Genomic DNA, 72089 nt, shown 5'->3' with positions numbered 1-72089 from the left:
TGACTCTTGAATAACATAGTACTCTGGCCTGGTCTACACTATGACTTTAATTCGGATTTATCAGCTTTAATTCGAATTAACCCTGCAACCGTCCACACAACGACGCTATTTATTTCGATGTAAAGGGCCCTTTAAATCGATTTCTGTACTCCACCCCGACGAGCGGAGTAGCGCCAAAATTGATTTTAACATTTCGAATTAGGGATAGTGTGGCCGCAATTCGATGGTATTGGCCTCCGGGAGCTATCCCACAGTGCATCATTGTGACCGCTCTGGACAGCAATCTAAACTCGGATGCACTGGCCAGGTAGACAGGAAAACCCCGCGAACATTTGAATTTCATTTCCTGTTTGCCCAGCGTGGAGAGCACAGGTGACCACAGATAGCTCATCAGCACAGGTAACCATGCAGGCTGATAATCGAAAAAGAGCACCAGCATGGACCGTGAGGGAGGTACTGGATCTGATCGCTGTATGGGGAGAGGATTCAGTGCTTGCAGAACTTCGTTCTAAAAGACGAAATGCAAAAACTTTTGAAAAAATCTCCAAGGGCATGATGGAGAGAGGCCACAATAGGGACTCTGAGCAGTGCCGCGTGAAAGTCAAGGAGCTCAGGCAATCCTATCAAAAAACAAAGGAGGCAAACGGTCGCTCCGGGTCAGAGCCGCGGACATGCCGCTTCTACGCCGAGCTGCATGCAATTCTAGGGGGGGCTGCCACCACTACCCCACCTGTGATCGTGGATTCTGGGTCGGGGATAGTCTCATCAGCGACGCCTGAGGATTCTGCCGATGGGGGAGAGGAGGAGGAGGAGGAGGAGGAGGATGAGCTTGCAGAGAGCACACAGCACTCCGTTCTCCCCAACAGCCAGGATCTTTTTCTCACCCTGACTGAAGTACCCTCCCAAGCCAGTACCCAAGACTCTGACCCCATGGAAGGGACCTCAGGTGAGTTTACCTTTTAAAATATAAAACTTGTTTTAAAAGCAAACGGTTTTTAATGATTACTTTGCCTGACTTTGCATTCGCGGTCAGTTCAGCTACTGGAAAAGTCTGTTAACGTGTCTGGGGATGGAGCGGAAATCCTCCAGGGACATCTCCATGAAGCTCTCCTGGAGGTACTCCGAAAGCCTTGCCAGAAGGTTTCTTGGCAGTGCATCCTTATTCCCTCCTCCATGGTAGGACACTTGACCACGCCATGCTTGCAGCAAGTAATCTGGTATCATTGCCTGACAAAGCCTGGCAGCGTATGGTCCCGGTGTTTGCTGGCATTCAAGCAACATCCGTTCTTTATCTTGTTGTGTAATCCTCAGGAGAGTGATATCACTCCTGGTAACCTGGTTGAAATACGGGAACTTAATTAAGGGGACAGAGGTGGCCGTTCCTACTGGGCTGTTTGCCTGTGGCGGAAAATAAATCCTTCCCTGCAGTTAGCCAAGCGCAGATGGGAAATTGGGCCTGAGTTTTTCGCGTTTGGCTAGCAGGGATCTTCCCTGTTACCAGCCACGCGGTGGGGGGAGGGGTACCGTGATCATCCCAGGGAATTCATGGCGGGAGGGGGGCGGCGGCGGGGGGGGTGGTTAGTTTGGTGCCTGCAGGGATCTTCCCTGATACCAGCCACGCGGTGGGGGGGAGGGGTACAGCGATCATCCCAGAGAATTCATGGCAAGAGGGGGGGGGGGGGTTAGTTTGTTTTCTGCTGCTGCTGAATGTTAACAGAAAAACCGCAGCACTCTACAGGCTATGCTTGGTATGTGGGAAAGGAGGGCGCAGAAGCTGTAAGACAATGGCTTACCATGGCCGCATGCAAGCCGAATTCTGTTGCCCAGACCTGTGATCTCTAGCAGCAAAGCCACAGGCACTCAGCATTAAGAGGCAAAATGCGACCTTGCACAGAAATCACATGTGCTATGTAATGTGAATAGTGTTGGTCACCGTGAAAGAGTATAAGCATTGTTCTGCAAAATGTAGCTTTTTAAACAATTCTCTCTTTTTTCCCCTCCCTACAGCAGCTGCAAATTCCTCAAGCCTCCCTCCTCCATCCCGAAGGTTATCACAGATAAGGCGTCGTAAGAAGAGAACGCGAGACGAGATGTTTTCTGAAATTATGGAATCCAGCCGCAGTGACAGAGCTCATCTGAATGAGTGGAAGGAAACAGTTTCAAAGTATAGGAAAGAAGCCAGTGAACGTGAGGACAGGAGGGACCAACGTGAGGACAGGAGGGACCAACGTGAGGACAGGAGGGACGCTCGAGATGAGAGGTGGCGGCAGGAAGACCAGAGGAGGCAGGATGCAACGCTGGGGCTGCTGCGTGAGCAAACAGACATGCTCCAGCGTCTGGTGGAGCTTCAGGAACGGCTGCTGGAAAACAGACTGCCGCTTCAGCCCCTGTTCCACCCTCCACCCTCCCCATGTTCCGTATCCTCCTCACCCAGACGTGTAAGAACGCGGGGGGGGAGGCTCCGTACACCTTCCCATTCCACCCCAGTAGACAGCCCAAGCAAAAGGCTGTCATTTTTTTAACCTTTTCTTTGTGGCTTTTTCCTTCCCAGCAATCCTCCTCCCAAATATCACCCGGGTTCCCTCCCTCTTTTTCTAATCTATTAATAAAGAATATATGATTTTTAAATGATAGTGACTTTATTTGGTTTGAAAGAAAGCTGGGGGAAGGGGGAGGGTGGGTTCCTTACAGAAAATCAGTCAGTAAAGGGGGCGGGTTTTCATGAAGGAGAAACAAACAGATATTTCACACTGTAGCCTGGCCAGTCATGAAACTGGTTTTTAAAGCTTCTCTGATGCACAGCGCTTCCTGGTGTGCTCTTCTAATCGCCCTGGTGTCTGGCTGCGCGTAATCAGCAGCCAGGCGATTTGCCTCAGCCTCCCACCCCGCCATAAAGGTCTCCCCCTTACTTTCACAGAGATTGTGGAGCACACAGCAAGCAGAAATAACAATGGAGAGATTTCTTTGGCTGAGGTCAGAGCGAGTCAATAATGATCGCCAGCGACCTTTTAAACGGCCAAATGCACATTCTACCACCATTCTGCACTTGCTTAGCCTGTAGTTAAACAGCTCCTGACTCCTGTCCAGGCTGCCTGTGTATGGCTTCATGAGCCATGGCATTAAGGGGTAGGCTGGGTCCCCAAGAATAACTATTGGCATTTCAACATCCCCAACGGTTATTTTCTGGTCCGGAAAGTAAGTCCCTTGCTGCAGCCCTTTAAACAGAGTAGTGTTCCTGAAGACGCGAGCGTCATGAACCCTTCCCGCCCAGCCCGCGTTGATGTTGGTGAAACGTCCCTTGTGATCCACAAGTGCTTGCAGCACCATTGAAAAGTACCCCTTGCGGTTTATGTACTCGGTGGCTTGGTGCTCCGGTGCCAAGATAGGGATATGGGTTCCGTCTATCGCCCCACCACAGTTAGGGAATCCCATTGCAGCAAAACCATCCACTATAGCCTGCACATTTCCCAGAGTCACTAACTTTCGTAGCAGCACCTGAGTGATTGCTTTGGCTACTTGCATCACAGCAGCCCCCACAGTAGATTTGCCCACTCCAAATTGATTCCCGACTGACCGGTAGCTGTCTGGCGTTGCAAGCTTCCACAGGGCTATCGCCACGCGCTTCTCAACTGTGAGGGCTGCTCTCATCTTGGTATGGCGTTTCAGGGCAGGGGACAGCAAGTCACAAAGTTCCATGAAAGTGCCCTTACGCATGCGAAAGTTCCGCAGCCACTGGGAATCGTCCCAGACCTGCAACACTATGCGGTCCCACCAGTCTGTGCTTGTTTCCCTTGCCCAGAATCGGCGTTCCATGGATAGAATCTGCCCCATTAACAACATGATCTCCAAAGCACCGGGGCCCGTGGTTTCACAGAATTCTGTATCCGTGTCCGTGTCCATGTCCATGTCAATGTCCTCATCATGCTTGTCGCTGCGCTGCCGCCGCCGCTGCCTCCTCGCCTCGTTTTTCTGGTCCTGGCTGAGCATAAACTCCACGAGAATGCGCGAGGTGTTTACAATATTCATGACTGCTGTCTTGAGCTCAGCGGGCTCCATGCTTGCCGTGGTATGGAGTCTGCAGTGTGTTCACCCACCCAGGAAAAAAGGCGCGAAAATGGTTGTCTGCCGTCCGTTGCTTTCATGCAGGGAGGGAGGGAGGGAGGAGGTGAGGCTGTACCCAGAACCACCTGCGACGATGTTTTTTGTCCCATCAGGCACTGGGATCTTAACCCACAATCCCAATGGGCGCGGGAGACTGCGGAAACTATGGGATAGCTATGGGATAGCTACCCACAGTGCAACGGTGCAGAAATCGACGCTAGCCCCGGTACTTGGACGCACACCACCGAATTAATGTGCTTAGTGTGGCCGCATTCATTTCGACTTTATACAACCTGTTTTTCAAATCCAAATTATATAAATTCGGATTAATCCCGTAGTGTAGACATACCCTTAGGAGATTCATGTGCCAATGGTGAATGGAAATAAATAATTAATGAGGTGCTTACTGACATGTCTCTGAATAAATTATCACAATCCCAATAGCGTTGGTATAGTCAAGAAGTCATCAGGTTCATCCCCCTGTGCTAAGGCACGATCAAATCAACCTAGGCCAATCCTGGCAGGTGTTTGTCCACTCTGGTCTCAAAAACCTCCAGTGATGGGAATTCCACAAGCCTATTCCAGAGCTTAACTATCCAGATAGTTAGAAAGTTTTTCTTAATATCTAACCTAAATCTCCCTTGCAGCAAATTAAGCCCATTCCTTCTTGTCATATCTTCAGTGGACATGGAGAACAATTGATCACAGTCCTCTTTGTAACAGCCCTTAACATATTTAAAGACCATTATCAGATCTCCCATCAGTCTCCTTTTCTCATATATAATCATGCCCAATTTTTTTAACCTTTCCTCATAGATCAGGTTTTCTAAACCTTTTATCATTTTTGTTGCTCTCCTCTGGACTCTTTCCAATTTGTCCACATCTTTCCTAAAGAGTGGCGCCCAGATCTAGACACAATACGCCAGCTGAGACCTCATCAGTGCCAAGTAGAGTGGGATAATTACCTCCGGTGTCTAAGGCTATGTCTACACAGCCGGGATTGACGCTCTGAGATCGATCCACCAGTGGTTGATTTAGCAGGTCTAGTGAAGACCCACCAAATAGACAGCAGATCATGCTCTAGTCGACCCCTGTACTCTACCCACCGACAAGAAGAGTAAGGTAAGTCGATGGGAGAGTTCCTGCCGTCAACCTCCTGTGGGGTAGACCCCATGGTAACTCGACCTAAGGTATGTCGACTCCAGCTACATTATTCACTTAGCGGGAGTTGTGTAGCATAGGTCAACTTACCACAGTAGTGTAGACAGACTTACATATGATACTCCAGCTAATACACCCCAGAATGACATTAGTCTTTTTCACAACTGCATCACATTGTTACTCATATTCAATTTGTGATCCACTATAACCCCCAGATCCTTTTCAGCAGCAGTGCCACCTAGCCAGTTATTCCCCATTTTGTAGTTGTGCATCTGATTTTTCTTTCCTAAGCGAAGTACGTTGCACTTGTCTTTATTGAATTTCATCTTGTTGATTTCAGACCAATTCTCCAATTTGTCAAGGTTGTTTTGAATTCTAATCCAGTCCTCCAAAGTGTTTGCAACCGTTCCTAGCTTGGCATCCTCTGCAAATCTAATAAGCACTCTCTCCACTCCATTATCCAAGCCATTAATGAAAATATTGAACAGTGCCAGACCTAGACTGACCCCTGCAGGACTCCACTAGATATGCCATCCCAGTTTGACAGCAAGCCATTGATAACTACTCTTTGAGTACAATCTTCCAATCAGTTGTGAATCCACTTTATATAATGTCATCTAAACCACATTTCCCTAGTTTGTTTATAAGAATACCAGGTGGGACTCTGTCAAGCGTCTTACTAAAATCTCTCTCTCATATATTTATATAAAAAAACCTCATATCTACTGCTTCCCTTCTATCCACTAGGCAAATAACCCATCAAAGAAGGAAATTATGTTGGTTTGGCATGATTTGTTCTTGACAAATCCATGCTGGCTATTACTTATAACCCTATTATTAGATCCCTGCACGGATACAAAATTTGTACCCGCATCCGATCCGTGACCCGCAAACATAGTTCGCGGATATAAAGTGGATAACCGCAGATTTGCAGGGCTCTACCTATTATCCTCTAGGTGCTTACAGATTGATAATTTAATTATTTGTTCCAGTATTTTCCAGATATAAAAGTCAGGATGACTGGGCTATAATTTCCCAGGTCCTTTTTGTTTCCCTTTTTAAAGATAGGTATTTGTTTGCCCTTCTCCAGTCCTCTGGAACCTCACAGGTGTTCCATGATTTCTTAAAGATAATTGCTAATGGTTCCAAGATTGCTTCATTAAGTTCCTTACATACCCTAAGAGGGATTTTATTGGGCCCTGCTGACTTGAATAATCTAACTTATCTAAATATTCGTTAACCTGTTCTTTCCCTATTGTGGCTCGAGGTCCTTCGCCCTTGTTAATATTAATTGTATTAAGTATCTGTATTGTATTGTATTGTAAAAGCATTGTAAAAAAGTAACCTTTTTAAGCCAAACAGATATTGAATACCTCAGCTTTCTTGATGTCACCAGTTATTAGCTCTACTTCCCTGCTAAGTAGAGGGCCTGTATTTTTCTTCATCTTTCTCTTGCTCCTAGTATATTTAAAGAACCTCTTTTTATTGTCTTCTGTGTCCCTTGTTAAGTGTAACTCATTTTGTATCTTAGCCTTTCTGATTTTGTCCCTACATTCTTGTGCTATTCTTTTGCAATTCATCCATGTTTCCACTTTTTGTAGGATTTCTTTTTGATTTTCATGTCATTAAAGACCTACTTGTGAGCCCTATTGGCCTCTTGTTATTCTTCTTACCTTTCCTTCAGACTGGGAACATTTGCAGTTGTGCCTTTAATATTGCCAGCTCTCCTGTACTCTCTTCCCTTAGATTTTCTTCCCATAGGACTTTACCTACCACTTCTCTGAGTTTGTTACCGTCTGCTTTTTTTTGAAGTCCATTGTCTTTATTCTGCTGCTCTCACTCCTTTTTTCTTAGAATTATGAAATCTATCGTTACATGTCACTTTCACTCAAATTGACTTCCACCTTCAGATTCACAACCAGCCCCTCTCTGTCCATCAGAATCAAGTCTAAAATGGCTATACATTACTGTGTTCAACCTTCATATGTGAACCAAAATATGTATTTAACCAGGCAAACAGTATCCATTTAGAACTGCCTACACATGTACTTAGAAAGCTCTAAATGTATAATTACATGAAGCTGACTACCTCATGGGGGCAGAGCTGAGTGAGCCAGCGGTGTGCTATACATCAGCCACTTGGCTCACGTAACCTATACATCAGCCACTCAGCTGGCATGGGAAGACCACACCCAGGTGACAGCACAGAACTCCCCTGTGAAGCAGATAAGGGACCATGCTGCTGCCCCTGGCCTAACATGAATCCCATGTAGTTACCAAAGAACAATATAACAGTGACTTGGGACTTCTTTTCACTTCCTTTCAGTGCTGACAAACTAATTTAAAGATGCTTCTACTTCAAGTCTACCAGGCCTGGCTACTCAGAGATAACATCTTATGCTTGGGCCAATTAATAATAATATGTAGGGCAAACTCATGCCTCTAGGAGCATGTGATGTGATGGAGGAAATAGTGAATGGGCAGAAGGCCTCTGAGACACCCTGCCAGGGCAGGTCAGGATAGCTTAGGGAGCTGGGAAAGCAATGTGCTCTTCACTGTTACTCCAAAAAAGTAGTAGTACAGACCTGCTGCCAGCATCTAGTGCTGATCATAGCCTCACACGACAGGATAGAATTTTAGCCTCTAGGGCCTGATGTAAAGCCCACTGAGGTCAATGGAAAGACTCTCACTCCCTTCAACAGGCTTTGGATCAGCTCCTTAGAGCACATTGCACTTCAAAGCCAGTGCAAGCTGCTGTCCACTTAGCAAAATGTAAATCATAGAACTGTGCAAAAACTCACGGGATGAACCAAAACCCAAAAGATTTAATTTTGGGTTGATTCAAAATGAATTGTTCTTGCTGAAAACAAATAGTTGGGGTGGGGAGGGGGGCAAACAAAACATTTTGTTCAATCTGCCATAAAATGTTTTGTTTAGTTTGAGTTTTTAACCTTTTTAAAAAACAAAGTGGAGGTAAAATTCTAAACAAAATAACAAAAAAAATCAAAATGTTCCTTTCAAAAATGTCAAAATGAAAAGTTTTGATTTTTTTAAATTTGTGAGGGTTTTTTTTGTTTTGTTTTTTGACTAAAACAATTCAGCAAATTTTACACAAATTCATGCAATGTTTCAGTTGACGTGAATCTGAATTTTTCAATTAAAAAAAAATTTGGATGAAAAATGTGACCCAGTTTTTTAGGTCACTCTTCACACCCCACTTGTCTGTCTTTTCTGTCTTGCATATTTCTGCAGTAGGGGCCATGTGATACTGAAAGTTGATTTTCGCTGAGCACTTTACTGGTCTCCAAATGCAAAGTGATAGTCCAGGAAGCATTGGTCTAGCAATACAGCAAGAGATCCCTAACCATGAAGAGCAAATATTAGACATACTGAAAATTGTAAGATCTTCTTGGCAGGGATGGTGTCTTGCTATATGTTCTGTAAGGTACCTAGCACAACTTTGGACCTGTGAATAACAAGATGGGGTCAGGAAGACTGTCTCGTTGCAGTTAAATCTTTTCATATAATTTCTATGGGTCCCTCTCTCTTGTTCCACAGATGCACATATGCTGAGGTAATTTGCAAGCTTTGCCAATGACTCCATCAGCTTACTGAGTCTTCAGTTCTTTTCCTTTGGAGTTTTCACAGCAAAGCGTATTGCTGCTGCTGTCTTGCCAATTAATTTCTCATATATTTCCTCTCAAATCTGAATTGAATTACTGAGCATATGTAATGAGTATGGCTAAAAAAAAAAGGGGGGCAGATAAAAGCTGACACAGAGCAGATCACTCGCGCTGCTGCTGCAAAGCCAATACAGTGTATTGTTAAAAGGTCAGGAGCAAAGACAGATCCTGGAAACTGCTCATAGGCCATTTACTTCTAGGTTTTTAAAATATGCCACCCTGTTGACACTAACATCTTCCCTGGGCTTGTCCGTTATGGTGTGGAAGCAGCAGCTCCAGAGAAGGCATCAAGAGCGAACTCATTTACTCTTCAAAAGTGCTGAGTAATGCACAAACCACCAGCCCAGCAAAAGCAGCAGAAAAGTCCATGGTAACTGAAGGTCTGGCCATGAATACCACCACCTACTATCTCTTGCTGGCTAGAAGATTCCTTCCCATCCTAGAGAAAAATGCTGACCCTCAATTATACACACCTTTGTCACTTCCCATCGGTGCAACATCACTGCCATATACATGGGCATGAAGCCATCAGCACTTGGGAAACTCCAACTAGCGCAGAATGCTGCAGCCCATCTCCTCAACTATATGGATTATCACAAAGTAATCCTAAACCTGTCCTCTGCACTGTACACTGGCTTTCCATAGAAGGGAGTAAAATTCAAGGTCTCATTCCTTATCTTCAAGGTGTTCAGTGGCCTGGACCCAGGCTATCTAGAAGATCTGAGGGTGAGGACTGCCAATTACAGCTTTGCTTCTCGGGGACAATGGAGCTGTCCAGCATAAAGGTAAAGCATATCTGTGCAGTAGACCGTGCTTCCTGCAGGAGCTGGTTCAAGACCATGGAACTCACTCACCTTTAGTTCCAAGTGCAAGGCACTCCTCTTGGATCTGGCTTTCAATAATAAACACATACCTTATATGTATGTGGTGCTATTAAAAACTAAATCCAAAAAGCCCCCATCAAAACAAAACAGTACCCTGCTCTGCTCTATTGGGACAGAATGAATCAGACTTGACAGATGCTAGTCACATCAATTAATGCCCTACTGGAAAGGACTCAGATACTAAAGTCATGAAGATGATACTTCCCCATCTGTCTGTATGCAGCTGTTGTCTCTTGTCTTATACCAAGATTGTAAGCCCCTTGGAGCAGGGAGTGTCTTTTTGGTCTGTGTTTATAGCACAATGGGATCTTGGTCTATAGATAGGGGCCCAGGCACTACACTACAGCAGGAGTGGGCAAATTATGGCCGGAGGGCCGCATTTGGCCCTCCAGACATTTTAATCCAGCCCTCGAACTCTCACCGGGGTCTGGGGCTTGCCCCGCTCCAGCCGTGGAGCAGAGTCAGGGGCTTGCCCCACTCCACATGGCTCCCAGAAGTGGCAGCATTTCCCCCCTCTTGCTCCTACCCATGGGGCAAAAATTCTTCCTTTCCAGCTTAGAAAGATTAGTTTTGTCTCCTTTCCCCTCAAGTTATTGCTCAGTCCTGCTGGAGGCAAACGGAAGCAATTGTTCATTAACAGACATTCCAAATGCAAGAGAGGAAAATGAACCAGCAGAAATGTGAGACATTAGCTGAATTATCCATTATTGTCCTACCAAAAATATATAAAAAAAAAAAACCACCAAAGAGAAGGGAAAGGCTATATATTCAACGGCATTTGCTCCGATCCCTCAGACAGAGACAAACACCTACAGGATCTCTATCAAGCATTCTTAAAACTACAGTACCCACCTGGTGAAGTGAAGAAACAGATTGACAGAGTCAGAAGGGTACCCAGAAGTCACCTACTACAAGACAGGCCAAACAAAGAAAGTAACAGAACGGCACTAGCCGTCACCTACAGCCCCCAACTAAAACCTCTCCAGCACATCATCAAGGATCTACAACCTATCCTGAAGGATGATCCATCACTCTCACAGACCTTGGGAGACAGGCCAGTCCTCGCTTACAGACAGCCCCCAAACCTGAAGCAAATACTCACCAGCAACCACATACCACACAACAAAATCACTAACCCAGGAACCAAACCCTGCAACAAACCCCCAGTGCCAACTCTGTCCACATATCTATTCAAGGGACACCATTATAGGACCTAACCACATCAGCCACACCATCAAGGGCTCGTTCACTTGCACATCTACCAATGTGGTATATGCCATCATGTGCCAGCAATGCCCCTCTGCCATGTACATTGGCTAAACTGGACAGTCTCTACGCAAAAGAATAAATGGACACAAATCTGACATCAGGAATCATAACATTCAAAAACCAGTAGGAGAACACTTCAATCTCTCTGGTCACTCAATAACAGACCTAAAAGTGGCAATTCTTCAACAAAAAAACTTCAAAAACAGACTCCAACATGAAGCTGCAGAACTGGAATTAATTTGCAAACTGGACACCATCAGATTAGGCTTGAATAAAGACTGGGAGTGGTTGGGTCATTATAAAACCTAAACCTAATTTCCCCAATACTAATTTCTCCCTACTGTTACTCACGCCTTCTTGTCAACTGTCTGTAATGGACCACTCTCTTACCACTTCAAAAGTTATTTTTCCTCCCTTGGTACCCTGCTGTTAATTGACTTATCTCATTAGACTGACCTCACACTAAGGCAACCCCCATCCTTTCATGTATTTATACCTGCTCCTATATTTTCCACTCCATGCATCTGATGAAGTGGGTTCCAGCCCACGAAAGTTTATGCCCAAATAAATTTGTTAGTCTCTAAGGTGCCACAAGCAGGGCCGGCTCCAGGCACCAGCCCACCAAGCTTGTGTTTGGGGCGGCACCTGGAGAGGGGCGGCGCGGTGCTCCGGCTCCGGCCACCGGGGAAAGCGGAGCCGCAGCGGGCTCGCAGCCCTCCCCCCGGCGCTCTGGCCGCTGGGGAGAGCGGAGCCCCAGCCGGGCTCTCCGCCCTCCTCCCGGCGCTCTGGACACCGGGGAGAGCAGAGCCCCGGCCGGGCTCTCCGTCCTCCTCCCGGGGCTCCGGCCGCCAGCGGAGCCGCGGCGGGCTCGCCGCCCTTCCCCCGGCGCTCCGGCCGGTTGGGGAGAGCGGCCCGCGGCCGGGCTTGGCGCCCTCCCCTGCTGCGCTCAGGGGAGGGGGGCGGCGGGAGGCTTTTTTGCCTTGGGCAGCAAAAAAGCCAGAGCTGGCCCTGGCCACAAGTACTCCTCGTTCTTTTTGCTGATACAGACTAACATGGCTACCACTCTGAAAACAGTCAAATGCTGTTATTCCCCAGCTGTGTTTGACAACTGCTATGTTTGAAAATGATCAGTGGGTAGGTCCAGGGAGTTTTGTGTACATGCACACACATGTGTGCATACATATACGGTGATTTCATATTAGTTTATTGCTTTTATTGGATAATCTTTTAGGTTTAGATCAAAGGTATTTAGGTGCCTAACTCCCATTGAATTCAATGAATTTAAATACTTCCGAGGATCTGGGCTGTAGGTACATCCGACTTGTGTGATATACTTGAGTTAGTACTTATAGAAGCTGCTCTTATTGATTTTTCTTGGCTAACCACAGTACGATTTTTGCTTTTAACAACAGGAAAGTACCTTAATTAGTCAAGAAAATAAAAGCTTTTCTCTTACCCACTTAGGTCCCAACTTTATAATGTGAAAGGAGTCTTGTGAGAGCTTCCCTGGGGGTGGAGAGCATGCCATATTGCACAGGATCCTGCAGGCTTTGACACTTATTGGAGCTCTATCTCAGCAGGCAGACAGCAAAAGGTGCTGGATGCTGAAAATCCCCACCAGATATGAAGTGAGAGAGAGGAAGTTTAAAAATAGCCCAGTTTTTCCTGTAAGTCTGCATTTTTCCTTTTTTATTATGAGCATAACGTGGTGTTTAATCTCTGTGACAGGGAACAGGAGAGGGAGAGACTTAGACACAAGTAGAGAAATTTAAAAAGCCCTCAGAGTAAATAGAGGGGAAGAGGGTGTTTTGAAGGAGGAATGAAGCAGGAAGTAAGAGTCTCCTCAAAGAACTCCTAAAATTTCAGCTATAAAAGGGGAAGAACAACTCAGAGTAGCAGCAGAACATGTTTCTCCTACTACGTAGCACACTCCCCTCATCTCTGCCCTGCGGCAGTGCCAAGGATCGCCCCAGGCTGGGCGGGTGCTGAGCACCAAAGAGGCAAAGGCTATGGTAGATAAATGAAGCAGCACCATTAATGTATATTAGTCAGAATTTAGTTAGATGCCTTTGTTACTTTAACATATTGCATGTCACAGACACTAGAAGGGGGAAGGGAGGGTCCAGAGAGAGGAAAGAGAAAGCTCTCCCTATTGCCTTAGGCTGCCTTTCAATCATTTCACTTGGCTGTGTAGCTCTACCGGACTCACTTCAGTGAACAGCTCTGGTTTCTGTGACCCTCTTGAATGCTGGTCTCCGAGCTTTTGGATACAGGCAATATTTCTAGGTTTATTAAGGGCCATGCAGAAGCATGTGAAATCGTGATGGGAGGGAGCTTTAGGAAAATAACCACCTTTTTAAAAAGGGCAGAGGAGGAGGAGAAATAGGATAAGACAATAAGCAACCAACTGCATTGTAAGCAGAGACAGGAGTGTGATTAAAGGTGAAAGTGTAACAGCAGTAATGTTCATGGCAAGGAGGAAGGAGACCAGCAGGGCCAGAACACACAGTTAATCCTTAGATCAGAGCGAGATCTATATTCCCATCTGCCCAGATCCAACCTTTTAAGAGCCAGGATCTGGAACCAGCCGAAAAGAAAGAGCTTTATTTTCAGTTATTTACAGCTCACCAAGGTACCAGCTACCAACTGGTTCCATGGGATGATTTGCGAGACATGACTACGTGCAATGGATACTGTTTTAAAATGTTGTTGACTATGATTTTAAATATATACAAAAGTTTGTGGGATAGGGTCCAAAAATCTACTGATATTTATAACAGTAAATATAAAATACTTTTAAAGATCACTTCATCTGAGGTGCTCAAAGCACTTTGCAATTCATGAATTCATCTTTACAACCGCCTTCAGAGGTAGATAATTATCCCCATTTCACAGATGGGGAACTGGAGGCCTGGAGAGGCTAAGTGAGTTGCCCAAGGTGGGGCAGCAAATAAGTTGCAGAGCCAAGTATAGCATTCAGAACTTCCAGCTCCCAGGCCTGTGCTACAGCCACTGGGAAAAATGACTTCCATATCGTATGTCAATATAGGCTAGATTCAAAATATACAGCCTAAAGGAGCAGAGTGCACTATTGCCGGAGTGGACCAAAGAACAATTTGTGACAGTCACCAACTCACCCATGTTTCCTGCTTGGGCTGGGAGAGGAATAAGTTATTTCACCTCTATCAGTGGACCACTTTACTGCCCACTGTGTGTCTAGCCAGCTACTCTGGCCAGTGAGTAGAGAGGGCAGAGCCAGGGCTCCTCCCATTCCCCACCCATTTGCTTGTAACAGGAAGAATAACTAGTTAATCCCTGTTCTCTTCACACCAGCCAGAGTCACAATCTAAGCAGGGACCTCAGTCATCTTTTTTCCTATGTCCGGCCAAGTAAGTGTTGTAATAAACTAGCCTTCTGAGAGGCCAGGCTTTTCAGCTTCCGTTTTCAGCTACACCTCTACCCCGATATAACATGACCCGATATAACACGAATTTGGATATAACACGGTAAAGCAGTGCTCCGGGGAAGGGTGGGGGGCAGGGCTGTGCACTCCGGCAGATCAAAGCAAGTTCGATATAACACGGTTTCACTTATAACGCGGTAAGATTTTTTGGTTCCCAAGGACAGCGTTATATTGGGGTAGAGGTGTATGTTGCTCAGATCCTGTGCCTTACCCTCATTAGATGTTGCTTCACATGTCATAGCTAATGGCTTTCTTCTTGCTTCCATAACATCTGCTGCCTGTTGTATGACACTGTGAAACATGCCCACACCGCAGATATCACCTCTCTCTTCCACAACCAAAAAAGCAAAAACAAAATGTTTATATGTAAATGCTTTGAAGTTTTTCAGAACAAACTTCACCATGTGGATTGAAATGGGAGAAAATTCACATAATTCTATATGAGGCATCATAAATCTAGGACCTAGTGCATTTTCTTATACACTCATAGCAAATGGTACAGCAATTCCTCGTTTAACGTTGTAGTTATGTTCCTGAAAAATGCAACTTTAAGCAAAACGATGTTAAGAGAATCCAATTTCCCCATAAGAATTAATGTAAATGGGGGGGTTAGGTTATCAGGAAATTTTTTTCACCAGACAAAAAACTATATTATATATTGTGACAAAGTTCCTCCTCCATCTTGGTGGGTCCTGCGCTTATTGGCGGATTTTCTTGCCTCAGAGATTCACCATGTGGGTTGGGGAACAGCCCAGAGACCTCCCCCTCTGGGAGAACCCACAGTCCAGGTCAATTGGGAGGTTGGGGGGGAACCCGGGCCCGCCCTCTACTCCGGGTTCCAGCCTAGGGCCCTGTGGACTGCAGCTGTCTATAGTGCCTCCTGTAACAGCTGCATGACAGCTAAAACTCCCTGGGCTACTTCCCCATGGCCTCCTCCAAACACCTTCCTTATTCTCACCACAGGACCTTCCTCCTGGTGTCTGATAACGCTTGTGCTCCTCGGTCCTCCGGCAGCACACCCTCTCACTCTCAGCTCCTTGCGCCTCTTGCTCCCAGCTCCTCACACTCACACCACAAACTGAAGTGGGCTCCTTTTAAAACCCAGGTGCCCTGATTAGCCTGCCTTAATTGATTCTAGCAGCTTCTTCTTAATTGGCTCCAGGTGTCCTAATTAGCCTGCCTGCCTTAACTGGTTCTAGCAGGTTCCTGATTACTCTAGTGCAGCCCCTGCTCTGGTCACTCAGGGAACAGAAAACTACTCATCCAGTGACCAGTATATTTGCCCTCTACCAGACTCCTGTACCCCACTGGTCTGGGTCTGTCACAATATATATATACACACAGTATAAGTTTTAAACAAACAATTTAATACTGTACACAGCGATGATGATGGTAAAGCTTCGTTGAGGTGGTGAAGTCAGAGGGTGGGATATTTCCCAGGGAATGCCTTACTGCTAAATGATGAACCAGTACTTGGCTGAGCCCTCAAGGGTTAACACATTGTTGTTAATGTAGCCTCACACTCTACAAGGCAGCACAAATGGAGGGAGGGGAGACAGCATGGCAGACAGAGACAGAGACACAACCTGTGTGTGAGAGAGAGAGAGATGCACATTGCTCCTTTAAGTACATTGACCCCACTCTAAGTACATTGCCTTTTTAAGTAGATCAGCAAGTTGAGACAGCAGCTGCTGCCAGCAATCTCCCTCTGCCCTGAGCCCTGTCATGTTCCCCGTCCCCCAGCTCTATGGAGATGGGGTAAGCAGGGGGTAGGAGCAGGGGGGAGGGGGACACCCTGACATTAGCCCCCTCTGAACTGCCAGCAATTGATAGCCTGCTGGACAGCTGCCACACAGGGAACTTAGGGGAGCAGGGAGCCTACGGGGGGCTATTGGTTCACCCTAGTTCCAAGCCCCACCAGCTAGCTCCAACGGGCTGCTCTTCCTGCAAGCAGTGGACAAAGCAGGCAGCTGCCAAACAACATTATAAAGGAGCATTGCACAACTTTAAACGAGCATATTCCCTAATTGATCAGCAACATAACAACGTTAACCGGGATGACTTTAAGTGAGGCGTTACTGTACTTTAAAGACTTGAAAACAAAGAACCCAGTGACACCATGTTATTTAAAAAAAAAAAACATGGAGTAAGACTCACTAACTTGGAAACCAATCTAAGCATCCAATGCATAATAAAGAGTCTAAGAGTGACTCTAAATCTGCTAAGAGCTATAAAACTTGCTAAGATTTGGCATTAGAGCAGGATCAGTTCAAAGTCTCACATAAACTCTATTGGACTCCATTCTCATATGATGACACTTGGGTTTAAGAGACCATAACAAAATGTTGGAATTGTCTGGAGGTCTGAAGTGACTATAAACACACGCTTGGAGACCGTTAAAAGTTTTACATGTTCTAGAGAAAAAATAGTTGCATTAGGGGAAAACTTTAGGACCATATGTTTGCATTCTGTCTAAATTCCTTTCAAGAACTGTATCTAAACCCTCATTAAAATGGATCTCTAACAGCTGAATGATTTCTAATACAATAATATTAAGGCAGGGAAAGGATAAGAATAACATGGTCATAAATTAATTTGGCAGATCCTGCAGGCGTAGCTTCCTCTAAACAAGAAATGTATAGAATTAAGGTCCAAATGGATGGAGTTTAATACTATCTCCAACCCCTTTATATAAACTTTGCAGGAAAGTTGATTTAAAGCTAGGTTTTCACTATGCTGAGCTTAAATAAGAAAAATAATTTTAATCCAAGTTATTACTGGTTGAAAAAAGGGTGGTGTGAGTTTTGTTCCATTTAGACACAGCCCAAAATCCAGGCTTGAGGTTTGCAAATAACCTATATTTTTATGAAGGGCTGAACCAAAACACCTCTGAATTTTTGAAGAGCTCAAAATCTGTGTCTTGGATCTCTCTCTCAAACTTTAGGTCTATATAGATATGTTTTTATAGGGTAAATCTGTATCTCACACACCACATGTATTGAACTTATATTCATGTCACACACTGCATTTATCGTATTCCTTTGACCGCCTCGCTTGTGGTCTGAGCCTGCTTCCACTGAAGTCAATAGCAGAACCAGGGACGGCTCTATGTTTTTTGCCACCCCAAGCACGGCAGTCAGGCGGCCTTCGGCGGCACGCCTGCGGTCAGTCCGCAGTCACGCAGATTCGGCGGCATTTCTGCGGGTGATCTGCCGGTCCCGCGGCTTCACCGTACCCGCCGCCAAATTGCCACCGAAACCGCGGGACCGGCAGACCTCCCACAGGCACGCCGCCGAAAGCCCCCTGACTGCCACCCCCCGCGGCTTGCCGCCCCAGGTACGCGCTTGCTGCGCTGGTGCCTGGAGCTGCCCCTGAACAGAACTCCCACTGACTTCAGTGGTGAAGGATCAGGCCTTTGCATTAATTCACCTCCCAGCACTTATTTATTGGAAATCTCTGAGGAGCTTCAGTCAGCAACCATTTACCCCCTCCCCATCCCCACCACACTATTTAAGTTATCCAGGTGCAAGGCATAGGATAGACAATATTAATTCCTGGATTGAATATATACATATATGTGGAGCTAATAGTCGTGATAAATTCCATTGCTATGGGCTAAATAGATTTATCATGTACCTTTTATTGCCTCATTGGATTAATGGGCTAAGGGCAATCTCCCCTGAACTGCTAAGCCTTGTCGGACTCTACCTGAAGAATTTTGCAGAAAATTTTTCCTAAGTGCTCTAATGATGGACTAGCAGGAGTACTAGTGGAAAGCCCAGCTTTGACAAGACTCTGCTGACATCCAGCATTTTACCAGCATGTTAATTAAAGCTCATTTTCCCCCCAGAAGCCAATGGGCATTTTGCAAAACCTATAACAGGAGTACGAGTGAATCTGAAGTGTATAGATTTTTGATACCCCCATTTTCCTTGATTCCTCATTTGTCAGGCATCATTTTCCTCAAATCCCTGTAGAGCTGATCTTCTTGGGTCCTTTGTCTCCATGGGATATTGACTATGACAATCTTCATAGTCCGTATCAGAGGTGTTTTGGCTATTTTACATAGTTTATTAAGAAGAACACTCCAAGCATCCCAATGACAGTAAGAAAGGGAAGAAGGAATCTGAGTGACTGAAGTAGGTTGGTGTCAGAGCTGTGAGAATTTATGAGTCTCCTTGTGTGTGACTGATGTATTCTATGGATGTATAATTAATCTACTAATATAGTAAGTGCCCACAAATGTCTGGGAAGTGTGCCATAAATGACTAGATTAGTTAGTCAAAAAAGGAGAATGTGGGAAAACAAACAATCAGAAGCTATTTAATTACCTGAAAATCAAAAAAGGAATCCTACAAAAAGTGGACAAATTGCTAAGGAGGAAAACAAAAGCAAATGTCTAGGTATAAAACCAGAAAGGTGAAGGCACAAAATGAATTACACATAGCAAGGGACATTACAAGGTAACAAGAACAGGTTCTATAAATATTTAAGGAGCAAGAGAAGGATAAAGGAAAGTGTAAGTCCACTGCTTTGCAGGGAAGTAGAGCTAATAACAGACAACACCAAGAAGTCTGATTTCAGAGTGGTAGCTGTGTTAGTCTGTATCAGCAAAAACCCACTTCATCAGATGCATCAGAGTGAAAAATACAGTAAGCAGTATATATATATATATATATATACACACACACACTCACACACACACACAGCACATGAAAAGATGGGAGTTGCCTTACCAAGTGTGGGGTCAGTGCTAACAAGGCCAATTCAATTAAGGTGGAAGAGGCCTATTCTCAACAGTTGACAAAGAAGGGGTGAATATCAAGAGAGGGGAAATTACTTTTGTAGTGCTAACGAGGCCAATGCAATCAAGGTGGACATCTGAGGTGTCTAATGTCTAGTTTGCTTCATTCTTCACTAAAAAGGTTAATAGTGACCTGATACTCAACACAATTAATTATTAACAACAAGGGGAAAGAAATGCAAGCCAGAACAGGGAAAGAACAGGTCAAAGATTATTTAGAAAAGTTAGATATATTCAAGTCAGCAGGGCCTGATTAAATTCCTCTTAAGGTATGTAAGGAACTAGGCAAATCAATCTTCAAACCATTAGTAATTATCTTTGAGAACTCATGGTGGATGAGTGAAGTCCCAGAGGACTGGGAAGGCAAACATAGCATCTATCTTTCAAAAGAGGACCTGGGAAATTATAGACCAGTCAGCCTGACTTTGATACCTAGAAAAATACTGGAAAAAATGATTGAAGCACTGAGAGGATAATAAAGTGATAAGTAATAGCCAACATGGATTTGTCAAGAACAGATCATGCCAAACAACTTTTGACAGTGTATAGAAAGGAAGAAGAAGCAGTGATATATCTTGATTTTAGTAATACTTTTAATACAATCCCACATGACATTCTCATAATGAACTAGGGAAATATGGTCTAGATGAAAGAACTATAAAGTGGATGCACAACTGGTTGAAAAACTGTACTCAGAGTAGCTATCAATGGTTTGCTAACAACCAGGGAGGGTGTATCTAGTGGGGTCCAACAGGGTTCTGTCCTGGGTCTGGTATTATTCAATATTTTCATTAATGACTTCCACAATGGAATGGAGAGTACGCCTATAAAATCTGCAGAGGACACCATGCTAGGAGCGGTTGCAAGCACTCTGGAGGATAGGATTAATATTCAAAGTGTCCTTTACAAATTGTCAAGTATCAGAGGGGTAGCCATGTTAGTCTGGATCTGTAAAAGCAGCAAAGAGTCCTGTGGCACCTTATAGACTAACAGAAGTACTGGAGCATGAGCTTTCGTGGGTGAATACCCACTTCGTCGGATGCATGATGCATTTACAAATTGGAGAATCGGTCTGAAATCAACCAGATGAAATTCAATAAAAACAAGCACAAAGTACAACACTTTGGAATGAAAACTCAAATACATAACTACAAAATAACTGTATAGGCAGTAGTACTGCAGAAAAGGATCTTGGGGTGGTACAGGTCACAAATTGCATACGACTCAACAATGTGATGCTGTTGCAAAAAAGGCTAATTATTCTGGTGTGTATGAACAGGAGTGCGGTATGTAGCCATCCAGAGATTAGCTCTTGACTGGTCTGATGCCCTCTCCTTCAGTTGCTCACCCTGTGGTCTCTCTCTGGACTCAAGAGTACACACTCCTCCTGACTTAGCCCTCCAGCCAGGTCTCTACAGTTTACCCCTTCTGTGGTAATAAAGTCTCACTGAACAATCTGTGCCACTTCCCAAGTGGCTGGTAAGTGAACCAGCCCTAGAACCCTAAGTCCAGCAACTAAGGTCTAAGCAATCCCAGACCCTGTCACTGTTTCCCTGGGCTCTTTCTTACCTTCCTTCCTTGGTCATCTGGAACCTTCTCCCTTCCCTGTGGCTACATCACCCTTTCTTGGGTTCTTGCCAGAGTCTGTACTCCCACGCAGGATTCCAGGGCTTACTTACCACTAGGACTCCTCCTCAACTCTTCTCTTTGGTCATGACTGCAGTGTTTCTTCCTGCAAGCCCCTTCTTGCTCTCCATTTCCTGGTTTTATACCAGCTCACCCTGCCCCTGCCCAGCTGTGCTTCATCATCAGTTAGAGTTTATAGGCCCTGACTTTCCTCCAGGTGCAGCCTGTGGTGGAGTTAATTGGTCTTTCTACCTATTCAGACCTTGTGTAGGGTAGACATCTCATCATACCACTGAAGGTAGAACAAAAAGTAACGGGCTTAATCTGCAGCAAGGGAGAATTCAGTTTGATACCTATCCTTATTGCTCATAAGTTTTTCCTAGTACATCCTGGAATAGGTTAGCAAGGGAGGTTGTGAAATCCCCATCAGTGGAGGATTTTAAGAACACCTGGACAAATACCTGTCAGGGATGGTTTAGGTATAGTTGGTCCTGCCTCAGCATGGGGCACTGGACTAGATCTCTGAAGGTCCCGTCCAGCCCTACATTTCTGATTGCATGATTCTAGAGTTGTAAATATGGATTTTTTTTCTTAAAGAGAAACATCTTCCTTGGATTGGTGGACTTTGATTAAAGCAGGGTTTGCTGTTTGTTTACTTAAAATGTGACCTTTGAAGGAAAAGAAAATCACCCTGAAGCCACATAGCACTTGCTTACCTTATTGGCTGCCGCCTCAGAGTTTTCTTTGTTCCCCAGCAAAATAAGAACTTCGCCCTTTCCAGGGTAAGAAAGGTCCAAAAGAAATTAAAATTCTGACCAAAGCAGCCTTCCACCCAGTCCCTCATTCCCTGGGCCACAGCCCTGTCTCCAGGGTCTGTTCAAAGTTTCATCCCTTGTGACGGGTTCACTCTTCTTGATGCAGGGCAAAAATGACGCAATCAGCAGGCAGCTCCTCAGAGTGGTATAGGTTATGGTTCTCCCACGGCTATCGCCTACATTGTGGTCCTCCTCTGGGTAACCTCTTATCAGCCTCCTAAGTTTCCCTCCTGGCCCTTTTTACAGGCTTCCTAGTAAACCCTTTTCTCCTTGGAGAGTTTCAGAGCTCTTGCTTTTACCCAGTCTCCCTCCTCAGTAAAGAAACCCAGCCTATTCCCTCTCATCTACTTTACTCTGTCCTGGCCCTCTCAGCAGAAAGAACCACAAGTCCTGCTCTTTCCCCTGCTCTTTCTCACAATGAAGAAAAGGACTAGTCTTTATAAAGCTTCCCTTCCCGGCAGGCCTAGCTATCATTCCTCCAACTCCCATTCTTCCCTCTGGACTACAATCCCCAGAATCCCACTTTTCTGGGCAAAAAACAGGAACAGGGAAGAGCTGAATAGTGAGCTTTGACTTTGCAGACATTTCTATGGTAAACCCAAACCAGAATTACTGAACATTTCAGTTAGTCATTTGACTTGAATTTGGGGTAATGTGTAAATTGGCTACAATAGTTTTTTAATCTAACAAGTGATTAAACTTGATTTGTTTGGTTCAGGTGCTGTAACTGCAGCCTTCAGGACTGTATGATGCTGTGGTTTCTCCTTCCACCCATCTCTTGCCGTGACTGAGGGCACTGAAGAGTCTGACAAAATCCTTCATCTCAAAATACAAATGAGTCCTTTATGGGAAACTTAAAGGAAAACACAGCCAGCTAACACAGTCTACTAACTCAGGGGTAGGCAACCTATGGCACGTGTGCTGAAGGCAGCACGTGAGCTGATTTTCAGTGGCACTCACACTGCCCGAGTCCTGGCCACCGGTCTGGGGGGCTCTGCATTTTAATTTAATTTTAAATGAAGTTTCTTAAACATTTTAAAAATCTTATTTACTTTACATACCACAATAGTTTAGTTATATATTATAGACTTATAGAAAGAGACCTTCTAAAAACCTTAAAATGTATTGCTGGCACACGAAACCTTAAATTAGAGTGAATAAATGAAGACTCGGTTGCTGACCCCTGTACTAACTTCTACTAAAACTGAAGCATTTACATAGCATCTTTAATGCAAGAATCCCTAAGAATCCAAGATCCTTTACAAGGTGAATGCCACCAATACACGTGCCCATGACTTTGGATAGGTATATTTTATAAATAAAGTAATAAAATATAAATCAGATGCAAGAACCAAAATCTTCTTACCTGAAATGCAATCACAGTAGGTTGCATGTTGGCAGCCTGTTAACAGCCTGCAGCAGCATTTCACAATAACCATTCAAAAGAAGTTGAGAGAGGGAATACTTTAACCGGCTGAAACTACACAGGGAATCTGGGTAATTCCATGCTGCCAACCTCAGCTGGAATTTAGTCTGGACACAGAAAAGCAGGATATGGAAATATTACTAATAAAATAGAGCACTGTATATACACTGTTTAATTACAAGTTTTTTTGCTGATGCGGGAATTACTGGGTGAAAATTTTATAACTTCTGTTACACAGGAGGTCAGATTAAATTATTATAAATCTTTAAAACCTTTTGATGTATTTCAAAAGTATATTCCCCATTCCTCACCCCCCAAAAATAATTATCAAAGAAACGGTTATGATTGGTGTTTAGGTAAAACAGACATAGGAAAAGAAAAATGTTTGCAAAACAAATAATCACATTACAGTCAATGTTTTAAATTACAAAAAAACAATTTTTATTATTTTTGTGTGTGTGTTCTTTAATGCAATATAACACTAGGCAGGCCTATTATCAATTAGGAAGTTTCTCACCACAGGATTAAGATGTTTGTCCATTAAGTCAAATTTCAAAGCTTTCCCTTGACAGTCTTACAGATCTTGTCACCACGTAAGCACATGCATTAATGGAAGTGCTGGAAATGTGAGATATGAGACTTGGAACAGGTGCTTTTCATTAGGAATATGCACAAGCTAGTCAGACTGGCTAGATACAACAGGGGAAACAGATATACCCAGATTTTGATCATGCAATAGGTCTGCTTTAAAGGTTCAGTACACATTTTTAAAAATCAGAAGATAGTTTTCTTATGTTTGATCGACCATCTGTTATCTCTGTTCCTATTACTAAGAATGATTTGTATTTTCTGTAATGATGTAAAATGCTTTGTTTATATGCGGGAATTTTGTTAGTTACTTGGCACCTGGTTTAATATAACTGGACATATATGCTCATTCAAATCATGCCTATAGTATTATCAATAAAAAGTCCATCCATTCTTACTAGATTACTGTAGTTCCCAGAAAGATCTTCCATAATCCATTGCAAGTAAATATATGTATGAGTAGTAAATGAATGGCTGAGTAAATATGGCACTTTTACATTTACATATGCAATCTTTCCTGAATCTCATACAGAATTAGGAAACAATCATTTGTTAGCAAGAGCATTTCTAAAATACTGTAATTTGAAAATACATCCCACAGATTAGATATTAAGAAGTTTAGAAAAAGCCAACAGGCCGCTTACCTGAGTTTGTTTCATAAGATTAAACTGATAATTGTGATTTGATATTTTATCATTCACTGTGATTCTAAGGGCTTGTCTAAACACAACTCTACCGGTTTATCTACATCTGTATAATTAAAGCTATAAAACCCCCTTGTGTGAATGCCATTATACCAATGTGCTTATAGAAGTATAGCTACTCCCATACAGGAAGGGGAATAAGCTATACCGGTATAAGGCATGTTTATATCAGTATAATTGTGTCCACACTAGTGGTTCTCAACCAGGGGTACACATACCCCTGGGAGTAAAAAGAGGTCTTCTGGGGGGTAAATCAACTCATCTACATATTTGCCTAGTTTTACAACAGGCTACATAAAATTCACTAGCAAAGTCAGTACAAATTAACATTTCATACAATGACTTGTTTATACTGCTCTATATACTATACACTGAAATGTAAGTACAATATTTATATTCCAATTGATTTTATAATTATATGGTAAAAATGAGAAAGTAAAGCAATTTTTCAGTACTAGTGTGCTGTGACACTTTTGTATTTTTATGTCTGATTTAGTAAGCAAGTAATTTTTAAGTGAGGTGAAACCTGGGGGTACGCAAGACAAATCAGACTCCTGAAGGGTACAGTAGTCTGGAAAGATTGAGAGCCACTGCCCTAGAGGTTGTACTGGTACAACTATAATAGATAAATAATCACGTCCCTAACTGACATAGTTATAGCAGTACAAGAACTGTGTGTAGGCCAGGCCTTCAAAACTTTAGCTAAAAGGTGTGTGTAATTTCCATTCAGAATATACACTGCACTATACAAGGGAGACAACAATAGACACAAAATAAATCATGTTTTTGAAATGCTATGTCTAAGAATATAGACATTGTAAAGATTTTTTATCAACCCTAATGTAATCTCCTATTTCAGATCTAAGTAAGATAACGATACAGATTCACTAATTACTTGGACATTTTAAACAATTTACATTCATCAGGAACTACAGCACTTGGGTTTACATAATTAGGTTCATACAAGCAATGAAACATTTCTCTCTCCCAAATCACATCCAACTGAAGCACATTTAGAGTACTTATACTGTGAAGCAGTTCTTGTAAGTGCATTCCATATATAAATAAAAGTAGCCCTTGCAATAGCCACATCAATTATAGAGCTAAACTGAACCTTTTCAAAAGCGTGCTTTGGTTCCTTCACATCCACCCCATCTCATTAATCATATGGTAAAAGTAAGTCTGACTTTGGTACTATGGCATGTATTCTTACTGAACTACACAGTACACCCTGGATTAATGGGGAAAAAATTATTTTTCTTCATCTCTCCCACCCCCATATGTCAGATTCTTAAAGCAACAACATGCTTCTGTACCAAGACCCAAAATTTAAATTAACTGTAGTGCAAGCCACACATGCAATACTGGCAACAAAGAGCAAATACCCTGATAACCACCTAGTAATTGTTTCACATAACTTTTTAAAATTAGCAGCCAAGCCTCTGCAGTTTACAAACAGCACGTCTGCCCTTTCAAAGGAAGTACTTATTTCTAGTTATCTGCTACCAATTATCCAGTGCCTGCATTGTGATTCAAACATACAGGGGAAGAGGAGACGCCCGGGGAAATTTTAAATTATTTTTTTATTAGGCTTAAATTAGCTTTTGAATAGCACATAGAATTAAAATGGACAACACCTGCACGACCAGCCCATGAGAAAGTAAATGGCAGGAGTAGTTGACAAAATAACTTAACACAGATTTGGCTGATAAAATTCCCAACCTGATGCACTATCATGTCAGCCTATTACAGATGATTAAATTATTTTAAAAAGCAGGCTTCCAATTGTACGGTTTTCAATTTAATTACTAGCTGGAAAATTAAAACAAATGTGGCTTTCACCACCAGCCTCTGCTATGCTGAGACTTGACATGTTAATATTAGATTTTTTTTTTATTTAATCTGGTTTCTGAAAATCTGTAAGGCTCCTCCGCCAAGCCTGGAAATACGCTACCAAGCCCACTGCAGAGCTTCTTAGCTCCTGGAAGCATTTATGTTTCCTGGTCAAAAGCTTCACAGACCAAAGGTAACTGCAATGATCCTGAGCCCCAAACAGTTCAGTCATATGAGATGCCAAACACCCTGTAGGGGGTAGGAGGGGAATGGCGAGGGGAGGGGATTGAATTCAGTGGAAGTTGAAGGCATTCACCACTGTGTAAGAATAGGTCCTTGGTTGGGGGATGGGAGGGAGAGCTCCCTGACTGTGGTATTTCATCTTCACCTTGCAGAATGTAAAGATCTGGGTTGAGATTTTCAAAGCACTGACTTAGTCACATACCTTCTGTTCAACTCCTGCACTTCTTTTAAAATCTCAAACTTGAATCCTTCCAGGATTGACTCTCCTATACTACTCTGAAAATCGTAGCCTTACGTGTTCAGTTCTGAAGAATAATGACAGCAGATGTGTTCTGTTCAGCATACTGCATGAGATGGAGGCTGAGATTTCTAGAGGGGCATAAGGGAGTTAGGTGCCCATTGACTTTCAATGGAAGTTGTGCACCTAATTTCCTTAGGCCACTTTGACCACTTGGGAGAATAGTTGGTACGTGTAGAGTCTCAACAAAAGGACATTTAATCAAGGTCAGGTTTTGTGAGGTTCTGGGCACCTTCAACGCCGATTGATGAAAATAGGGGTTGAGGCTGCTCAACATCTCACAGAATCAACCCCATGAAAATCAGATTCTAAGGCATTAACAATGGCCCAGCAGATGATACATTCATCTATTAAATAAAATATGCTACTCAAGGTAGACAGTTGGAAACACACCATCCCCTTCTAGCCAAAATTAAGAAACAGTTGATCTAACCATTAGCTTTTGCCAGTACAAAATAATTTTTCAAACACTTTTGTTATCAGGGCAAAATAAACTTTAAAATATTTTTAAACTGTGAAAAAATACAAGTAAATTTTTATTTAAAAATATATATATATTCCTTACTCCACATTTGTTTGTACAGATAGTTTTGTGTTAAAAGGACAAAAGAAAAAATAAAATAAACACATCAATAAAGGCATACTCAGACTATCAAATTATTTATATAGTGTATTTGGTAGAAGCATCTTTCTGTAAAACTGAGTAAAAGGAAGTTAATTATTCAGCTTTCATCTGCTCTCTAACATCAGAAGGCAAAGTTTCAAACAAAGTGTCTTCTACAACCAAGCCAGTCCGCTTCAAAGCCCTACACTCACCAAGTTCAGGCGGGAGAATTTCAAAGTGATTGCCTTTAATATCCAAATAGGAGAGGAATACTAAATTACCAATTTTAGGTGAAAGGACTGACAAGTTATTTTTCCCAATCTTGAGAGTCTTAAGTTTTTTGCAAAAGTATAATTCATCTGGCACACTCTCCACTTTGTTACAAGTGATGGAAAAATACTGTAAACTTTGCAGCACTCCTATTTCCGGTGGAATAAATCGTATATCATTGTAAGACAAGTCTAAGTATCTGATTTTGTTGCATAGGAATAGGTGGGATGGAAGAACCTCTATTTTGTTGTGACTAAAGGAAAGACGCTCTAGGCTAGTGAGTTTCTTTATATGCTCTGGGATATATGTTATACTGTTGTACCACAGTTTTAGGATTGTAAGTTTTCTCAGATATTGAAAACTAACTATTTCTTCTATTGATTTTAGGTTGTTTTCCTTTAAATCCAATTCCTGGAGACTGAGAAGGCTAAAAACTGCATGAGGTATGCGCTCCAAATCACAGTGAACCAGCTCCAACTCTGTCAAGTTAACCATTTTCTTCAGGTTATTGAGCATCACTAATTTGGTGCCATCGTTATGGATACACATTTTTTGAAGATGACTTGAAACATCAACTGCAGATTGTGGGATTTTGGATACATTGCTTTTAATGTAGAGAATTTTAAGGCTTTTAAGTTCCCGAAAAGACTCAAGAGTAATGTTTTTGGAAATATCATGACTGAGAGAACCAATTAAGTAGAGCTCTTCTAAATTTCTGAGCCCATACATCCAATGTGGAAGCTCTCTGATGTCATCAAACTTGACACTCAAGATCTTCAGATTTTCCTTCAGAAAAGCCAAGGCAGCACTGTGGATCTTCACAGAACACTGGTACAAAGAGAGCTCTTGGAGATTATCCAACTGTGCAATGGTTGCTGGTATCATAACATTATTAATTATTTCAAGTTTTAAAGACTGCAGCTCTGTAATTTCAAAAACAGTGTCTGGAAGTCCAGAAAGCATGAAGAGCTGCAGTTCTAGCCGGTTATATGCATTTGTTTGTAGCCTCTGTCTCAATTTATCCGCAGTCCATTCATTGTTTAAGTTCAGCTGTTTCAGCTTGTTTTCACTGACTTCAGACAGGAACACTGCAAATCTCTTTGAATAAAGAGGGTCATATTGATCTATCATGTGAAGCATAAAAGCAAAGTCATTCTTAACATCTGGGATATCATCAATTCCAGTCTCTTGCCGAACATATTCAAAAGAATATTCCTTTAGTGAACGATAGAACAACCAATATAAAGTGTAAAGGCATGTTAGTCCATAGATGCTTACAAAGCACAAGTAGCAGAAGGAAAGTTTAGAGAATAGATGTGCCATGGTATGATTACAGGAAAAATTCTTATATCCTGTCATGTCCTGAATGTCAACATTACAGTCTACTGTAAATTGAACTTCTGAAACTAGTGCACTATTGTAAGCAATAATGATAAGGAATTTAATAACTTTAAGTACAGTCTGACGAACATACATAGCATAGAGCAGATCACTTTCTTCAACATGCAGTCGGAATTTCTTCACCTTTTCAAACAATGCTTTTGCCTGTTCTCCTTCTTTTTTATCCAGTGCCCCTGCTGTCCCCTTATCTACAACAAACTTTTCAGGTATTGATTTTAAAGACTGAGTCTTGACCAAAGTGCCTTCTGTGCTAGGTTGGATAGTATTTGACCTGCTTATGTTGTTCTTCCTGTTGTCCTTCTCTTCTGAGTCTTCCCCAGACACTTCAGATAATGCCCTTGTTGTCCAGGGAGAATCAAAACATTTCCCCAGTATGGAAATGAAGTGTTCAATTTTTGAGCTTGATCCAGGGAATTTGAACCAGAAGTTACTACATAGCATGAAGATCAGAGTATGTATAAGGACAAGGTAAGGGAAGTACTTTGCATACCAATGCAGGGCACGTTCATAGCACATTTGGTTTATAAAGCTATACTGCTGAAGGTCTAAATCAGTCTTTAGTCCTTTCATTTCAACAGTGGCAGGAGTAGTGGATGGTTTGGGTGGAGGAAGTGGGGTTGTATTTGGGACTGCATTAGACACATTAGGAACGTGAGCGTGGTTCTGTGAAGGCTGTATTCTTTTTGGAAGGCATATTATCTTGTCTTGCATAACCTGAAACACACAGAAAGGTACACTTTCAAATTATGTAGAGATGATGCCTAATGTCATCACTGTTTGGATAATAGCATCAGCTAAATGTAATTTCTCCTTGACATACTCTATGCTGAGTATTAGTTCAGTGGTTAAATCCATTATTGTTATTTGTTATGTGCTAATCACACGATTAATATATATGCTAAAAACTAGATTGTCTGACCTATTTAGTCATTTCCATACTTATAAAAATCTTCCACATGTAAACAAACCTATGAAAGAGTAGCTCTGTCTTTGACTTCGTGATCATTGCATGAATACAGTACTAACCAATCAGATTTAAACCCACCACATATACACACAAGGGCTTATTCTGCCTGAGTGCCCACACTTCCCATTGGCTTCAGCAGGAGCTGAGGAAGCATGCCACCTAGCAGAACTGGACCCCACCATTATTTTTTAACTATCTCCAGCATGGTAACTGCTGAAACTTAGGCCATGTCTACACTTACCAGTAGATTGGCGCTGCTGCAACCAATGCAGTGGGTGTCGATTTAGCAGGTCTGGTGAAGACATGCTAAATCAATGGGAGAGTGCACTCCAATCAATTTGTGTACTCCATCTCCCCAAGAAGAGTAAGATAAGTCAGCGGGAAAGCATCTTCCCATCTACACAGCACGGTGTAGACACTGTGGTAAGTTGACCTAAGCTATATCGACTTCAATTATGTTATTCACATAACTTGGGTCAACTTACTGCAGTAGTGTAGACCAGGCTTAGAAAGCTCCTTTAGATACACTGAGCCAGATTCTCAACTCGTATAAACTGGTATAAAGCTCCAGTGAAGTCAACAGAATTACCCCAATCAACATCAGTTGAGGATCTGGCCCATTATCTTGAAATTGGGTTTACACAATTGTAATAAACGGGAATGTAAATATTTGTCTGTTTCATCTGAATTGTTTTCACACACCATTTCCCTTGTGGTTTATTCAGTCAAGCAGTTAAGTATGCAAGTAACTGAAACTATGCTTTGTTCATGTCAACAAACACTTGGCTGCGGGCCCAAAAAGTGCCCTCGTGAAGTGGAATTTTTGAACACATATCACATACACACATATCTTCCGTACACAGCAGAAGACATTTAAAAAATATAATACAAACCTATACCTTATATCCTGCACAATTTGGGACATTGAAATTCTGGAGAAAATTCCCTGCTGGTATCAATGAGCAGAGCTCCACTGAAGTCTGCCAGTTTATGACAGCAGAGAATTTGTCCCTTTAACTTCACTTCCTAGGGAATGTGAGTTCCACATTAAGTGGTATTATTGGATCCAGCAGCGTCAGCTGAATCAAAATCCTGCTAAGAAAATGTGAATCGGTAAGAAACGGCATAGGGGTTAAACAGGAAATGATGAGGCTTATTTCATATCAGTGACAGGAACATAGAGCCTGTTTGTGGCATGCTCTATGGGTTTATGCAGGGGAGAAGCAGCCTCTGCCAAGTCATTATTCCCTGCGTAGGTGAGTAGAGCAAAGGCTGTGAGAGGTATACTGCACCAGATATAAGCCGAGCATAGGGTAAGTCCAGTGGTGAGCTGGAGCCGGTTTGCACCGGTTTGCAGGAACCGGTTGTTAAATTTAGAAGTCCTTTTAGAACTGGTTGTCCTGTGCAGGACAACCGGTTCTAAAAGGGCTTCTAAATTTAACAACCAGTAAGTTGAAGTGACCCAGGAGCGTAGCTAAAGGGGGACAGGGGGAGCAGCCACTCCCCCCGAGCACATTATCCAAAAGTGACGCCTTGAGCACCCACGGGAAAAATTTTGTGGGTGCAGAGCACCCACCAGCAGCTCCCCGCCCCGAGCTCACCTACACTCTGCTTCCGCCTCCTCCCTTGAACACTCCGCCCGCTTCTCCCCCTCCCCCCGGCTTCCCGCGAATCAGCTGTTCGCGCAGGAAGCCTGGGAGGGCGGAGAAGCGGTGCAGCAGCTTCGCGCTCAGGCCCAGGGAGGTGAGCTGGGGCAGGTGGGCCGCTCGCACCGCAGCAGGTAACCCGGGGGCAGGGCACACAGGGGAACCACTCCCTGCCCCAGCTCACCTCCGCTCCGCCTCTGCCTCCCTGGGCCAGAGCACGAAGCTGCCGCTTGCTTCTCAGCCCTCCCAGGCTTCCCGCGTGAACAGCTGATTCGCGGGAAGCGGGGGGGCTGCAAGCTCGGCCTGACCCGGTGCTCCAGGCACTGCGCCGCGGTGGCGTGGCCTGGCTCCAGCCTAGCAGCGCCGCTGTAGTGCCACCAGCCACCTCCAGGCAGCGCAGTAAGGGGGCAGGGGGGCGTCAGGGCGGTCAGAGGGCGGGGAACAGGGGGGGTTGAATGGGGGCAAGGGTCCTGGGGGGAGCAGTCACGAAGGAGGGAGGGTTGGATGGGGTGGTGGGAGGCAGTCAGGGGCAGAGGTTCCAGGGGTGGGCAGGGGACAGGGAAAAGGGGTGGTTGGATGGGGCAGGAGTCCTGGGGGGCCATCAGGAATGAGAGGGGTTGGATGGGGCGGCAGGGGGCAGTCAGGGGACAGGGAAGGGGGGTGGATGGGGCAGGGGATCCGGGGGGGGCATCAAGGAACGTGGGGGGTTGGATGGGGCAGGAGTCCCAGGAGGCGGGGGTGGACCCCCCTCGTGGGGTGAGGAGGGAACCGGTTGTTAAGATTTTGCCAGCTCATCACTGGGTAAGTTCTAACTGGAATGGGGAAAACTGGAAAGTAGATCGTGATTTGATAGGTAGTTCCTGGGTCTGCACAACTGTGCACTGCCTCATACACAAAAAAAATCACAATTTAGGCACCCCCCTCCACTTTTTTTTATTAAAGGGGACAGTTAATGTTTATGGGTCTAAACTTTGATCTACTCGCTAACCTGTTGGAAAGGGCCTTCAAATTTACACATGTAAAACCAAAAAATATTCAGGACCAAAGCGCTATTTCTGTGGAGCCCAGCATACACAGTGCTTTCTGCTCCTTGTCAGATTCTGGCTCTGTAGCAACATTTAACTAACTCAGCAGTTAACATCAATTGTTTATGTACCAAGCATCCTCAAAATGTTTTGGCACGGAGGAGGCACAGTTATTAATTATGGGTGGTTATGAATAAAATAAGCATATTCATTTCAGCTCTATTCAAAACACAGGGAAAAAAATAAAATTGATGTTTGCCAAATGAAAAAAGACAAAAATATATTGTTAAGCCCTTAAGAAAGTTGTAAATAATAAAGAGTGAAAAACAAGAATTTAACTCTACGGTCAGGTTTGCTTTGAAAAATTATTATGAAAAAAAGGCACAAAATCTCCTCACGCTCCTTTGCCATGACTGAGGATCATTAAAAAACAAATGGGCCAATTCCTCAGCTGGTGCAAACCAACATAGTTCCACTGACTTCTGATTTTCAGCAGCTAAGGGTCTGGGCCTTAATATTTTATTCATCTGTTCAAACAAATTACTCATCTGGGCCAGCAGATTTTGACTACAGCAAAAACAAAACTTGACAATGTTCTTCTCAAGAAGGCTCTGTCTGGCATTTTTTTAACACCCCAGCAACATGCTTTTAAGTTATACTTTGTTTAATTTACCTGTAAAGTACATCCAAATACACCAATCATCAGCATGGCTACTGAGAGATAGTCCGTAAACACATCCCACCATGGCTTCAGTACTCTGAATGCCGGCTGCTGTTCAGAGAACTGACGAAATTCGGTAACAGGAATCATGTTTCTGAAAAACAGTCAAGCAAGGCTGGTGTTTAGTCATTTCATGCTATCCTCCTCCATTCCATATGACTCATGAAAAAAGATAGTTGACTCAATGTGGGGAGGGGGGAATGCTATTTTGACCTTCTACAATCATTAGGAATTCTGTGCTTCACGTCCTGCCCTCCCAGTTCCTTGGATCTAAAAATGGGCATAATCGTCACCTCACAAGGGTGTTGCTGGATAATTCATTCATAGCCATAATGTGTTTGGAGATCCTTGGATAGAAGGCACTCTAAGCATGAGTTACATTAACATATTGTCTTCATAAATCCTTCAGACTTCATACACTGTCAATGAAACCACTACAACTGAAGCATTACTTCACAAAACCATATTAAAAATCAGAGATATTTATGAGGCAGTGTCCCTATCCATAGACCTGCACTGATGCCCAGTTTGTTGCAGTAATGATGATGGTATACAGCTCTCTTTATGACTCTCCAGCCAGGAGAGCCCCTTCTGATATCTGTGTGCTTATCTCACAAAAACTCAGCAGAGAAACCAGGGAAAAGTGCTTCTTCAAAAGAGGAAGAGCTGGTGTGAGTGACTAATAGGACAAACCTTCTCTTCACTCTTTTTTCGTTTAGAAAACAGTGGAAAAATCCATCCCTTTAAATTATATGACCAGCACTTATCAGTGGAGCACTGTACTTTAGGTATCCTTTACCTGACAGCATCACAGTGCCCATAAGTGTCACACAGACGAAAGACTCTTGAACAAGAGCTAAAGCATGACATAAATTGAGTACCAGAATTTGTACTATTTTATGGCCATTGCTAGGAAGACTCCTTCCTTCCTTTTCTTTATTTCCAGCACAAATCTAAATAATTTTGGAATGCTATTCCATCAGATTTGTATTTTAAAATTGTTATTTTTCTATCAAACACTCATAGACAGATACATTCTTTAAAGAATATATAAATACAATTTTAATCTATTAGATGCCATTTAGTGATCCCTGATGAAGCTTTGCTATTTACATGGCTGTCAGCTCAGTCATTGGAAGCTGGCATTTTGCTGACAACAGAAGTACCGCCAGCTCCAAACATTCAAAAATCCCGCAGATCATGACTGGCTTTGAAATCATTTTTTGTTTTGTTCTGCTAACAACTTTGGGGGGGTTGATTATTTTGTGGGGTGTTTTTTGGGGGGGGGGAGGGGAGGTGTTGTGTCTTCTGGCATCAGATCCTGTAGGGTTTCATATTTTCAAGCTTTTCTCCACAACTATGAGGGGTAGACATTTTTTTGTAAACCAAAGTTGAGATTCTCACACAATCTTATGACTCCAGAAGGAAAGCTTTAAGCAAAGCGCCTAACGTCATGAGAGTTGGCAACTACACAGCAAGAAATGCACTGAGTGTAGGAGTAGATGGGATGGAAAATTATTCTGCACTGAAATCAGTGGGAAGCCCGGATAAATCTGAATTCTGGTTTCGCTATATATTTGTAAGTAGTTTTGTTTTATTATAACAGTGTTTGATTACTTTATAGGTAGGTAATCGATGAGGAATTTAGATGAAGACATATAGTCTACGCCACCACAAGTAAATGCTCCTCAGATCTCCTTCCCTTCTCCTCCAGTATACTGGATAATGAGCATATGGAATGTCATATGGAATATTAGAACTGTTCAAGAGCACATGACCATGTCACTGTCTAGTTGGTGGTCCACAGACGATGAGGGAGAACTTCCATGAGGAAAGTCTCTCGCAGGTCCATCTGTGGAGAAGGATGATCTGAGTATACCTAAGTGACAATACTAGAACAGCCTGAAAATTTTCAGATGCAATGTTTTTCTGTCAGAAAATGTCATATTGAAGCATTCCATGGGAAACATCAAAATTTTGGCTTTTTGTTCTGATTTGGAACCAAAATTTGGAACGTTAGAATTTCCCTCAGAATGGAATTTTTTTGTCCGAACCAGCTCTAGATAATACTTAGCCCCATTATTGTTGCACAGTAGAAAGTTTATAGATTGGTTACTTTAAAAATAGAAACAGACCAACTGATCTTTTTAAGTCAAGATCTACAGCACCTGAAAATTAGTATCCATTCTTTCAGACTAGAGAACATCACCAGGGAAGAAAATCACTCAGAAAAGTATTGAGATGAACTGGAAAAAAACGACTATTAAAAAAACTTGTTGGGGTGAGTCAATCTAGTGTTCAGTTTTGTTGTGACAACTATATCAGAATGCTATTTAAGGCACTGTTCAGCATTCTTTACTCAACATATGGTCCCAATGGTGGATGTGAATGAACTAATGACAGTATACAATGAATACAAGGAACAGGAATTGACTTGTGTGTCCTTTGTCCATAGAGTGGGGACTTTCTACGCTTGATGCTTCTTTTGCAATATTTTGCAAACATGGATATTTGCAAGATGGAGACTGGTCACAAAGGTATGGAATATTTGAGACATTTTCTATCATTCTCTCAAGAAACTCAATCATTTCTCCCTCTAATGGCAGGCTACCTTTATGGTACTAGAAGTCACAGCAAAGGCCTATAAGAAATTCAAAGGAAGGTATCTGTATTCTGTATTTTACAATACTGCTGGATTGAATGATTGCACGAAAAGTGGATACATATAACTACCACTCCTTTTACAACAGTAGCTTGCTTTTACACATTATGCTTCTAGCCCTGTTACCATGCAGACTCCTTGGAATTCCATAAGCAGAGGATTCCAAAGCTTCAGAAAAACAGACTGCGTGTTTATCTTTTTCAAAGAATTGCTAAAGAACTCCTCCAGGCTGCACAAGGACTCTGACCCTAAAGAAGTGTTACATTCAAACAGTATTTTATTCATAGATTCATTTCCAATCAGATGCGACAAGGACTTTGCAAACGGAAAAGGTTCAGATTCAATCTATATTCTGCTGACTATTTTAAACAAGTCAAAACAGAGATAGTTTAAAACCAATGCCACATTTCAGGACAAAGATCAACACATTAACTACTGGAGTTTCTCTTATGTTATTATTAAAAGGAATTGCAATATTAAAGATGAATTTAAACATTGTGGGTTAGAATTTCAGCTGGTGTAAATTGGTACTGCTCCACTGACTTCAATTCAGTTGCATCCAGTTACTATTTACAGGCACAATACCCAATAGTTTAGGCATAAGCTTTGACTTGTATTAAATGTCGTTATAATCTGGTTGGAGAATCTCTGAATTCTAAATACTCTTAATTTTCTTAATTAAAATCATCACTCTTGTTCTCTTTTCTCTCTTGCTTCCCCTACCCCACCTTGCTCTCCAGAAACTTAAAAAAGAAAGGGAGGTATGAGCTAGACTATCTGGCATTCTGCTACTGCAGAGAATTAAGAAAAGAAGCCCAAGTTAACCTCTGTTCTGAGAACCAGCCAATGGTGATATACGAACAAGGAAGGATAAACACCACAAAACAAGCTGTACTAGCTTGTAAACAATTCAAAATAAAATGTAGGGTTTGCCACATGGAAAACTGGTGGGAAGGGGTCAATAGGGAAATATATTTTTAATATTTCTAGGGAGGTATTTCAAACAATGGAAAATAAAGGGAATTGAAAATTGATTCCGTGAATATGGGGCAATGAGAGGAGATGTGAAAATACAGGCGTGCAAAAGAATTTTGGGGAACCCTGAAATTCCACAGCAAAAGAATAGCATATGGAAAAGAAGGGGCCAATGTGGTCTTCTGAAGGAATATGAAGACAAACAGGCATGTGCTGGAAATGGAGATGTGGGGAAGAAGCAAACAAGAGCACTGAGGGCCACATTCTCAGCTGGTATAAATGGGCACAGCAACTTTCACTTCAGTGGAGCTTCACGCATTTACATCAGCTGAGAACTTGGCCCACAGAGTCAGTTAATGCTTTCAGGAGCAGATGAGAGCAGCAAAAAGCAGACTGAGTTAATGCAACCTAAAGGAGTTAAGGAGAATAAATAGATGAGGGTGGGGAAGAAGGGAATTGGAGACAAATTAGTCTCATTAATAAATGAGAGAAATTAAATCAAATGATGATTCTAAAATGGCTGCGCCACTGCACTAATCTGCCTGTTTGCAATTGGCCTTCATCAAATTAAATAAAGAAAAGTGGTATAGACAGTTAGGAAGTAATGAAGGTTCTTGCCAATACGGCTGAAGAGAAAAGTGAATATATTTTATAGATCAGGAGATCCAGATGACGTGCATTTCAGGATATGAAGGAAATTAAATAATTCAATTCCTGAACCACTGACAGCTCACAGGAATACCTGCAGGGTGCAGCTGGGGAGGGGTGATGATAGCAGAGCAGGGTTTTCCATTCACCAACTATCCCCTTGTGGGGTAGGTATCCTCAGGCCCATGACAGAGAGGTAGTTTAGTAGTTTATAAGAGCTTTACTATATTTTTTCTCCAGTGTGTCTTTGTCAAGTGTCTTGAAAAATACTTTATAATTAAAAAAAACACACACAAATGCATCTAAAATACAGTCCTGAATTAAAAAGCTACAGCCAATAATAGTGCGAGTATAGCCTTCGGATCTAACAGGCTACTGTGGTCACTTTTAAAGATTCCTTTTGAGTAACATACTTCATTCTATGTAGCATAACTGGTAGTGGATAAGTACTAAGCTTTAAGTGCACAAGGGGGTTGGTCAAATGAAACTGCTGTGCATATTTAACTTACCTGTCTCTGCTTTCTAGATGCAATTTAAATAGGCGCTATGATTGGAAAAGCAGATTCAATTAAATATAAAGAATGAACTGGATAGTGTCCCTTTATTTTATCTATTGCAAGCTCTTTGGGATAGGGAGCATGTCTTTGTAGATGTCTGTATGGCCACTTAGCATATTTTCTTCATGGAACACCCAAAAATAACAAAAAGTTGACACCAAGATGGCTGCTTGTATAGAGTTGCTTTTCCCAGGTTCATTAAGGCCAAACAAACGTGTTGTGCACAGGTGACATGCAGGAGATGGAAGGATGGAGTTCCCCTTCCCTGTCCCAGCAGGTGGATTAACCCCTCTGGGAGAATAACTGCAGTCTCCAGGATGTGGCAGAGGCTACCCACTGCTCTGTGTCCCCTAAATGGGAGACTTCAATCAGGGGGTTGGTATCATTTGTTGACCCTCTGGTAGGCCCCATCTGTCCCAGCCACCTTCCACACCATCCCCATATCCTCGCTGAACAATGCCCCAAGACTGGGTCCCCATACCCAACTTCACTACAGTTTGTCCGCTACATACAGTATAAAATGGCAACTCCACTGATTTTTGTTTTTTTACATGACCACCCACAGGGGAACAAGATTTGCTACTCCAAGAGTAATGGGTCTGCCAAACTGCAGAGTTTTTCACTACAGGTCGAGCCCTTGTCTATTTTTATTCTTCATGTGGAAAAAGATAATCAATTGTGTTACAACACAGGGAGGCAATCATTATTTATTGTGTGTGTGTTACAGTCAGGGCCTCATTGTGCTGGATGCAAACATTTAATAATACAGTCCCTGCCCCCAGGAGCTCACTGATGCAACAGGGAGTGAAGAACACAATGGAGGAGGAGAAGAGGGAAGATGAAGATGACGGTAACAGGAAGACAGGGTTGCAGGTATAATTAACTAAGTACACCTTGGAGGCTTGAAAGGTGTGGGCTTTCTTAAAATAACCAGCTAGGAGATATAAAATTATTCATTAGCTGGCAATGCATTTCACAGTCATGACACTGCATCAGTATAGGATAGAGAATCAATCCCATCACCTCTTGAGGGTGTGTCACAAGGCTATGGACTTGATCCCGCTCCTCTGAAGTCAGTGGGAATTTTTTCCATTGACAGAGGGGCATAAGGTCAGGCTGGCTCCAGCTGGGGGCAGAACAGCAGCAGAGCTGGGAGTGGAAGGTTTGTGCATCAAGCCTATTCTGTGATTTTGGGACAGATGGTAACCCTGGGGGACTTCACGCTATTTCAAGCCAGGGGATCCACTGATGGCAGAAAGTGCTGGGCTTGGCAAAAGTAGTTCTCTTTGCTGGCTTAAATATACTGTTTGTGTTAGTATGAATTATGAAGTGTCTTTTGGGAAAACTGCTGCAAGTAGGTCTCTGGGCTGGTTCCCATACACAAATTATGGAACATTAATCTTCATTAAAAAAAGCAGAGAGCAATGCATATTTAACATACAGGCTGTAGTAATTATGAGCAACAATGAACCTGTGGCCTGGTAGCTGGGCGCTGACGGAGTCTGTAAGCATTTATGTTCCTTGTATTGGATGAGTGCTGGTTACACCGAGTATTACTTCACATAAAACATTACACTGCACACTCCTGAAGTTGGAGCACTTTGTTACAGATCATAAACATTTGTTACTCTGAGTAATATTTTAGTGCAACTGTCAAGGGGTACTGTAACGTCTTTGGCCTTGGGCAAGGCACCATGTTAAGGAAACAAGCTAAACTGTTTAACGACAGAGGGCCCAATTCTGCAGTTCTGAGCAGATAAATCTTCCAGTAATTGTTTTGTTTTTGTCTGCACAGAGACAACAGGATTCAGCTCTTTGGCCAGCTAGAGCGGATAAGACTAAATTATGGCCACAGTTCTGCAGCCAGATCCGCATGGGTGTGTCTGGGGTGCTGGGTTAGGCAAAAATCACTGTACCCATGTGGAGCCTCATTGATTACAGCCAAGTTTTCCTAGACTGAACTGTAGCAGAATAAGCAGGGCTGGCGCTACCATTTATTGAGGTTGTCCAACACTTCCCATTTTAAGACCTTGTTTCAGTTTGTCATAACTTTGCTGAACTGTTTGGCCTGAAATTTTGCATGCGGGGTGTCTGCCTCAGTCTGAAATAGTTGCTGTTTTTTTTTAGAAGAAAAACGTAGCCAATATGGTTCCACTGTTTCTGAGAACAAGGTTGGGGAAAAATACATTGTGCCCATATTAAAAAATTCTTGAGACTTTTTCTTTGAAAGGCTTTGAAGCAGGGACTTGAAATTTGGTAGGACCTGGTGTTTGTGTCAGGGATGAACCTTTTGCTTCCATGCAAAAATCTGCCAAATTTGGCCAAGTTATAAGCCTTTGAAAAATTGCAGTTCAAACATGCTCAGTGGAGACTTCTTTGATTTAGTAGCTAGAAATAACTGAAGATTCCACCCTCACTGAGCATGCTTGAGTGCTGACCAGACTGTGAATACACCATGCCCACAGAGTGATTGAACATGCTCCATCCCCTCACAGCGCCTGTGTGTGACTGGACAGTGCACATGTGCCATTGCTGCAGAGTATGCTCCAACTCCAAGCTACAGGGGCTCAGATGGAATTTCTCTGTAATTGGTACTCCCAGCTACTCCAGGCTGGGCACTGTAACTGACAGTAGGGAGCCTGTCTCTCCTGTGCTCTCAATGAACCCCGGCCCCTGCTGGCACCCAGTCAGCATTTTGGAGGACACCATCCGATTTGAATGTAGGGGGACAAAGGACAGACCGGGGGAGGGAAAGGAATAAATTAGGACAAAGAGTCTGATGAGCATGGGACTGGGGGAAAGAAACTGGGAGTTGGAGGCAGGAGACTGGAACTGGCTGGGAAAGCTAAAAATAGTACATGATCACACAATTGATGACTCTATCATTATTCATATGCACAAAAGGGATGAATTAAGGATGCACAGGCAACCTTAATTCTGGCACTTCCTAACGTTTGAGTGCTTGACTTTATCATCTTAACAATGTTCTTTTACGTGTGTGTGTGTGTGTGTGTGTGTGTGTGTGTGTGTGTGTGTGTGTAAGTAAAATGTATAAGAAGGCTGACTTGTCTTTCTATTTTGGCAATCATTTTACTATATGTTTGAGTAGTGTCCAGCACAGTGGGTACCTAATCCTGACTGGGGTCTCTGGTTGGTCCTCTTGTAACACAAATAACATGCGTAAATAAATAAAACTCCTACTACTAACTTTTTCCTATCTTTTAGGCATTTGAAGGGAACAATACATCTAAGAACGAATCATCCTCCCCCGTTAAGCTTTGAAGCCACAACTATTTTCTGTGAACTGGAAAAACTACAATGAATACAGATCATTTGTAAAGCTCTTGCACTTTTTGCCAGCTCTTCTTTTTTTGGAGAGCTACACTTAGTTCTGTTGATCATAACTAAGAATTTCACAGTGAAAAACATCAATATTTGGGAGCAAGGAATACAAACAAGTGTTGCTACTGCTCAGTAATAAACTCAATTTTAAAGAACTGGAAAGATTGTAAAAATACATTTTTAAAGATCCATTTATGTCGGGGGTGGGTAAACTTTTTGGCTTGAGGGCCACATCAGGGTTGCAAAATTGTATGGAGGGCCGGGTATGGAAGACTGTGCCTCCCCAAACAGCCTGGCCCCATCCTCTCATCCACCCACCCCAGAACCTCTGACCCACCCAACACCCCCCCCCCGCTCCTTGTCCCCTAACCACCCCCTCCTGGGACCCCCGCCCCTAACTACCCCCCCGAGACCCCACCCCCATCCAACCTCTCCTGCTTTCTGTCCCCTGACTGCCCTGACTCTATCCACACCCCCTCCCCCTGACAGGCCCCCCAGGACTCCCATGCCTATCCAACCCCCCCCCCCCCGCTCCCTGACCGCCCCCTCCGCACCTCCACCCCATCCAACCACCCCCTGCTCCCTGTCCCCTGGCTGCCCCCGGGGACCTCCTGCCCCTTATCCAACCTCCCCACTCCCGCCCCCTTACCATGCCGCTCAGAGCAGCAGGAGCTCGCAGTCGTGCCACCCGGCCAGAGCCAGTCAAGGGCCAGGCAGGACAGCCCCGTGGGCCAGATGTGGCCCACGGGCTGTAGTTTGCCCACCTCTGATTTATGTCCTCAAAGCAGTCATTTTAGGTCTACATGTTTACTGTTTTCTAAAAACATTTTAAAACAAAATATTTGAAATTCATTTTCTTGGTGGATGGGGCTGATCAACAAATGTGGCCTAATGAGTGAGACAATGGAGTAAGAGTCAGGAGTCCGAGACCCAGCTCTGTCACTGGCTCATTGTATGATCTCAGGCAAGCCACTTCATCTCTCTATATCTCAGTTTCCCCATCTGTAAAATTTGCATAATGAGGCTTACTACCTTTGTAAAGTGTGACAGGATGTGTGGATGAACAGTACTATATATTATTTTCTCTAGTTCTCTGGAAAGAATCTAGTCTGAGCGGTAGTGACTGAAAATTGTTCTCTGATGGCTTTGTGAAATCAAGCTCATTTGATACCACAATGAACAAAAATCCTCCACATCATAATTAGTACTAGTTGGCCTTCTGTGGAGGGACAACACTGAATTGTTCTGTAGAATGGATTATTCTCTCACCTTGAAACATGACCCTGCAGGTCAGGGTTCAGACAAAAAATGGGGCCTGATCCTCCCATCTTTACATGGTCAATGTTCATCATTGACTTTAATGGGAGTTTTCCTTAGATAAGGGCTGCAGGATGAGGCTTATACACTGTTCCCTGGACTATGCCTGTCCAGTGCAGAAACAGGACTTTTGTCTCCATGGCTATAATTCAGCACATTTCCACACACACAGCATTTAAAAAGATTCTCCATCACTTTCCAGTAAAACCCTGAGTTCGAAGATTCTGTTTACCCAGTTTCTAAGATCCCCAGGGCAAGGACTGGGGCCAAAACTTTTATATGCGACTAGTGATTTTGTGGCACTTGAGACACTGTAAAGAGTGGCAGATTTTCAGGACGTGCTGAACACTCACCTGAAAATCGTAGCTAAACTTTCAATGATTTCAGTAGAGCTATCGACTTCAGTGGAGCCAGGATTTCACCTCAGGTCTCTCCAGCTAGGAACCCACATTCACCAGTCACTTTTGAAAATCATGGCCTGTGTCATTCTGCAGACACATGGCACTATGTGCAGATGTTGGGAAACAATTATAGACACGACACATACCAAATACAGAGGAGGAAGTGCAAGAAATGTTTCTTATTCTATTTTAAGTGTTTGTGACATCATCAACTGCTGCAGAAGAAACTCAGAGAACTAACTTCAAGACTCAACAGATAAAATCAGTTTCTCTTTGATTTATATGTTGTGTTTTAACATGTATGTAGCAGCAATTTCAGCCTACACACAAGTGTATCTATTACTGCTGAGTTAGTAGCCCAAAAAATATTCTTGTTGGTTTTTTTAATACATAAAAGCCATAATACTTTTTCATATGAGTAGCATAAACACATTTGCATGCTCAATTGCTCTCTCAACTTTATTGGATTACGGAAACACAAACGTAGGGCTGGATCATGCACCTCAAAACCTCACTGAGGTTCAATGAGAGTTGTGTGTGCACAAGTTATGCAGGACTGAGGAAAGATTCCTTAAACATATTTAGAGAAATAGTGAAGTCCCCAATTTTTCTGTCCCAAAAGAGACTGCTTCAAAGGGCATATACAGCATTTTGCAGCTTTGGGAATAACACTCTTATCTTAACAGGGTTAACATATCTTTCAAGCTTAGAACTCTGCTTACAGAGCAGCAAAATGCTCTTTACGTGATAAAAAAAAAACCATTAGATCAAACTCAAACATTGAGTAAGAAGAAATTATTCAAAAAGTGATATTTTAAGACATCCTAAAATTTGACAGACTGATTCAGAGAAGCAAAAGTTTTGCCAGGCTCTTCAGAATCCTTGTTTAACCTATTCAGATAGCATACACAGAGGAATAATCCTCAATTTTAGACGATACAAACATTGTAAAAAACAGTGCAAATAATTGATTAGAAATATGCAGGGGCCATAGCTTAATACAAATATTCATTATCCATAAATCTGAAGGTGCATAAACAAATTTCACTGATGTAATTAAAAATTAAAATCAACCATGACCAGGTCAGGAAACATAAAATATCTAAAGAGATCCATTCTGAGTCTCAAGCAGTTCTATCATCTGAAATGTTAAAGACCACACTGTAGTGGAGCCAAAGAAAATTAAAGAAGTGTTTGCTTTCATGATTTATGCCTTTTTCATATAAAGGATCTTTTCTTCTATCCCTTGCATGTGGTACAAGGGGACTTTTTAAAATTTGCAGTATTCTTATAAAACATTAATCCCAATACACCTGGATAAACATACAGATATTTTCAGCCCGAAATGTATATCACACATTTTTCTCTTTAGTGTAAAAAGCTTCCCACTAGAAACCACATTTGTAAGACAGATCAATAAAGCATAGCCCATTTTATACTAAGGGTATTATTTCTGACTGGGCAATAGGAAAGGCTAGTTTATACAACTTTCAAATTTTTAAAACTGATATAGTCTACACCAGGGGTGGACAACCTGAGCCTGAGAAGGAGCCAGAGTTTACCAATGTACATTGCCAAAGAGCCACAGTAATACGTCAGCAGCTCCCCAGCAGCTCTCCCCACCGCCTCCCGCCCACGGGCACAATCCCACTGATCTGCGCCTCCCCCACCCTTCCCGCACCTCCCAATCAGCTGTTTCCTGGCATGCAAGAGGCTGGGAGGTGGGGAGGAAGGGGGAGGAGCGAGGACACTGCAGGCTCAGGGAACAGGGTGGAGTTGGGGCAGGGCCTGTGACAGAGCCAGCGGTTGAGCAGTGAGCACCCCCCCAGCAAATTGGAAAGTTGGCGCTTGTAGCTCCAAGCCCTGGAGTCGATGCCTATACAAGGAGCTGCATATTAACTTCTGAAGAGCCGCACGTGGCTCCAGAGCCACAGGTAGGCCACCCCTGGTCTACACACATTAAAAAAAAAAAAAAAGCATTCCTACATTTTTTTTAGGCACTCGGTCCAGATAATCTCCTTATTTCAAAATCCTGTTCTGAATTAATAGAAAAAGAAATGTTAACAGCCACTGTATATTGATAACTACTAACATTAAGTGGATTCTTACAGGTCATAAAGCTCAAAAGTTTGAAGGATCCAGAAAAATAGATCTGAGTCTGAACTCTTTATAGGACTCTTTCAGCTCATCGGGCCCGGTCTACGCTTACAATTTAGATCGACATAGCTTCAGTGCTCAGGATGTGAAAAATCCACCCAGCCCCCACTGTAGCTCGGGGGCATGGTGCTCCTACAGTGACGGAAAAGCTCCTTCCATTGCTGTGGGCTGTATTTACATTACGGAGTTATACCCACGTAGCTATGGCATCATAGTTGTTCCACTATAATCCCCATAGTGTAGACTTGGCCTCAGTGTCCAGCCATGCCCTTCTGAGGGCAGATTAGAGTTTTCTTAACCAAAAAGTCTTGTTATACGACAAAACACAGAAAGTAGTCAAGCCTAAATTTTGCAAGATAAAAGCTTTAGTTGTCTGGAATTCTGATCATGATACAGCAGGACTAGTAGGTTTCACAAAAAGGTGTTTAAAATGTGTTTCCTCTGTTCTATTTTCAAGTGTGCATGAAAAGTGTTTATCAGCAGTTCTATGGCACAATGCAAGAGGAGGGTGCAATTCACCAAAAAGTCATCCAGATTGATTGACCAATTAGAGGACTTGCCTAACAACTGTCTCTCTTCAGGTGACAAACAGAAGTTACATTTCTTACAGTTCAATATCTACTTTTTTGTTATTGCATTTCAACATGAAACATGGGCACTCCATTATGACATACCTGGTATGATACATGGGGCAGCACTTGACTCTTGGTTTGCTGCATTTAGCAGTTATGTTCAGCAGCATGCAAGTGGTCAGTCCAGATCAGATGCTAGATCTCCAAAGGGACTTGGGGTATGTCTACATGAAAACGCTACAGTGGTGCATAGTCACTTTACAGCGATAGAAGGGTTTCTTCCATTGCTGTAGTAAATCTACCTCCCCAAGAGCTGGTAACTAGGTTCATGGTAGAATTCTTCAGTTGACCTAGTAATTTCTACATTGGGGCTTAGGTCAGTTTAATTATATTGCACAGGGAATGAAATTTTTCACAGCTCTCAGTGATGTAGTTAAGCCGACCTAACTTTGTAGTGTAGACGAGCCCTTAGGCATTGCAATGCCTAACTTTTAGGTGACTTGCCACCAGTGGAATCCACAACCCCAATGTAGGCATACAGGCTCCCTATAGAATGCATGGGGAGAGAGATAGGCACTTAAGATTAGGATTCACAAAAACCAACACACTACGTAGGGGAGCCACCTCAGCTAACCAGAGGAAATGCCAAGGAGACAGATGTAGCCTAAGTGCCCACGTTCCAAATCTGGGCTAGATTTAGGTGCCTATCTGTGCCTGGGATTTTCAGCTGTGCACCCTCTCCTGGAGTTAGCCATCTAAGCTGTGGTTTACAAGAAACAGAGGAGGAGGTGCTGGTGTCCTCCTTTATAACTTTTAGCCCAATGAGATGTGGGAGACCCAGGTTCAAGTCCCCTCCTCTATCTGATGTGGCGAAGGGATCTGAACTTAGGTCTCCCCCACTAGAAGAGAACCCTAACCATTGGGCCCTGGGATATTCTGGGGGAGAGCACTCTCAGTGTCCCCTGTTTAAGTTGTTCTACTGTGTATAAATAATTAAATATGCACAGAGCCAAAGAGTGTGAGAGAATGACTCTACAACCCTGTGATTAGGGCACTCACCTGGGAGGTGAGAGACCCAGGTTCAGTCCCTCAGCTCCACTGCAAATTTAATTACCACCTACTCCTTCTCAAGCCATTTTGTGTGAGGTTAGGCTTGCTCTGAGAATGCCTCCCAGAGCAGGCCCCTCAGGCAAGGTAGGCAGAGGAACGCCTAGTTTGAGGATGTGGTTTGGCACTTTTATATAAGAATATAGTAGAGAAAAGCCAAAGAGAGTGTCTACTGGACAAGTTTAAGTTTAAAGAAGCTTCCTTTGGCAGAGAACAACAGTGGTAACAGTGCCTGGCCGGCCCTGGGAGTGAATGATCCCACTAATGGAGGTATGTCTGAAGGTACAGCAGGTACACACTGCACACTCAGAGCCCAAAAGAGTGATGCAAGCAAGCCTCATATCTTGTCATTTTTAGGGGAGAAAAAGACCTGATAAATCCACAGCATCAGCGCTATTCAGAGGTCCCCATTCACTGTGCCATGAGTTCCCAAACAGTGTTATGTCACAAGATCTCAAGACAGAGAGGTTAAGGATGAACTGCAGAGAGAAGCTTTCAGTGCACCAAATGTGTGGAGTTAAATGCGGATTGAAAAGTTTCCATGGAATCTTTTTGTGGTGGAAAATGGTTTCTCAACTACACTGAGATTTTCATGAAAAAAAATCTCTTTCCACTGAAAATTTTGGGGGTTTCTTAGAAAACCTGAAAACCAAAACATTTTTCAGATTTCAGAAAGTGAAAAATGTTTGGTTTTCAGTTTTTCTAAGAAACCCAAAAAAGGTTAAAAAAATAATAATTTTGAATGAAAAAAAATCAGGTTCATCAAACTTTTTAGCAGAGAAAAAGAAAAAGAAAAAAAGAAAGAAAGAAACCCTCTCCGGACCAGCTCTAGAATTAAATACAGTAACACAACTCACACTATTGTGAGTTGTTCTGACGAATTACCTCTTTCATTTCCCTTCACATTCAGAGGTGTTTGGTTGGGAAGCATATTTCTTCCAGTTCAGGAAGGCCAAGTTTCGCTGCCTCTGAAGTAAAGCAGTGTTTTTCTAAGGTCACTGCACAACACTGCTCAAAGAAAGGTAAGGTTCTGCATCTCCAGCAGTCCTGACACTTTCTGGCCCATGTGATCACAAGACAGTATAATGCTACCTATTGACCATCTAGCCACCTGAGTTTTGTTTAACTTTCTCAGGTCTCCACTCAACACACACATTTACTACAAAAATATATCCACTAATATGGGCATACATTTTAAAAAGTGATGAGGGATTTTGGATGCCTCTATTTTTGGGAGCCCAGCTTGATGCACACTAAAGGGGCCTGATTTCCAGAAAGTGCTGAGCACCCAACTAAGTACCTTTGTGATGAAACTCAGAAGGATTCTTCTGATTGCCTCTATTGGGAACCAGGATGCACAGGTCACAAATACTGTATATACAGAGTAATTAGATTTTTAGGGGTGGGAACCAAAAGTTTAGATTTGAAACCAATTCACAGGACAAAAGTAAATAATACCATAAAATCTAAAACTGCATATGAGCTGTCCAGTGGCTGCCTTTAAACACTCAGATATTGAAGGAGAACAAAGCAAAAACTTCAGCAAACTTTTTAACAGAATCAGAGTGAGACTGGAAAAGGAAATGATTCAGACAACACAGGTGCTCAGTACAAGGCCTTTATGCTTCAGTGGCGACAATTCAGTCATGTTTACACACAAGCAAGTTGCCATTAGTTTAAAAATCATAATAGGGCCCAATTCTGTGACATGCTCAGCATCCACCACTCCTCTTTAAGGTCCAACCCTGCACCACTGAAGTGAAAGAGAGAGTTTTCAGTAGATGCAGACCATTAAGTGGGAATGAGGAGTGCTGGACTTTTAACTACATGGATTAAGCCCAAAAATGAAATTAAAATACATCGATTTTTTAACTGAGTTTTAGTACATTTGAACAGCACACATTTTCCTTAGCTTTGTTTGCAATTTCCACCCCCCCACTGTTCACATGTATCTATTTTTTTAAAAGAGCTTTTCTCTTTCTTAGCATACGCCACAGTATCCTAAAAACCTAAGTGATCTATACAAGCAAAGGTTTACATATATTTCTAATGGTGCTATTCCAAATGTTATGTTCTCGGACATCTAACGTAAATTTTGTAAGAAAATACAAAACAAATCTATAACCCAAGTACTTGTTTGTGAGATAAAAATCAACAATTTTGAAAAAAAAATTCCTAATGGAATTATTATAAGGTATATTTGGCAGATTTTCATAAACTACTCATTTTGCTTGGTCAACTCTGTTTGGTTAACTGGATAAATTACATTTCATTTATAATGAACAAAAACATCCATCACATTATAGCATTAGCAAAGCTATTTTAAACTGATCTCGAAATCAGGGTCATTTTAATTTTTGACAAAAATCAGAGCCATGTATTCTTGAGCCTTTAACTATATTTTCTCTTCAGTCATCCCTTTTCATTATGCTGGGACCTTACTGCTAATTACCAAACCACACATATAACAAATAAGAGCTAGAAATACAATAGGCTCACAATACGAGCTAGAAATACATATTTTGAAATTTCTAATATAAAATATTTTACTCGTCTGAGCTCAGACCTTCTGAAGTGCTAATCAAATCCATCACTTATAAACCCCTTTTCATAGATTCCTGATTAAGCTTGGAGTGTATACAAAGGACTGGAATAATTCTTGTTTACAGGATTTCTGTTCATGTCTCTGTAAAGTGATATACGGAAAGCACTGTCGACGGCTTGCATATTCAAAGCTTTCCGTTATTTGTGTCCCCTCCCACCGACAAATATAAACAAAAACGGGTTAACTCAACTAATCCATATGAATCGCGACTATTTTATCTTTCAACTACTGAGACTTCTTCTTTTATCTGAATTCTTCGTAAATCAGAAGAACGGGAACAAGAAAACATGTCACTTACACCAGAAGCTGCTTCTGTTTTCCTCTGCTGTACCGCTACTCCTCAGGGCTGCTTCTACCATGGTAACTCAAGCCTATTGTTTCTAAACAGAAAACCAAATGTCCAGAATTGCTACAGGTTTCAGCGCTGGGAGTTCGTCTGTTGTCATCTATACTGGCTTTATGTTGATGGCAACCCTAAAACGTACCGTGTCAGCAGAGGAAATTCTGAGATTCCAGATAAAGTTTTGCTCTCACAGTGCTACAGAAGGGGGGGGGGGGGGAGATGGACTGTGCACAATGAAATATCGAAACGTTCTCGGTTTAAACCAGCTCTTCAGTGATGGGTGCAGGTGGGGGGAGAGGAGAGAGTCCCCCAGTGCCTCTGGCTGCACTCACCGACTTTCTGGGCTCTTTAGCTGGGGGAAACAGGCGACCCCCTCCCCTGGCTGCTGGAGGAGCCCAGCTCTGCGCGGCTGCCCAACAGAGCAGCCCTGCCTGCATCGGAAACACAGCTGCCTGCCCCGGTTAGCAAAAGGCAGGATGAGCAGTTCCCCAGCCTCCCAGCCCCCGGGAGAGAACGAGCTGCTCCAGGGCTCCTCTGCCCTCCGGGCCAGCGGGGAAAAGGCCGCCGGGCTCCTCTGGATGCTTCCCAGCCCCCCGAGCAGCCCCACCTCGACGGCGCCAGCCCTGCCCGCTTCCAAGGCTTCCCCAGCGCCCGGAACCCGCGGCCGGCACCTTCCCCGGGGCAGTACCTGGCGGCTGCGGGCGAGGTCGGGCTGGGGGCGCGGGCGCGGGCCCGGGGCCAGATGCCGTCGCACAGCGCCGAGCGGAGGATGCCGAGCTGCCGGGTTCCGTCTAACGGAGCGGGCTCCCCGCGGGCACCGGGCGGGGCTCAGATCCCGCCCGGCCGGGGAAGCGAGCGGCGCCTACCTGGGGGAATCCGGCGGCGGGCTGGGGCTCGGGGGTGGCGGCGCTCGTGGCTCCCGGCGGCGGCAGTGCGGCGGGCTGGTGCTTCCCCGCTCCACGCTGGGCGCCGCCGAGGCCGCTGCCCCCGGCCCTCCTCCAGCCCCTCCTCCCGCCGCCGCCGCTGCTGCTGCTGCTGTCCCGGCCGCCGCCACTGGGCGACTCCAGGCTCCGCGCCGACGCTAGGGGCTCGCCGCAGGAAGCGGGACTCATCCTCGCCGGGGCCGGGCCAGACCCCTGGGGCCAGACATCCGCCCGCAGCCTGGCGGGGCCCGCCTGAGAGAGGGGCCGCATGGCTAGGCCGGGGACGGGCGGCTGTTGCCTCCTGCCCCTGCCTCCATCCTGGGTGGTGGGAGGTAACCCCCAGCCCAGCCAGGGTTGGACATATGCCTGGAGGTTTCATCACATGACATCATCTTTAATCAAAGATTTATCTTTAATTCCTGGAGACTCCCGGAGGGTTGGCAGCCCTAGGCCCAGGGCTCAGCTCAGTCAGCGGGAGGATCCCCAGGAATCGCCCCCACAAGCCCTACCAGTTCAGCCCAGCAGCAGCCTTGGCCCCTAGCAGCAAGAAGGGGGGAAGAGAGCCAAGCCTTGGTCACCTATCACTGCTCTGTCACAGTGCCCCAAAGCAAGCTTGGCACCTTGTAGCCCAGCAAACTCACTGAGCGCACACCTGCTAGGCAGTGTTTGCAGGATCTGGCTGTGGGCTACTGCCCTGCCTGGGCTCCCCAGCCAGTGCGTCCTGCTTCTCTTCTCTGTGTCTTTTAGTCCCCAGCCTGTAAGCAGGTGAATAATTTCACACAGCTGACTAATGCCGTGAGATCAATGGGACTGTTGCTGGGGGACATATTCCCCACACAGTGATCTAGAGTGAAAATGTCACCCTCAGGGTTGCAGTTCTTCTGGATTTCCCCTTCTCATAGAGAAGCTGCTCTGTTCTCCCTGAATATGCCCCACAGATTTCACCCAGGTGATTTCAGAATTTGTTCTCTGATAGTTTGATATTTATTTGGGATCCCCCTCATCCCTCCAGCAATCAGGATAACCATTTTCAAAGGACTTGTGGCTTTAAAATATTTAGAAACAAATGTTAGGAATTCTTTGGAATGATGCAGGTGGCGGACAAGGATGTGCAGAACCATCTCATGGTACAAAAAGAGTTAGTGTGAAAGCTCTTCTGTCCTCCTCTGGGGTGTCTGAGAGCCTGGAGCACTTTGATGCACAGATGAAGGAACACTAAGATCAAGTGTACTGGACGCAGAAAAGAAGAAGGTGCTCATGGTAGACGTCACGGTGCCATTTAAAAACCGGTCACCGGCCTTCCACGAGGCCCGAGCACGGAAGGCGTCGAAGTACACCCCGCTGGCTGAGACCCTGAGAGCCCAGGGCTACGAGGTGCAAATACACACCCTGATCGTGGCAGCCCTGGGCTCGTGGGACCCCCGCAACGAGCCGGTACTGAGAGCGTGCGGAGTCGGTCGACGCTACGGCTGGCTCATGAGACCGCTCATGGTGTCCGACACTATCAGGTGGTCGAGAGACATTTATACAGAACACATCATAGGACACTGTCAATACCACATTGAGTAATTGAGACCTCCAACCAGGGAAATAGCCCACTTCCTTCCTTGACGAACCAAGGGACACACCCCACCCATGTACTCATTCGCTGCACCGATACTGACTTGGACTCCTTATAAATTCCATGGGTGGCGAGCCCACCTATCCACTGACACTTTAAAAAACTCTTGCACCCCAATCTGGATCTATATCGGTTATGTGATATGTATGTATCTCTTCATCCTTGCAACCGTTACCTGTAATCCCTCATAACCCAAGCCTGACCCCAGATGTACAGTACCTTCCCTCTTAACTTGTGTATATTTAATTTTAAACATTAACTTTAATAAAATTTTTATATCCATCCTTTTTCCCATATCTAACATCTGTGACCTATGCTCTGAACAGTTTAATGCTGGATGAAGAATAGCTATGATATGAAGATTCTGAATAGCCCTCCTGTAACATTAGGAATCTAAAGAACATTTTTGAAGCCCTGTTGATAAAAGTACATTAATCATTGCAATGGAATTTAAGGAAAATATTACTGTAATAATAACAATACAAATACACCTCTACCCCGATATAACGCTGTCCTCAAGAGCCAAAAAATCGTATTGCGTTATAGGTCAAACCCCGTTATAATCGTATAATCAAACTTGCTTTGATCCACCGGAGTGCACAGCTTCCCCCTCCCCCCCCCCCCCCGGAGCACTGCTTTACCGCGTTATATCCAAATTCATGTTATATCAGGGTAGAGGTGTACTTCCATATGTGACCTCCCCACCAGAGATTGTCAGTCACCCTACATTTGTACAATGCTAGACACAAGTGGCTCCTGATCTCAGCCTGTTGGTGCTCCAGTAATACGCATGTTAATACTAACATGAAAAATTAGTGAAAATGCGGTGTTTTTGTGAATTTGACGTTTGTGTCACGAGAATTACTTGTGGGAGCTTACATCTGAAGAGGAAGAAAACAACAAAAATCATTTCTCATATTTGGCAGCCAGCTTCAATTCTTGTCCAGAGAATGACAGCAGAAAATGTTATGGGAAGTGTTTGACCCTAAAACTCAGGGTCATAGAAAAAAACATTAAGAGGTCTTGGATCTTTGAAACTATTAGCAATGACCATGACTGAGAGAATGCAAATTAAAAGCATCAATATCTATCCCAGCAATTTATAAGAGCTGTTAAAAGCAAGTGTTTTTACTGACATGCAGCGAGTACTGTCCACTATCACTGAAAAATGTCAACCTCAAGGAGAACCAGGGCACAGAAATAGAGACAAATGTCTGCATTGGAGGGAGCAGCTGTCAAGGACTTAGAGATAGCCCTGATGAGAAAATGTTAAATAAAAAAAAAAAAAAAAAACCACACACACACACATAAACACTGTGTGGAGGGGCTTGAAAACTAATAGGATTAGAGATATCAGGGTTGTTGGATTAAATGAAATATAACTGGAACAGGATGTGGAGCAAAAGTACATTCTAAAGGGGTATTTGTAACTGTGACCTTTCTGCACGATCTAGTCCAGAAACAGCCCGTTACTTTCCAGTTCAAACAGAGGACCCTGAGAAACAATAGGATCTAGAACTGGGATTTTGACTTGCTCCTCTTTCTAGGAATGAAGAAGGAATTTACAAGCTGCCGGACAAGTGATGGGTAGGGAGACCCATATTTCTTTTTATTTGAACTAGACTATGTCTTTATTGTGGAGGAGAATTCTTTTTTCAGGGGTTAAAACACTTGCCAAAAATCTAAATCCGCCAGATTCTCACTGTGAGTTAGAGGCCAGGAACACATATTTAGTGCTCCAGCAAAGTCAGAGCATTATCTAAGTGCTAAGTTTATAACAGTAGATTCAGGAAAGCACATAAGCACATGATTAACTTTAAACATGTGCTTCATGCCCATTGAAGTCAATGAGACTTCAATCAATGGGATTTAAGCACATGCTTACAGTGAAAATTGTGCATAAGTGCCCCCATGTATAAGGCTACCTTCCTGAAATGGGGCCTCAGAGGAGCCAGAAGGGACCATCTAGTCTGACCTCCTGCAAATGCAAACCACAGAATCTCACTCACCCACTCCTGCAACAGGCTGGTAACCTATGGCTGAGGTAATGAAGTCCTCAAATCTTGATTTAAAGACTAGGTTACAGAGAATCCATCATTTACTTTTGAGGATAATGCTAAGTCTAGATAAATAAAACAGCCCGTATGAACAATTCAGCAAGGTTACCTATATGTGTGACAAGAGTTTTTCTTCTCCTAAACTCATAGAAATTAGAGGTGGAATATTAAAATATCATGCTATTCAGTCAATGTTTTCTCTTTCTTGATTTCATTCCATTTCGCATAACTTCTATCTCCTGGCAGTACCTTAAATAATTCTTCTCTCTCCTTGATGTTTACTCCTTTCAAATGCTTGTAAACAGTTATTATGCTCCCCTGGCCTTTAGTCATCACTTAGCCTATTCAGTCTTTTCTCACAGGCCTGTCTCTCCAGGCAATAATCATGTTGCTTTTCTCTAATTTCCTCCCACTTGCTCATTTATTTGATATGATATGGTGGCCAGTAACCCTGCCATTGTTAGCGTTTCCTGTTGTGGTTTTCTGGGTTATTTTTATTCAGCGTTACCAAAGTGCTTTGAATGTTGATCTACTTCTCAATAGGCAGTTTACAGTCAGGGAAAGATAGTTGATGTGGGAAGGGAAAGGAGGTTCTATTGGCAGCTATGGCACAAGCTTCTTAAGTATGTGGGCTTAGTGCGTAGTGATGTGTGAGCTCCTAGTAGAGCTCTTGGTTCTTTAATGAGAGATGATGTTTCTCAACTGTTTATGGACTCCTTTCAAGATATGTGCAATTCTCAATTATGGGAATTTTCTGAGTGATAGAAGTAAATAAAAACCAATTAGTCAGACTCCAGAAGAACATTACACAACTGAATCCTTATTAGAGGACACTAATGTTTTTGTACTTTATATACATATTTGGTAACAAGCAGAGGGTTGGGTCATAACAGCAGAAGATCAGTACAGTATTTATAAAAGTGCAACTGAGAGGTTCAAGCCTACTTCCAATTGTGATGTTCTGTACCTCGTGGGAACATCCTACACCCCCATGTTCATCCTTATAAAATGATTGTGTGGTATCCAATGCAAAGTTTGTCATGTTGGTGTCTTTCAAAGGCTCATGATGCACTGAGCATTGTTGTTATAGTAATTGTCGTTACAGTAATCTTATAGGTTATAATTTCATGCATATAGTTATGAGGCTGAAAATGTATCCTCGTGGCTTAAAGCAAGCCCAGGCAAAAACTCTCCAAAAGCAGAGGGGCAGTTCACATGTCATCAGGGCATGTATGGGACAAACCCAGCCCAGCCTCACAGGAACAAAGGACACTGGCCTAGGCAACAACAAAGGATCTGTTGGACTCTCGAGTGAGTCACCCCCCTTCCTTTGGTCAGTTTGGGACTGCAATGAGGTAATGCTCACCTGACTCTGAAGGGGGGGAGGCGAAGCCAACAGGAAGAAAGGACATGATAAAGGGGAGAGATGTTTGCCATGCTCTTCCTCTCTCTTCCACCTCCATCTACAGACATCACCACCAAGCGATTGAAATGCTGATCAAAGGAGAGAGCCTGTCTGAAGGGCAACCAGCCAGCCTGTGGTGAGTAGCATCTAAGTTTGTAAGGGCACTGAAAGTGTTAAGATCAGCTTAGAATGCATTTTGCTTTTATTTCATTTGACCAAATCTGACTTGATATGCTATGACTTATAATCACTTAAAATCTATCTTTGTAGTTAATAAATCTGTGTGTTTATTCTACTGAAGCAGTGCATTTGGTTTGAAGCGTGTCAGAGACTCCCCTTGGGATAAAAAGCCTGGTACATATCAGTTTCTTTGTTAAATTGACGAACTCATATATGCTTGCAGCGTCCAGTGGGCATAACTGGACACTGCAAGATGGAGGTTCCTAGGGTTGTGTCTGGGACTGGAGATATTGGCTAGTGTCATTCGGTTGCACAATCCAAGGAGCAACTTACATGCCAGAGGCTGTCCATGAACATCCCAGGAGTGGGGGTTCTCACAGCAGAGCAGGGTAAGGCTGGCTCCCAGAGTCGAGGATTGGAGTGACCTAGCAGATTGCCAATCCAGATAACACCAGGGGGGGGAACGTCACACCACTAACATAGGTATTCAGATGCTATGGACGTATGTGTGTGGTATTAATGCCTACATAATAGATAGATAGATAAAAGTCAATGGGAATTTTGTCATTAACTTTGATGGGAATAGGACTGGGCACATACTTTTTTCCCCCCCAATACTCAGTGCTGATTACACTGATCCTGCAAAGACCTATCCACATGAGTATCTTTATGCATGGGAATAGTCCCTTGGGGACTGCTCATGTGCATAAAGGACTGGGGCCAGGGTCATCTTTGGTGCATTGGAAACATTTTGCTGTGTATTGAAAATTGTTCAGTACAAATATACAAATGCCTGTATTACATGCTTTAAGGCTATGGAGGCTTCTGAAGCCTGTAACTATTTTTGAATGAACACCATATTCAGACAAAAGTCATGGAGGTGGAGATAGAAGGGAGCCAATTTTAAAACTGAAAATGTTTATGTGGTTGCAGTTTTCAATTTACTTCCCTTCCAGCTATGCCTCTTTTATGTTTCTTTTCCAGTTGAATGTCTGATCCAAATCCCATTGCAGTCAACGAGTCCAATTTACTTCATTGGCCTTTGGATGAGGCTGCATAAGAGTTATCATTATTGATTAACCTAATATGCCAGTATTTATTAAAGATTGTCACATATTGTAAGCCAGGACTTTTCTTGCTTTAAACTAATTTCATTGCAATATTTTGAGGAAGAAGGAAACTCACCTCAGTCTGCTTCCCATTGTAAACACATTGATGAGTTTCCTGTCCTAGTGGTCTTGGTTTGTTTATGTTTGGTCACTTAGTAAGTATTGGTTTAGTTTTATGCAACAACAGACACAAATTGAAAAACAGACATGGCTGGAATCTTGTAGATAAGATCTGATGTGTGACCTGACCATTTACAATATTTCTTTTGAAAAAAAAATCAAAATCAGTAATATTAAAGCTCTGCTCTCGTTTACACCAGCATACATGTGGAGTAACTCTTGATTTGCACTAGTGTACCTGATAGCAGAATTTGGCCCAGTGACAGGCCCAGAGCAAAACTCCAGATCCAAAAACTTCTGAACTCAATGAAAGCTCAGATCTGGATCCCAATTCAGCAGCCCAGGACCCCACAAGGCCTTTTGAAATCTCCCAGGCACTTGTACTGGACACTGTGGGAGATATACGCAGAAGGCAGTACAACCACAACACTACAACAGTGTAATGCAGTGCTGGTTTGGACACAGAGTAAAATTACAACCAACTTGCATCCAAAACCACAGGAGCCATGTGAACACATCACACTAGTGGCTTACCCTGGTATTATCCCACCAATTCAATTACCAATAGTCTAATTCTCTAGGGTAGTCCTAAGGGCCCAGTCCTGAGGGACTACCCCGGCAGAGATGCTTAGCACCTTACAGAAGAATGCTCCCTGACTTCCACGGATTTCAGCTTGGGTCTTTTTTCTAAGTTAGAATTCCAGGAATTGATCTTGTAAAATATAAAACCAGGGCACATCCAGCACTCATCACTCCTGTGAGTAGTACTGAAGCCAGTGGGAGATGAGAATCACACTCTTTATGCTTCAAGACAGTGTTAGGGGGCAGACCATTTCTGTCAGGGGGCATTAATCAAGAGTTTTGACTACTCGAGGAAATGGAGTCATTGCTGAAAATGCTTCCCATCAACTATTCCCCTGTAGCAACTATTGAAAACAGTGTATGTTTCCAACATAGACCAAACAATATTGTTTTTAGTAGCATCTCTGAGAACATGACAGAGATTTGGTTCAATTCAAATAGGAAAGACAAGTCTTGGCATTCCTGATATCTCTTAGCCTACTTTAAACCTCTGCCTTTATAAGTTTATGTGACCCACACAATTTGCTTTTAGTCAGATTTGTATTTTTCAATTTTTTCTCTAGCGGGTAAAATATTTTTTAAATCTGAATTAGAATTTAAATAAACAAAATATGCAAATAATAAAGTTAATTTCAAGGGTGGCCTTTCAGAATCATGAGCATTAGTGGATCAGGGGGTGAATCTGGAAAGGAAAAGCAAAGCTCTTAGATGAGCTGAAATATATATTACTGTTACAAAGTGTGGAATATTTTAGACATACTGAAAACTGCTTTAATCAGAATTTAAAAGCTCAAGGGAAGTTTAATTTCCTGATCTCTCTTGCTGTTCCCAAGGAGAAGGGGACAAATTCATCCCTAATGTAACTCTGGTGAAAGCTGTGAATTTACACCAGGGAAAAGTTTGGCCCAAATTGTTTTATCTGTGGAGACAATTTTAGCTGTTGACAATGGTCTCCAAATACCTTGTATTGTTAAATAAGTGAAGAACTATGCACACACCATAAAAAAGGATTGACTCCCATTTTCTGAACTTTGGCTGAACTGGGCTTCTGAATGCTGTTTCCAAGACTAGTATGCTTTTGATCAACATTAGGTTCTTTAGTGTCTGTCTGAAAACTCTTTTTTAACTGAAAAGCCGAGCAGATATGTTTGTTATTCATTATTATTGTGGTTGCTTTTACAGTGTCCCAAAGTGTATTAGGCATTTTACAGGACAAAGAGAAGACCACAGGATCTTAAGGTGAACCCCCGGGGGTTTGCGAAATGTTACAGGGGGTTCTTGGGAAAAAATTACCTAATGGCAGACAGAGCTGTCCCTAGGGACCCTGGGGAGCACGGGGCCAGCAGCCCCTAGACTTCCAAGAGCTAAGCAGATCAAAGCAAACATATCTACCACACTGAGGAGATTTAAACTTCAAGAAATGGAAAGGGAGGTGGATATTTTTTGCTGTTTTTAAAATTAAATAGGCAGCTAGTATTGTTTTTAAAATGATTATGAAGAACAAGTTTAAGCTTTGTTGTAACGTGAGTTGTTTGCTTAGACTGCTCAAGACCTGAATGCATGTGTAGGAGGAACTCTTTGAGTTGGCTTCTTAAATACCTTCATGCTGTTTCACATCTGATACTCCTTGATGAAACATAGGAGCCTTGTCTTATTACAGGCTTATTCAAAGTGATACAAGCTACGAAAGTGAGATCTTGGAAGAGTGTTGCCGTTTTCATAACGTAATAAAAATACTGTAATAATTAATAATAAATAGTCTGTAATAAGCATATCACAAAAACAAATTTTATATTTCCAAGCTCACTGCTTTTATAATTTATACTCAGGTAAAGAAGAAAATCCCTGGAAATATTCATTTTTAAGAGAGGGGTTCGCAAGACTTGACATTTTAGTGAAAGAGGTTCACAGGTTGGGAACCACTGTTATAGGCTAATTTTAGCCATGATGTAATGAGTTTGGGGGTAAGACGCACAGGGAAGGAGGACAGGGTTACAGCAATAAAAGCCCAGGGTTACTCAGCATAAGCATGAAGATTTTGAGATGGTTCACTGACATGTTATTTTAAACATAATGATTATTATTACTGATGCACTTCTTATGGGCATCATGGAAGAGGCAAGCGTTAAGGAGGGATCTAAGCGAAGAGAGGGTCAGCAGGCCAGAATTAGAAGGGCAGTCCATGCTTCAGTGGGACTCCTGCCAGGGTCAGTATTGCTCACATGAATAAGGGTTTTCAGGATTGTGTCTTTATTTATTTATTTAATAAATAATATATAAAAAGGGCAATAAAACTGCCCTTTCAAAATGTATTAGCGTCCTAACTAACTAACCTTACAGCATCGTAATGATGGCCTCCCTGCAGCATTGCATACTCGTATACAAGTATCTCATTAATTCAGCCAACCAGCGGAATTAAGTAGTCACATATGGTAACAAGTTATTTCAGCCAGTCAGCAGCATTAACAATGATAAATCATCATTCACCTCCGGCACAGTTCCAGGGCTAGCTGCACTTCCGCCCCCTTTCTCGTACACCTGGCCGTGTGCCTTACTCTCCCCCGGCAATGAAATTCCACAATTCACTCACTCCTAGACCAGTGCTGGGGCTAGTCCCTTTTGTATCCACTGTGCTTCCCCAGCACCAGCAGGTCTGACTGGGTTCAGGTACCTGTGGTTCTTCCCTTTGGAAGTCTGATCAGTGATATACAGTGATCAGACAGTCTTCTTAAACTAAAGTGTTGGTTATTTTAATAGGAACAAAGCATAAGAGAAAAAAGGGATTTAAGAACAAGAGTGTACAGGCCTATATATATATATATATATATATATATATATATCTTACCTGAAGGTTCTACCAACTCCTGCTGGTAAGCTGGGCAGGGCTAACTTCTTCAGACAACCCACTGAGTACCTATAACTGAGTCAAGTTCCCCTGAACAACTCCCCCGCTCTTGAGACAGAGTCACCTTTCAAACTGCTATGGTCCTTTTGATCTCTGGTGTGTGCTGGTCTTTTCCTGTAATGGTATTGTCTCTTAATCCTTAAGTGTTTGTGGAGAAGTTACTTATTTAGAGCCATTCTGTGTCTTTCCTGCTTGTTTTTCCTTACAGCTCCCTATTAAACTAAACCAGTACATACCCCATTAACCAGATCAACATACAGTATTCAGAAATTATTTCAGAGCTGCTCCAATTCCATCAGTGTCTCTGTTTGCTATAGCAATGCTGAATTGTGCATGGTATCCTCTCCATGGTGTTACATTATTTTAGAAACACGCAACATGACATGGTGCAGTTGATTTCTTTTGGTATAAGAGGTATAAGAGTGTGGTCTGTTTTAAACTAGGATTTTTCAAAGGAGCCAAAGGGATTTAGGTGCCTATCTCTACATTGTTAGCTGCTGTTGAAAATCTCAGCCTTACATCTTTATTCTTTGTTTTTTCCTACAAAATCCCACCATTATATTACCCAACCTCTTTTCCATTGCCTTTAAAACAGTCTTCAGAGTTTTCTCTGCCAGCAAATCTATGTCAATAATTCATTAACTAAAACACATAAACAGCATGTTCCTAAAAAAATTCCCATTGCACCTCCAACAACGATAAAGTAAATGTTTGAAAGAAATTTCCCCCAATGTTTCATGGCATTTTAAAACAGTTGCTTTTTCATGTAAACAAGAATAATGTTTGTTAATCATGTGGAGTTTTTGATTCCCTATTTTGCATGGGAAGCTGAATAGTCAGACATATGGTATGGTCGTTATCTGAGGAACGAAAAGGGAAAGGATCAGAATTAAATGAGATCTTTAAATTAAGTGGTTTTAAACTATAGCAACAGTACTGGCTACCTAACATGTAACAGTCTGGTGGTAACTGCTGAAAATAGTGCTCATTGCTAGAAAGCAATCACAAATGATTTGATGAAATACAGTGTTCAGCAGGGGGCCGGAAGGTTGTAGGAATTGGGAAATAGAATCTTCAAGGCTTTCACCACAGAAGTGCTGGTTAGAATCCAGCCTGGGATGTTAGTGATCAAATGCTGCTGCTGTCTGTTTGGTGGCCTCTGTATGTGTGAAATGGCCTTAGGCTCCTCTGTAGTTAGCAGAGATTGGGTACCTAGAACCAATGTCCCAGGTCAGCTCATAAGACTCATATTTTGGCATTTCTAATGGTAGGCATTGGGACATTAGCCACTATAGTGTGTTCTGGCACCAGTTTTCACATGTACTATAGTCTAGATATGTTCATCCTGCTACAATCAGAATAGGTAAAACAGGCCTATTGCTCCACAATGTTACACTAGTTTTATTCTGGTATAACTCCATTGAAGGTGTGTGTAAAATCAGCATAACAGAGGGGAGAACTGGGCCCAGCATTTCCAATATCAATGGGCTTGTCACAAGCACAGAATGAATGGGCCCCGCTACTTTTCTAGTTCCCAAGCACCATATTACTCCATTGTTTTCACATCTTTGTTGGTGGAAGCTATGGATTTTTGTGGACCGTGGTTACCTTTTATTCACACCACAGCCATGGATGTACCTAGGGATATACTTGATCACATTGGGTGAGTTTCCCTTTTATGACCCACAGACTCAACCATGGATTGGCATACACTACACACAGTTATTAGAACCTCTTCTTTGTTGTTTTTCAATAAGTGTAAATTTGGTCCTGAGCCATTACTAGAAAATGGTTTTCCTTAATCTGTTGAAAGTCTTGGGGTGGATGTCTGACCACTTCATGCCACTCTGAAGGGGAAAAGAAGCTAAAAGCCAGCTTAATAGGCCACCTGTGGATTCCTCTTGCATACAGAGAATTCCTCCTGCCACCTGCATGATTTAGAGTCAGTGAAGGGGATGTCCCTGAGGGAAAATGAGCATGGTGGCCAGGGAACCACTGCACTTTTGATTGCTTGAACAGCCCCTTGGGATCAGGACAGCCAGGCATAAATTAGAGCAACCTTTAGATTGAACAAGTCCCTGAGGCATAAACCTACCTTTGACCTGTAGACTACTGGCCTGTCTCCTCAACACAGGAAGAAGTAAGTCCATGCCCAAAGTCTTGTTCAGGCCCCTTTTCAGAAGGCTTCAGCTTTATTTCTTTCACATGTAAACAGTACACCACATTAACTATCCCTTCCCCCTAACCCACTACCTTCTGCAGGGGCATATCTATTCCCTACAGAGTCGCACGCTCTCGCTCTCTGCCTGTTTCCTGTAGCTCTCCTCCATGAGCAACAGGCTGCCTGGTCACACTCTACCCAACTGACCTACTTGCTGGCTTTTATAATCACCTGATCCCTATCTGATCAGTCTCAGCTGAGAGGTAGCAAATCCATCTCCCCTTAATGGGCCAGCCACTCCCTGAGTTGCCTCCTTTCCCTTTCTCTGCTACATGCTGGGCACAGCTCAGCTCTGGAGTCTGTATGTCTTTATTTTTGAAAGTGCTCTTTCTACTCTAGTTCTTGGCCACCAGCCATTCCCGACCCACCCAACTGAAAGATAGACCTACCATTGTAGTGCTGGAGCCCGTTCTTTCCTTCTCAGATCTGTTCTGTGTGCCTGGTTGCAGTGTGATTTGAATACTTGTCATAGGAGCCTAAGCTGCATTGCCAGAGATTTATGTATATATGAAAAACTAGCCCCAGTCACACCAACCAACAAAGATTTAAGGGTGCTATTTTGCAAGTCTGTTAATTCAAAATAAAAAGCTGAGATATTTCTTGGGTTAGATACAACTTTTTTTTGTTGTTGTTAAGAAGTTACTCCTAATTCTTAGCAGTCAAAGAGTGTAGCTATGGCCTCTATTTAAATAGATGCACGTGTGCTGCTAGAGTTGTGAGATGTTTTTGTTTATTATGAGTACAAAGGCGGGGGGGGGGGGAAATGTCTGAGAACTTTGTTTTGGGCTAGCTGTAGGCTGTTCTGTACTTGATTCAGCGTATAGTATAATGGTTCATTTGTTCAACAGGGGAAAATTAATTGTCTGAACATTTACTGTGGCTAAGGATTACATATGTACATTTGGAGATTTTTAATGGACTTAGAGCACACAGGAGGCATTTTCTCATCCAAATCTATTTTTAATAATTTATTTGAATGGCTGATTGTGCATTTTGGATGTGGTGTGTTACCTGCTTCATTGCATCTAAACCCTTTTAGATGATCAAATATGACAAAGCCTTCCAGAAATCTCAAACAAGTGGAAATTAATTGAACTATTTTAATTTAGAAATATGACATCAGATAAAGCACACAACTGCAGGTAATGCGAGGAATTTCCTGGAATAGGATCTGTTTCATGGAAGTTAGAAAGACAAATGTAGAAGAGCATCTAAACAAAGGTTTTGCATGTGGTCTAAAAACCAGCTGATTTTGTTGCACTTCCTATAGCAAAGACTGAAGAAAGCGGAGATGTGAAAAGGCTTTATTAGCCTAATAAAGGTATCGGATATCCCAGGAGCAGGTTCTGATTGCAAATCAATACACGGTTTGTGCACTATAAATAGTATTCTGTCCAATGATATGATTTGCCTTATGAAACCAAATCTACTATTCTTCTAACTAAACACAGTGGTAATAGAGTCAGTGAGCGGTCTGTGTCCATTTTGCCATAATAAATGGATGATTAAAACAGGTTTTCTCATTAGGCATAGGGGGACAGGCACAATGACAATTAGCAGCCAGCTAAAGATTCTATGTAGGAATGCAAGCCCTGCAGCTTTTGATTAAAAATCTGACTCCTGCAGTTTGTTTCACAAGTCCTAGAAACCCAACCCTTGCACGTTCATTCAGAGACAGATACTGTCACCCTTGCTCATGCCGGCTAGTACCTAACTCCAGAAATAAGTTCTATGAAAGTACTTTCCAAGCAAGGTATGAGTAAGGGTGGAAGAAACTGACCCACAGGGTTCAACTAATTCAAACCTTGCAGGGGAACCTCTTTGCCCTGACCCCACCCCAAAGGATATCTGCTTCTCTAGCAGGCCCTGGGAGATCCACTTTTTCCTTAGACACCATCCGTGGGCACAGAATCTGATAGGCTCGAGGAAGCGGAGCTGGCAGCTTCCCAGCTCTATAGACAAACCAACTCAGCCCATTTCACTGACCTTTGGCTGGGGCTTTTGAGCACATCAAACCTTGGACCCAAGGCTCCATCTGAACAGCTTTGGGGTTCAATGGGAATATTTTGCAGAAATCTAGTTCTGCAACATTCTTTCAATCATACACAGAGGCATTTGTGTGGAACTGAAAAAATAGATACTGTATGTTCCTGCAACATACTTCCAAACAATCTCTCAAGCTGCTACTATTGTTGCTGTTTCCGTTGTTGGTCCAGCACCAACAGACATGCAGGAAAATGCAGAAACCATCTGTGTAAATCCAAGGAAGTACTACAGGACAGTCATATAATTCCTCTCATTGATTAACACAGCTTGAAGGACAATGATGGAATGATGCCATAGCTGCTTTGCCCTATTCTTTATGGCTAATAAATATTAAATTTTTACCTAACATTTATGTAACTTTGAATATGCAACATTCTGTAAAAACATTAATTAACCCATACAACATCCCTGTAAAGTAAAGTATTATCTGTTCCATTTTACAATGGAGGAAACTGAGGCAGGCACCATGTAGACATCGGAGTCAGGAATAGAACACATTCACACTGTTTCTAAATTTTGCCAATGTTTCCTGCACAGCACCTCTAAGATACAGCCTTTCCTCCCTCTCCACAAAGCTACATCTATTCTCATGTCTCATTTACTCATGTCTCAATTACTACAACATCCTCTTCTCTGGCCTTGACAAATCCCAGCTTGCCCCACGCTTGTCCTTCAGAATGCTGCTGCAAAGATCATTTCCCTAGCTTGGTGCATTGATGTCACTCCTTTCTTGAGTCCCTGTCCTGGTTTCCCTTTCTCTATCACAAACAAACAAACTACTTGTCTTCACTTTCTAGGGCCTTCGCAACCTCCACATCTTCATGCTACCTATCAGCTCACAGTGAGCTACTGGTGTGCTCAGACCACTGCTTATCATGCTGACCAATATTGTCCCAGTGTTTCTTTGTACTCCCCAGTCTGTCTGTCTGCATCTACCCACTGGGTCTATCTTATACTTAGATTTGTAAGCAATTTGGGGTAGGGACTGTCTCTTTGTTCAGTGCTTATACAGTTTGTAGCACAATGTTGTCCTGGTACAGGACTACTGCGATACAAATAATAAAATAAAGTAATAACAATATAACCATCTGCCTCCCACATTGGTGCTTTTTCCTCCAGACCACATAGCCACCTATGAAACACTAATAGACGGTTCACGCTAGAATAATGCTCCCTAAGGATGTTACATGCAATGTCAAACAGATGCATGTTACAGAGCAGTCATAACTCTTGGAACTTTACACAAGTCCCAACTCGAGGTTTCTTTGACCTCATTGAAACACTGGTAGACATGACAGTAAATTAAAGCAGAAGGAGAGAGAATGTTTAATAGCAAAGATCTTCTCTTGGAGTATGACAGGGAGCCTCCACACCACACTCTGCTTTCTCTGTGTCAAACCGTTCCTGCATAAAAAAGTTTTTGTTAAACTGCTATTGGACTGAAAACAAACAATCACTGACTCAAGTGCTATAAACTTTACAAGAACACTGTAATTTTGTATAAAACAATAACAATAAACCATTTAAAAGACAGGAAATCATATGTTATTCCAACCCCCCCCCCCCCCCAACATTTGGCAGCATAGAAATTCACAATTACAGTCTCCCAAACAACCTTAACTCTGGCCCTGGAGCTATACCCACCTTCCTGCTTTGTTCCTGTCATACTTATTATGCACCAGATGGTATTTTTGGATCAAGAATCCCCCCCCTAAGATCATAAAGGAATTGCACTAAAAGTGAAGGAGCATGTTGTACAGGCAGTCTTCCTGGGTGGGGTTTTCAATTGTAAACGACACTCTTCCTAAATTCAACTTTGCCTTCCCCTCTCCCCTCCCTTATTTCTCCTCCTTTCAAAGTTCATTCAATTTCACATGTGGGATGGGCGGTTTGAGGCCAGAAGACATTTTATTTATTTTACCAAATTAGACGGTTTGTAAAAGTCATCTTAAAGATATGGAACCCAATCATAGTTTGAAATTTCTCCCAACACCTCTTTATTCCTTTCCTCCTACATTCTAGCTACAGCAGCTGCTTGTCTTGGAGACTTCAAGCTCTAAAAGACCAAGTTATTGTACACTCTGGACCAAACCGGAAACCTATTTTAAAAGGCATTTGAAGCCAAATTAGGAATGCCAGGCTGGTATGCCTGAATCCGGAGAGTTTTAACCACTGTCATGGGTTCTGATGATCCTTCGGCAGTTCATCAAAATGCTAATGAACTGCATGAAGTTCAGCGTGTAACCACTGGAGTCGGTGGCTGCTGATCCCTGTCAGCTGAGCTGAGTGGCATATTTACTTTCAGAACCATGATCAAGTGACATCTCTGGGGCCTGGAAACACAGTTTCAGTTACTGCTAGTACTGGTGTTGGCTCTGCTGCAATTCCCACATGCACGCGCCAGCCCCATTCCAATCCGGGGCATTCTCAGGTCAAGGTCACCTGCAGGCAGCCTGCGGGCTCCTGTGGATTTGGCAACGTCATTTGATCTCCAGCCTCTGCTCTCCTCGGCTCTACTACTGGTGCGAGTGCCCCGCACATTTACAGCGCTTGGAAACACCAGCTTGTCTCAGCAGCCCTAACAGTCTGAGCGCTACTGGCCCCACCTCAATGCACAAACATCCTGGCCTGCAACGACCAGGACCAGGCCTGCCTGTGTAACCCACACATCATGCAGCAAAGTGATGGTATTTTCCATTATAAACCCTGCCCGCGAGCGAAGTCTTTTAAATCACATCTCCGGCACTTACCTGCCCAAGTGCAATGGGAACCGCCGCCCAGCGGATGGATGGATCCATTATACAGTGATAGGATCCGAGCCAGAAATGGATTGATAATGGGGGAGGATTAAAAATTCAGGGTGAAATTGCGGTGGGAGCCGCCCAGGGCTGTTTTCACATCACACCCGAGAAAACACCTTCCCAGCTGAGTCACTGCAGCACGAGGCGAAGAGAAGCTCCCCGGGCAGGGCAGGGCTGGGCAGGAGGGACAGACGAGGCAGCACAAATGAGCTAGCGCCGGTCCTGCCCCAGGACTGGGGCGGTGGCAGGAAGCCAGCTGGCGAGCGGGGCGGGGAGCTGCCGAGGGCCGGGGGGAGGGGATTTCTGTACCCCGGGCTGCGCTCGGCCCTGATGCCTTGCCCTGCCCGGGTACGGATCCCCCCTGCCAGGATGGGTGGGGCTCTGCTCAGCGCTTTGTGATTGGTGACTCCCCAGCACCGCTGCTGATCCCTTCTCCCAGCTCAAAGGGGACGTTTTCCTGAACAGCCATGACTTGCTTTCCCTTGAATCACCCCTCTCCTTCTGGTGCCGCTGGGGCGGGAAGTGAAGGTAGGTTGTGTTGGTACCGGTACCTCTCCATTGGGCTCCAGCCTCACTCGGGAGATCTGCCCCGCTCTGCGAGTAAGGCTTGTTACAGCGACAGCAGCAGGGGAAAGACACATTGAAAAAACCAGCGTGTTCACCCACCTTAGGCTACCTTGGTTTCATTAAACCTGACTTTTACGAACCTCATTTGCTTTGCTCCCACTTACGAGGGGCATGTGCTTGTTACATTTTATCCTATTTGGGCCATGCAAATGAAGACTAAAATTGAAATCAGATGTAACACTTCGGTTTCCACACACTTGCCCAATCCTGCATTCGCTGAGCAGCTGGGGAAGGTTTCAATTCAAATAATAGTGTTTTCATCTTTTATTTCGTGAAAAAACACGGATCATGCTTTTAAAAATAAATAGCCCTGAATTTTTCATCCTGGATCATGTTAAAGTTGTCCTTTAAAAATCTGCTCTAGTGCCAGCAGGGGGAGCGGAAGAGCAAAACATGGTTTAGTTCATGTCCCCAATAAAGCTTAGGGAATTGTAGATTTTTTTTAAAATAGATGTTTAGAAGCCACATCTATGTGAAGTTTTAGGTATAACCAATTGGACAGTAGTTAGACAGCTTTTAGGGACACAAGAACAGGTTACATGTACACAGAATTAAATATAAGAGAGCAATTTCAAAATAAAACCCAATGGGAAAGGAAATGTAAAAAATCAAAGGCCATGATCCTGACTGGATGTAGGCCTACATCACCTCACTAGGAACTACGTTTTAATGTATTGGGAGTAGTTTTCTTTCTTTCTTTTTTTTTTTTTCTTTGTCAGTCATTTTATTCAGGTACTGCTAGATCTTGATATTATCTGGGCTAATTCATTAACCTCTTAGCCACATTGGTAAGTAGATACTCACACCTATTTGATTTCAGTACTTATGTGAGAAACTATTTTACTCATCTAGATCAGCAATCTGGCAGTCTGTGTTGACAGTCATATTATGTGAAAGAGCGTGTCCCTATAGGCCAGGGGTGGCCAACCTGTGGCTCCGGAGCCACATGCGGCTCTTCAGAAGTTAATATGCAGCTCCTTGTATAGGCACCAACTCTGGGGCTGGAGCTACAAGCGCCAACTTTCCAATGAGCCAGGGGGTGCTCACTGCTCAACCCCTGGCTCTGCCACAGGCCCTGCCCGTGCCACAGGCCCTGCCCCCACTCCACCCCTTCCCATCCCCTCCCCTGAGCCTGCCATGCCCTCGCTCCTCCCCCCTCCCAGAGCCTCCTGCATGCCACGAAACAGCTGATCAGGAGGTGCGGGGAGTGGGCGATGCTGATCAGCAGGACTGCCGGTCGGTAGGAGGCACTGGGAGTGAGTGGGGGAGCTGATGAGGGGCTGCTGACGTATCATTGTGGCTCTTTGGCAATGTAGATTGGTAAATTCTGGCTCCTTCTCAGGCTCAGGTTGGCCACCCCTACAGGCAAAAGACAACAGACTGGCCTGTGTTATATATGTGTTAAATTACTAACTACATGTGATTGAGCCACATCACCCTGCTTCCCTGAAAAGAGTGTGTGATGCAGGTCTGCGGGGATTAGATACACACACAAATCTGAGTTTTAAAATATAAAATTGCATAATTATTTAATTAGGGTTTGCCTTGATTTGTCTTCTCTATCCTCTTCCCACTGTCCCACAGAATTATATAACTCCTAAAACAAATCCTAAAAAAATTAATCTTAAATCTTAATCCTTTGGACATAACAAACATATATTTGCATCCTTTTAAATGTTCACTTACCTGGCAAACTGGAAAATGCCCATGTTTCAAGTAGGCAACCCTTCCAAGAGGCATAGTTTTTACTGGTGGTGCTTGTTAGCTTCATTCCTTCACATGGTAGATGGGCTGGCCCAAAATGGCATCTGAAGGCTAGGCCTGAGGTGAGCATAGTGAATAAAGTTGTTAGCCCATGTTCTGAATTTGGGCTATGTCTGTGCTACATATTCCTGCTGGCATAGCTGTGTCAGCTGGAGTGTGAAGAGGTGTCATCTCTGAGGAACAGAGCTGTGCTGGCAGAAGTCCCTCCTCTCAGGCAGAACAAGCTGGATGATTAGATTGTTCATTTTCAGATTTATCTAATTAAAAAACTCATTTAAAAAAATTAAATGAATAATAAAATTACATAATCTCTAGCTGGCTGGTCCAGGAACCTTGCTGCAGAATTGGAACCTAGTTTGTCATAGAATATATAAGGACCTTGCCTATACTCACACTGGACTATATATGAATCTACTGGAATTCAATTCAACCATCCATTAACAATCCAATGGTATTTTTCTATCTAGAAAACGGGCAGCTGTAGCTAAAAGACAGGATCAAGCATTTAGATCATCATAAAGTGCATAATGAACCAATGCTGGAGAAAGAATGTATTCTGTTCATCAGGACCATCTAGGCCAGCTGTTTCCTGATTTTAACAAGAGCTGCACACACTTGGCATAAGATGGATTTAATTCAAATCAGATTTTTTTTCTGATCTTGACCTTGACATTGCTGTTTGTTTTCTTGCCAGTTTTTTAAATTAGCAAATCATTTTGTTTCCATTTCCTCTTCATGCATATGTTATAATTTATATCTGCAGAACAGAAAAAACACTAGCTTTACAACCACCTTCATTTATGAAAACATCTTTGGGAAACAAAGGGTTATTCATTATGGGGTGAGGTGCAAGTAACTCATCTTGGCTTCAGTGAGAAGCCAGGGCTTACACATAAGCTTGCAGAAGTGGATTCAGTACACCCATCACGTTAGTAAATGAGAATTTCCTATAGCAAACAAGGATTGCCTGGGAGAATGAAGTGTTCACTGTCTTTCCCAGTGTCTGGATGAGATTAGGGCATGGGTGAGCACAAGGTGAATGAGACTTAGGCCTGGTCTATACTACCCGCCTGAATCGGCGGGTAGAAATCGACCTCTCGGGGATCGATTTATCGCGTCCCGTTGGGACGCGACAATCGATCCCCGAATCGGCGCTCTTACTCCACCAGGGGAGGTGGTAGTAAGAGCCGCCGGCGGGAAGCCGCAGAAGTCGATTTTGCCGCCGTCCTCACAACAGGGTAAGTCGGCTGCGATACGCCGAATTCAGCTACGCTATTCACGTAGCTGAATTTGCGTATCTTAAATCGACTCCCCCCTGTAGTGTAGATGTACCCTTAATGTAGATTAAAATTAAGGGGATTGTGGTAGGCTGGAATACTTGACAGACCTATCAGCCTCTTGACCATGGTTCCCAGTTTCAAGATCTGATTAGATTTCCGGCTGCTTTTAAAAGATCTGATAGCAAGGGTAACCAAGACTGCCTTCCACCAGCCCCTGACTGCAATGCACA

General features: G+C 43.2%; 2 protein-coding genes across 6 annotated transcripts; one reads left to right on the top strand and one right to left on the bottom strand.

Annotated features, from left to right (window-relative positions):
- The first annotated feature begins 50 nt into the window (after positions 1–50).
- On the top strand, positions 51–2562 carry LOC135973014 (SRRM2 protein homolog rsr-2-like). Its single transcript, XM_065554211.1, has 2 exons — positions 51–946; positions 2008–2562. The coding sequence occupies exons 1-2, from the start codon at positions 406–408 to the stop codon at positions 2520–2522; spliced, it is 1056 nt and encodes a 351-aa protein (XP_065410283.1). The 5' UTR covers positions 51–405; the 3' UTR covers positions 2523–2562.
- Positions 2563–23649: 21087 nt separating this feature from the next.
- On the bottom strand, positions 23650–51440 carry LRRC8C (leucine rich repeat containing 8 VRAC subunit C). Of its 5 annotated transcripts, none has more exons than XM_042840543.2 (4): positions 50907–51440; positions 50174–50255; positions 33485–33626; positions 23650–29887 (listed from the first exon to the last, which is right to left on the bottom strand). In XM_042840543.2, the coding sequence occupies exons 3-4, from the start codon at positions 33620–33622 to the stop codon at positions 27617–27619; spliced, it is 2409 nt and encodes an 802-aa protein (XP_042696477.1). In that variant the 5' UTR covers positions 33623–33626; positions 50174–50255; positions 50907–51440; the 3' UTR covers positions 23650–27616. The 5 variants fall into 5 exon arrangements, with proteins under 5 accessions (XP_042696477.1, XP_023961638.1, XP_008167157.1 ...); XM_024105870.3 differs by having other exon boundaries at positions 51085–51440; XM_008168935.4 differs by lacking the exon at positions 50174–50255.
- Positions 51441–72089: the final 20649 nt, after the last annotated feature.

Source organism: Chrysemys picta, chromosome 8, assembly GCF_011386835.1.
Source record: "Chrysemys picta bellii isolate R12L10 chromosome 8, ASM1138683v2, whole genome shotgun sequence".
In the NCBI taxonomy this organism is placed as follows: Eukaryota; Metazoa; Chordata; order Testudines; family Emydidae; genus Chrysemys; species Chrysemys picta.
This window is presented reverse-complemented; position numbering and strand designations above follow the sequence as displayed.

Excerpts from the sequence above, each read along its gene's own strand:
- LOC135973014 (XM_065554211.1), top strand. The coding sequence starts at position 406 with ATGCAGGCTGATAATCGAAAAAGAGCACCAGCATGGACCGTGAGGGAG. Across the intron at positions 947-2,007 it reads CCCCATGGAAGGGACCTCAG|CAGCTGCAAATTCCTCAAGC; the intron begins GTGAGTTTACCT and ends CCCTCCCTACAG.
- LRRC8C (XM_042840543.2), bottom strand. The coding sequence starts at position 33,622 with ATGATTCCTGTTACCGAATTTCGTCAGTTCTCTGAACAGCAGCCGGCA. Across the intron at positions 29,888-33,484 it reads TATTTGGATGTACTTTACAG|GTTATGCAAGACAAGATAAT; the intron begins GTAAATTAAACA and ends TGTGTGTTTCAG.